This window comes from Mesoplodon bidens (genome assembly GCF_964165515.1).
Source record: "Mesoplodon bidens genome assembly, chromosome: 15".
In the NCBI taxonomy this organism is placed as follows: Eukaryota; Metazoa; Chordata; class Mammalia; order Artiodactyla; family Ziphiidae; genus Mesoplodon; species Mesoplodon bidens.
This window is the reverse complement of record NC_138171.1, coordinates 10,998,486-11,069,889: the sequence shown is the minus strand read 5'-3', so window position 1 is coordinate 11,069,889 and position 71,404 is coordinate 10,998,486. Positions and strand designations below refer to the sequence as shown.

Below are 71,404 nucleotides of genomic sequence, written 5' to 3'. Positions count from 1 at the left end.
TTTTACTTATTTATTTATTTGGTTGTGTCGGGTCTTAATTGTGGCCAGTGGTCTCCTTAGTTGCAGCATATGGGGTCCTTAGTTGCAGCAGGCAGCTTCTTTAGTTGTGGCTTGCCAGCTCCTTAGCTGTGGCATGCAAACTCTTAGTTGTAGCATGCATACAGGATCTAGTTCCCTGACCAGGGATCGAACCCAGGCCCCCTGCATTGGGAGCTCGGAGTCTTAACCACTGTGCCACCAGGGAAGTCCCCAGCCTCAATCTTTTAAACCGACATTTAGAGTGCCATCTACATGCTCTTGGTGTTCTTTAACCAGTTCCCCCATTGAACGACATTTAGGATTTTCACAGTCTTTTGCTGTTAGTAATAGTACTTCAAAGAATATCTTGATATGTATATCTTCATACAAATACATTTAACAATAATGATAAAGTGCTTACTATGTACCCCACAGAGTTCTAGGATTACCTGTGAGAGTTTATCTGTAGGATGAATTCCTCAAAATGGAATTCTGCCAAAAATATGTCCAGTTCAAATTTTGAGTAGGCAGTGCCAAATTCCCTTTCCAAGGGGCTGTATTAATGCACACCAACATGCCTAAGAAAGGCTATTTCCCAACACACTCGCCAGCATAGTCTTTTTAAACTTTTAGATCTTTGCCAATCAGATAGTGTTTTTAAAAATCTCATGTTATTTTACATTTTTTATTACAAGTAATTTTGAGCAGTTTTTCATGTGCTTAAATGTCTTCTCAAATTTAAAAAAATCTGTTTATTCTTAGCTCTTTTTTTCCTACTGATCTGTGTGTTCTTATTCTTATTGATGTATATAGTTAAGAAAGACTGCTTAGGGGGGAAAAATCTGTACTCCTTAGCAAAAGAGGTTTGAATGAATTCATCCTGCAGACATTTATTGAAAGTCTCCTCTGTACCAGGCACTGGCCAAGTTCTGGGGATACCAGATAATTAGGATGTGGGGCTTGACCTCTAGGCGTTCATATCTCAACTTTATAAGGGTAATTTATAGAGCCTTATCCCACCTGCATTATTTCATTTAATCCTTCAACAACTCTGAGAAAAAGGTAACTCCTTCCTGTTCATAGGCTCCTCTTCTATGTTTTTACCAACAATAGATTTCCCTGAAATAACTTCATTGGCAGGGAGCCTTGTCCTCAAAGTGGAAGCCTTCTGTCACTAACGAGATCAGGCTCTCTGTTCCTGTGTAGCATTTTAGGGAAGTTTCTATTGTAGACTGGATAAATTTTTCAGCTATTCCCAAAGTATTTTATGTATCTTGATCATCATCAGAAACTTGGAGCCATGGTGGGACTTTGTGAGTGCAATGAATGGCCACAATGAAGCTTGTCCCTGTTGGTCCACTTTTGGTCTCCTGATGGGGTCAGATTCACTTCAGTGCAGACTCTGATCTTATTTTCAGAGTAGATGGTTGGAGTCAGGGCACTTGGGACACCTAGACTATTAGCTAAGCACAGATATTTCTGACACGCATTCTTTATTCCCAATGCATGGGTTGCATAGACTGTTTCATTTAAGATTCTCTGTGTACATATTTTCTTTCAAGATTTTTTAAAAATTCATTTTATTTTATTTATTTTTGGCTGTGTTGGGTCTTTGTTGTGTGCGCACGGGCTTTCTCTAGTTGGGGTGAGCAGGGGCTACTCTTTGTTGTGGTGCACTGGCTTCTCATTGCGGTGGCTTCTCTTGTTGTGGAGCATGGGCTCTAGGTGTGTGGGACTCAGTAGTTGTGGCCCAGGGGCTCTAGAGCGCAGGCTCAGTAGTTGTGGCACACAGGCTTAGTGGCTCTGCAGCATGTGGGATCTTCCTGGACCAGGGATCGAACCCGTGTCCCCTGCATTGGCAGGCAGATTCTTAACCACTGTGCCACCAGGGAAGTCCCTCTCTGTGCACATATTTATAATACAATTTTGCACTTGAGTTTCCTGATTTGGAAACAAGCATTTCATGGGAACTGTTTTTCCTTGGTTGAATTTCTGAAAACCAGATATACAGGGATAATGGCTTTAGCACTTAACACTTTTCCAGGTCGAAGGCAATTTTGAAGTTTTGGTATTAGAAACTCCCACGTGGGCTTCCCTGGTGGCGCAGTGATTAAGAATCCGCCTGCCAATGCAGAGGACACGGGTTCGATCTCTGGTCAGGGAAGACCCCATATGCCGCAGAGCAACTAAGTCCGCGAGCCACAACTGCTGAGCCTTCGCTCTAGAGCCCATGGGCCACAACTACTGAGCCCCCATGCCTAGAGCCTGTGCTCCGCAACAAGAGAAGCCACCGCAATGAGAAGCCAGCGCACCACAACGAAGAGTAGCCCCCGCTCACCACAAGCAGAGAAAAGCCCGCGTGCAGCAACAAAGACCCAACGCAGCCTAAAATAAAATTAAAATATATTTTTTGAATTTTATTTTATTTTTTTATACAGCAGGTTCTTATTAGTTATCTATTTTATACATATTAGTGTATACATGTCAATCCCAATCTCCCAGTTCATCCCACCACCACCACCCCTCTGCCACTTTGCCCCCTCGGTGTCCATACGTTTGTTCTCTACAACTGTGTCTCTATTTCTGCTCTGCAAACCGGTTCATCTGTACCATTTTTCTAGGTAAAATAAATAAATTTATATTAAAAAAACCCTCCCACATGTAATAAAATTATACAGAAAGCTCTATTCTTGAGTTCTTGATTTAGTCTTTGTTCTAAGAATGAGGTCATAGTTTGCAATAACTTAACTTCCATTAAATAAAATTATTTTTAAAAATTTATTTTGGAGTAATTATAGATGCACAGGAAACTGAAAAAAAAAATGTACAGGGAGTCCTTGTATGCTCCACCAGTTTTCCAAGTCCCCATCTTGCATAACTATGCTACAATATCAAAACTAGGGAAATCACATTTATGTAATCCACAGACTTTATTCAAATTTCATCAGTTATACATGAATTCGTGTGCGTGTGTTTGTGTGTGTGTGTAGCTCTAGGAAGTTTTATCAAGTGTAGATTCAAATAACCACAGTCAAGATACAGAGCTACTCCTTTACTACAAGGCTCCCTCCAGCTCCCCTTTTATTGCCATTCCACCTCTCCCCCATCCCTAACACTTGGCAACCACTAATAATTTTGTTATTTTAAGAGTGTTATATAAATGGAATTATACAGTATGTAGCCTTTAGCAATTGGCTCTTTTTCACTCAGAATAATTCCCTTGAGGTTTGTAGTGGGTTGAACAGTGTTTCCCAAAAAGATATGTCGAAGTTCTAATCCTCAGAACCTGTGACTATGACCTTATATGGAACTAGGGTCTTTGCAGATGGAATTAATTTAGGGATCTCAGGATGAGGTTATCCTGGATACATGGTGGGCCCTAAATCCTATGACTAGAATTCTTCTAAGAGAAAAGATAGGGAGATTTGAAATACAGAGACACACACAGGGGAAGTCCACCTGAAGAAGGCAGAGATGGGAGTGGTGAAGCCACAAACCAAGAACTTCGGGCATCCACCAGAAGCTAGGAGAGAGGCATGGAAGGATTCTCCCTCAGGGCTCCCTAAAGGAACCAAGCCTTCTGACACCTTGTATCAGATTTCTGGCCTCCAGACCATGAGAATAAATTTCTGCTTTTTTAAGCCAGTAAATTCATGGTAGTTTGTTACAGTCATCCTAGGAAACTGTTACAAAGTCCATCCAAATTGTTGCATGCGTGTATCAATAGTTTGTTCCTGGGCTTCCCTGGTGGCGCAGTGGTTGAGAGTCCGTCTGCCGATGCAGGGGACACGGGTTCGTGCCCCGGTCCGGGAAGATCCCACATGCCGCGGAGCGGCTGGGCCTGTGAGCCATGGCCGCTGAGCCTGCGCGTCCGGAGCCTGTGCTCCGCAACGGGAGAGGCCACAGCAGTGAGAGGCCCGCGTACCGCAAAAAAAAAAAAAAAAAAAAAGAGGCGCACAAACAGAGCCAGCTACACAACTTGCGGAGCCCCTCATTCAAACACTATTAAGAATTGCATGACTGGCTTCCCTGGTGGCGCAGTGGTTGAGAGTCCGCCTGCCGATGCAGGGGACACGGGTTCCTGCCCCGGTCCGGGAGGATCCCACATGCCGCAGAGCGGCTGGGCCCGTGAGCCATGGCCGCTGAGCCTGCGCGTCCGGAGCCTGTGCTCCGCAATGGGAGAGGCCACAACAGTGAGAGGCCCGCGTACCGCAAAAAAAAAAAAATTCATGACAGAGGCAGCAGAACACTGAAGCACACGTGGGACATTTGGCGATGTCTGGAGACACTTTGGTTGTCATACTGGGGATGGGCAGGGGAGTGGGTCACCAGCATCTAGTGGGTACAGGTCAGGGATGCTGCTAAACATCTTACAATGCACAAGACAGACTCACAACAAAGATTTATGCGACCCCAAATTTCAGTTGTGTCAAGGTCCAGAAATCCTGCTTCAGTCAATGACAATCGGGCCAGAAAGAAAAAAAATGCAGAGGGGTTTATGAAAACATACAGCCAGGGGATCTGCCTTGGTCTGGGGAAGGCTTCTTGGAGGAAAGGCCTTTTGAGCTAAAATGTGAAGACCGCATATGCCCTGGAGGAGAGGAGGTGGCAGATGTTGGGGTCTTGGGAGGGAGTGTCAATTCTTAACATCCTTTCCTTCTTTAAGGAGGTTCAAAACCAACAGAGAAAGAGACATGGGGTTTAGGGAGACGAAGGTGAAAATTCTACCTTTATAACTAAGAAAGCTACTTAAGGACTTGGCTTAGGTTCCGCCAAACTGGCTAATACTCTACCCCCGTTCCACCCCGTCCCCACCATGCACTTACTGCCCCAGCGGGTAGGCCCACCCCAGGGAAAAAAGATGTCCTACTACTCACTAGAGTGCACCCCCGCCCCCAGTCTCAGAAAGACAGGAAGGGGCCAAAGCACATTTGCCCAGTGTCCTCGCCCCAACTCACCAGCGGGATAAATCAGTCACAGTCATCCTCTCCGGAGGCATGAGAGGGTCAGCGAGGGTTGAGAGAAGCTGGGATTGACGGGGTCAGGCCTTGGTATGTTTTTAAAGCTCTCCCTCCCAGGCTGGTCCGATAAACTACAGGACGCCCAGTTAACTTTGTACTTCAGATAAACAACAAATACATTTTTGTAGTTCAAGTCATGTCTCAAAGATTGCCTGGACTTACTTGAATTACAAACGTATTTGTTGTTGATCTGAAATGCAGAGTTAACTGGGGCATCTTGTATTTTTATTTGCTGAACCTGGCAAGCCTGTGAGCCCAGGTGATTCCCACCTGCAGCCAAGGTTGAGAATCCCTGACCCAAGGGAACGGGAGGGGTGGGAAATAGGTATCCTCCTCCCACCTTTGTTCTTCTGACCCTAAAGCACAACTATTAAGCCTGTGGACAACTGGGGTTGGGCTGTCCCCTGGGGCGGGTGGGCAGCGGGATAGCAGTCTTTCATGCCAGTCCTGGGCCTGGCTTCTTGAACCTCAATACCAGCCAGTGCTTCTTGTGGATCCTCCTAGAACTAGGCTCAGCAGTGGACTGGGAAAAACACGGTCTTTAAATCAACACAAGCCTACTCCCCGCTGAAAATGAACTCCCTATTCTTTTCCCATCTCAAATTATGTCCAGCTTTGTTATCCAATATGGCTTATCACAGGTGCGGTCACGAGATTATATAGACTCCCATAATTCAAGCCAACAGTATATTGCCTCGCATTCGAATATAAAGTCTTTATGATAGCTCCTGGGACAAATTCATGTCCAAAGATGCCTTGTAACTGAAGGTGCAAGTAAATTGAAGTCGAAAGGAATGAAAGGCTGAGCTCAAATCCACTGGCGCCTGTGAACTGTAAGACCAAAGCAGTTAGGGTCCAAATTCATCTGCCCTCATTTCTTATTCTGCTCAGACTCAGCTGTGTAGGTCCTGTAAGGATACCAGGTAGAGTAGGGGGTCCTTCAGCAGCTGCAGTGTGGGCTGTTTCCCTCTGAACAGGTGCAGTTCCTTCAGGGTCTCAGAGGCTGGACTAGTCATGTGAGACCCCCTGTTTAAAGAGCTGAAAGAGGCAAAGTGAAACACAGGTATGGCGGCCCCGGCCCTGTGCCCACAGCATTTTCTAAGGAAGCAAATTCCAGCCTTGAGCAGCCCCCAGGCAATGATACTGCTACACCCACCTCCTGGTCTAATCCAGACCCATGTTATATTGCTAATGGCAGCAGAAAATAACGCTGGTACCAGCTTCATGGGGATGCAAGCTGAAGGTCCAGACATCACAGCCAGTGAACATAAATCCAGTTGGAACAGAGAGCTGTTCTGTAAATGGCCAGAAAGTAAATATTTTGGCTTTGTGAGACATATTTGTCTCCCTTGCATCATCAAAGGACTCAGAGACAATAACTACTTAGCCAGTGGGCATGACTGTTTTGCAATAAAACTTTATTTAAAAAACAGATGGTGGGCTGTAGTTGGCTGACCCTTTAATTAGGAGCAATATCTCACTAAAAGGTTACTTTGGGCACTAGCCACTTATATGTAGAGGGAACATCCATTTACACATATGTCCTAGTTTTTTTTGTTTGTTTGTTTGGGGTTTTTTTGCCAAGTTTTAAATGTGAGGGTCTTGGAGAGTTCCCTGGTGGCCTAGTGGTTAGGATTCTGGACTTTCACTGCTGTGGGCCTGGGTTCAATCCCTGGTCGAGGACCTAAGATCCCACAAGCCGCGTGGTGTGGCAAAAAAAAAAAAAAAAAAAAAAGCGAGGGTCTTATTTGAGGTCTTTTTCTTCATACTCAGGATAATCATTTATAGCAAAGAATGATCCAATTCAGTTGACTGCATGCCAACACTATCCTATGTGCTTTATATTTATTAATTTGATTTCTATGAGAACTTGTCCGGTAGATTCTATTATTACTCTTGTTTTACAGGCAAGGAAACTAAAGTACAGAGAAATGTAATAACTGGGTCAAGTCTATCCAGCTAGAATGTGATAGAGACAAGATGTGAATCCAGGCAGCCTGGGCTGGTCCAAAGCCTCTTTCTGTTTGCTACCCGCTTCGAGCCCTGTGTTTCTAGGGTCCTTATGGGAAATGGGCATGAGCTCTTGGTGAGCAGGTGTGTTTGTCCTGGGCCCTGACTCTTGATGGGAAATTTCTTTGGCCTGCAAAGCCTGCCTGCTGGGGATGTTTCTTACTCCTCCTGCAGCTGTTGTTTCAGCTGCAGATTCCAGAACTGAAGTTATTGCTGAAACGTCTGAACCCCAGCCTTGGAAGGCTGGTGAGGACCACACTTCTGCAGGGGCTCCTCCAGACATTCCACTCCTCTTTCCCTTAATTTGAAGGAAATCCCAAACATTATCATTCCTATTCATTTTCTATTGCTGTATAACAAATGACTGCAAACTTTGCAGCTTAAAGCAACACAAACTTATTATCTCACAGTTTCCGTGGGTCAGGAGTCTGGGTGTGGGTTAGCTGACTCTTCTGCTCAGAGTGTCACCAGGCTGAAGTCAGGATCTTGGTCAAAGTTGCAATTCTCACCTGGGGCTTGAAGTGCTCTTTGAAGTTCACTGGTTCTTGGCAAAATTCATTTCCTCATAGCTGTAGTATTGAGGTTCCCGTCTTCTCCCTGCTGTCAGTGGACTCTTGCGGTCTGCTCCTAGAAGCTCCCCGTAGTTCCGTGTCATATGCCCCCGCAAGCAGTTCAGGACATGGCTACTTGCTTTCTTCCAGGCCAGCAGGAGCACATTCCTCTGACTTCTTCTGTCCGTGATATCTAGATAATGTTTAAAGAACTCACCTGGTTAGGCCAGGCCACCAAAGATAATCTCCCTTTTGATGATGAACTCAACTGATTAGGGCCCTTATTTACAACCGCAACAATCTATTTGCCTATAATGTAACATATTGGGTGAGTGGTATCCCTCGTATCACACTCAAGGGCATTAGTGATTGGGGATCATCTTGGATTTCTGCTTACCACATCATTTTATCCATACATTTTTTTAAAAAAATAAGGACTTAAAAAAAGCAATAACTGCAATACCATTATTGTATGTTGAGTAATAATTCTTTAATATTATTAAATATCCAATAAGTATTCAAATATCCAGTTGCCTCATAAATCTTAGAATTCTAAAACTGTTTGAATGAGGATTTAAATAAAGTCTACAAATTCCAATTGGTTGATATATGTCATCTATCTTTTTTTTTTAATTTTTTATGCTGCAAACATTTCAATGATTATTGTTGAACATACATTTTGGAACTTTTTTTACTTCAAACTGCAAGTTAAATAAATGCTTATAATATACAAGGAAAATACAACCAAAAGTAAAACTTGCTTTAAGTTTGCCTCGTATCTAAACCAGTATTTCCCGCCACCCCCCTTAATATATCTTTATTTTTGAATTGCACAAACACACTTAAGAATTTGATCTTTATAGTACGGCATTTAGGAAATAAAAATATACTCCCACCTCAAAGAAATAAAAAGGTTGTGCATGATTATATGCCAAATAAAAGAGAGAACACTAGATATACTCTGATAGTGCAGGCATCATTAAAAAGGAAAAGAAAAAGCTTGAGATGCTCATTAACTCTCTAGGTCATCTATCTTTTCATCTACAGATGTCACCCTCCAACTTTTCCTTCTCCCTGGCAGTATGTTTGTTGAAGAAACTGGGTTGTGTGTCCTGTAGATTTTCCCACAGTCTGGATTTTGCTGGTCGCAGCCCCGTGGTGTAATTTAACATGTTCATCTGTCCTCCGTATTTCCTATACATTGGTGTTTAGGTTTAGTGGCTGGTTCAGATTCAGGACTGATTTTTTTGGCAAGACATCTTTACAGGGGGCGGTGTGTTCCTGCAGCAGGAGGCAGATAAAATCTGGGCGTCTCTTTGTTTATGATGTTAGCAGCCCTTGATGATGGACGTAGCCCTTGCCTATAGTGATTTGTTCACTAGGGTTTGCAAAATTGTGACCTGTATTGATTTTCATTCTTCCACTGTTCCTGCTTTGACAGTAGGAATGAAGCTCGTATGTTTCAAACCACCTTCATTCCTCCTTAATTCCCTGATCAAATCGGATTTGGGGAAACAGAGTTCCAGGCAGAACCCATTTTGATGGTCTTCTCAGACTTTGGATTTGCCTTAATTTCATCAAACGATTTCTTTACTTCCATCTAAGAAGTTGGCATATTATCTCCATGTTAAGGCTCTTGTTCCTTATTTTGTTATTAGTAAACTCTATCACCTGTCAGTGGGTGAAGCCACACTATGTAAAGTCATGGTCATAGTTTATGTAATTGATAAATCCAGAAGACACACGGAGGATGGTGCCCTCGAGAGCCTGTGAACCAGCCATGTGAATCCAGAAGCTTCTTCTCTCAGTACCCAAAGCCATTAAAAACAACAATTCTCTCAAAATAGTAATAGAGTTTGGGGCAGCTAATTGGGCAGAACCTACTTGGGCCGGGCAGCACTTATTTCAAGCCAGACTCTTTGTAATGCAGTTGAGAATCCCAGCCTGCAGACAGGCTGAAAGCCACAGTAAAATCCACAATCATTGTTATCAAAACTCTGCCTCTTAGAGGTGAAGCGTTACTGCAACCAAAAGATGGTCACTTATAATCAAATCACAACCTAGACCCAGACCTGATCTCATTACCAATAATCAATCATGTCTCCTCCATAACAAATTTCAAGGTCCTAGCCAATGGTGGATTCACCATGAAGATAATGAACTTTAAGCTTTGGGCCTCTCACCTGCCTGGGCCCTCTTCAAAGCCCTGAATGAGATCCTACTAATTTTGCATTTTTTTTTTTTTTTTTTTTTTTTGGCCACACCGCATGGCTTGCAGTATCTCAGTTCCCCTATGATTAAACCCGGGCCATGGAAAAGTCTGGAATCCTAACCACTAGGCCACCAGGGAACTCCCTGTAATCCTTTTCTTAATGAAAGTCCTTAAATTATATAAGCATCAGGGCCCCCAAGCCTGGCTCCACCCCGTTCCTAGCCTTTCAACTCACTCCCTCTGTTGCCTCAATTCCAACAATGCCTTGGCCCACCAGACTGTACAAGTCCATGGCCCTACAACCTACTCACTGTACTCTCCAGCTCCCCTCTCCCCATATTTTCACTTTCCTCTAACCCATTTTAGATTCTATTTTTCCATTGCTATAATCACCTTCTAACATACTCCACACCCTTGCCCCTTGTGCTATGTTTATATACTCTATTGGCAAAATCCCAGCCCTAATTAAATTCAGCCTTCTGGGCTACTCCTGCACCTGTGCAGCTCAACGTAGCAGGAGAAAACACCACCCTGCTGGTGAGCTAAGCCAGAAGAGCAAAGCAGAGATGAGACATCATCCTCTCAATGACTCTTTCCCAATCCTTCTAACTAAAATCTCAGGACTGACTCTCATTGGACATTTAACGACGGCAAGCAGGGACGGGATACTCTGATTGGCCAGGTCTGGGTCACATACCCACCTCTGAAATGGGGCTGGGGGTAGGGTAAGCTCCATCCAGACCCATGGACTGCAAGTGGGGGAGAGGTCATTTTTGTTTTGAAACGTAGGTTTTATTATTATTCAGGAATGACGAGGCTAACAGATCAGGAGATGGCTGCCATTGAAAAGATGGTTTTGTACCCACAGATTCAAAAAAAAAACACCAAACGTGTCATGGGGGAGAATGGGGGTTGGTCGGAGTGAGGGAGTGGGAGAAACATTGCCAAGAGCCTTTCTTGTGGTTTCCATGAGAGGGAACAAGGAAACAGGGTAAGCAGCCCCAGGACTGGCTAGTTTGAGTAACTTCAGTGGGCTCTGGGGCAGAGGGGCTGTCCCTAGTGGCTTGGTTCCTGGGGCCAAGTGATCAGAGCAGGTGGATAGTGGCCTGGAGTGTGAGCGCCAGCAGGGGAGGTAGTGGGGGTGTGGCTCTGAATTGGCTGGTTTGCATATGAAAAGCAAGCTCCAGGGCAAGAAATTTACCATCTTTAGGAACTGACTAACTCTGGGAGGGGCAGTCCCTCCAGGGTCTACAAGGCCCCAAACATCAAAGCATCAAAAATACAGAATAGGGCTTCCCTGGTGGCGCAGTGGTTGAGAGTCTGCCTGCCAGTGCGGGGACACGGGTTCGAGCCCTGGTCTGGGAGGGTCCCACATGCCGCGGAGCAACTAGGCCCGTGAGCCACAACTACTGAGCCTGCGTGTCTGGAGCCTGTGCTCCACAAAAAAAAAAAAAAAAGAGAGGCCGCGATAGTGAGAGGCCCGCGTACCACGATGAAGAGTGGTCCCCACTTGCCACAACTAGAGAAAGCCCTCACGCAGAAACGAAGACCCAACACAGCAAAAATAAATAAATTAATTAATTAAAAGAAATACAGAATAAAAAAATGTAATTAATACAGTTCTCCAAAAAAACATCCAATTTCTGTGGCCAAAAGTGGAGACAGAGGCTGGGCAGGCAGAAACAAAAGATCCACTACAGAAATACAATTCCAGCCGTTCTCACCCCAAATTAGGACTCTGCTTACCTTGTCAATTTTTTATCCTTGCTCTCCCAGAGGGATGCTTTTTCTTTGTCACTGGGATTTAGGGCCCCCTCAGGCCTCCTGCTTAGTCCTGTGCTGGGATCCCTCACAGAATGTCTAGGTCTTCTCCAGGTTTCTCAGCCTCAGGTCACTGGGTCCTGGGGCCGCACCTGCTCCTGACATATTCATTCTGAATCACTGTGGGGAAAAGCTGACAGTTGACAGTGGCCGTGGTTCTCACTTCCCCTGGCACCAGGACCTCTTGCTTTGTTTAATTGTGACCAGAAATTGTGCCTGCTGTCGCCAGGAGCTGGGGGTGATCCGAGCCACGTGAGATGTTTGTCTTCAGGCGGTAACGGGATTGTCAGTCACCTCAGAGGCACGAACATTGGACAAAGTGAGAGACGCACCATCAGGGCACCTGCCATTCGTTTTGAGATGCTTTGGGCTGTTCAAGGGACTGGGCCCTTTTTGTTCCCACCTCCATATGTGTGTTGAGCTCTTTCCCAAGGGAGCTGGGCATTCATTAGAAGCTACGGATTAGAAAGTGCCCCCTTTGTGGTTTTGAGGTTGAATCATGCCAGATGTGGGAGCTGATGAACCAAGGTGGCGAGAAGCGGGGGTCCTGGATTCTGTGTGGGGAGGGGGCTCAGGTGCACCCCCTTCCTCCTGCAGGAGGCTTTTGTGCTCAGCAATCATCCTTCTCTTTTCTCTAGCAGCCCATTTTATCTCTCAGCTTCTACCAGCAGGAGCGTCTGAAAACTGAATTCAACAGTTTTCTCTGTTGCTTGTAAATTGCGTGAACTGAGCAGTTTCCCTGGCGCTGGACTGGTGTTTGGGTTTTTGTCAGCAGTTGTTTTGGGATCACCTTGATCTATATGAGTCCAGATGAGTCTGGTTTACTACGCTGATCTTCCCCCCAACCCACCCCTCCTACAGCAGAGTCCCCAGCTCTGAAAGTGGTACCACGCTTCCAGGTGCTGAGGCCATGAAACTTGTAATCATACTCTCTCTCCCTTATTCCCACATCCCATCTGCCATCAAACCCTGTCAGCTCTACCTGCAACATACACCCAGAATCTGGATCTCTGCTGGTCCAAGCACCATCATTTCCAGCCGGAACTGGTGCATCCCTGGTCTCTGCTCCTACCTTGCCTGCCTCAATCTGTTCTCCCAAAGCAGCCAAAGGGAATCTGTTAACACCTAGGTGGGTCCTGCCACACTGGTGCTCCAAGCCCTCCCCTGGCTCCCATCTCACTCAGAGTAAAAGCCAAGTCGTCCAGAGGACTGCCAGCTGCCCTCTCACTTCTAGGGCCTCGTCTCCTCTGCTCTCTCCTGCTCACTCTGCCCCAGCCACACTGCCTCACAGCTGTGCCGCCAACATGCCAGACGTGTGCCTCAGGGCCTTTGCATCGGCTTTACCTTCTGTTTTGCCCAAATGTCACTTTCTCAGGGAGGCCTTCATTTACTTAATTAAATTAAAAAATCAAAAATTTAAAATGCAATTTTAAGTGACACCTTCTCTCGGACTTCCATGCTTTGTTTTTCTCCATGGCATGTCACCCTCTGACATAATTACGTTTTTCCTTGTTTATTGGTTTACATCTGTCTCCGTCACTAGAATGGCAGCTCTGTAAGGGCGAGACTTGTGTCTGTTTTGTTCCCTGCTGTATGTCAGTGCCTAGAACACAGTAGGTGCTCAATAAATATTTGTCAAATGATTGGTTGAATCACTCTGGCAATCATGTTATGGTCTGAATAAGGGTTTGGAATTGGTGATGACCCATTTAAAAAAATCTGCATGTGTGTCTGTTTTGAGGATGCATGAGGGTCCCCTTTTGTCCACTGCTCTCAGAGGCAATTCACTTGCCAATTTGGTGGCTGGGGGAAGGAGTAAACCGATTACTCTTCCCTGTGAGTGAAAAGTTCCACTGATACTGTATCTACACATTCTTTGCAAATGTCAGTGCGGGTGAGTCATGGGCTGAGGGATTGCTCCATGGAGCTGGCCTGAGCCGACTCGATGACTAAGTCTCCCCCATGTGATGTCACCAGAGTCAGAATGATCCCCCAACCCTCGCCAAAAGGGAAAAGCATTTTCAGTGAGGATGCCTGAGCCGACTCGGCTGCAGCCAGGCTGGACCTGGGTAGCGTGGCATAGGTCAAAGGCGTGACCTTTGGGGACACTTCTAACTGTCCGGCAATTCACTCCTCCTCTTGGAATTTCCTTGTGTGTAAAGTGAGGATACCATATATTCATTCAACCAATATTCACTGAACGCTGAGTAGAGGCTGGAGATGTTTGGTGAGCCAGACAGACAGGTACCTGTTTCCAAGAAGCTCACAGTTGGCGAGAGATGCAGATGACAAACAGGTGAGGAAAGAAGAACAATACTTGCTCTACTGGGAATGTCATGGAGGGAATAAAACAGGATAGTGGCAGAGAGGGTTGAGGGCCAGCGTCAGCAGGACAGCCAGGAGGAGATGGTAGCAGGCAGAGACCTGCAGGTGGGGAACGAGTCACGTGAAAATCTGGGTGGGGGAACCAGCAGGGGTAAAGGCTCTAAAGTAGGAGAAAGACCTGTGCATTTGAGGACAGAGGCTGGTGTGGCTGGAGGTGCGAGGGGGTGAGGGGAGGAGACAGTGTAAGGTCAGGGTCAGAGGACGTAGGCACTGGGAAGGTCCAGTGAGAAATCTGGGTTGTGTCCTATGGACCTACCAAGTGCTACCTGCCACGATGTATAAAGAGCACAAGGGCAAGAAAGGTGAGTCCTTCCTTCTGATGTGTCTGGCGGGGCCTAGACCCCTGCTGGAGCGGAAGGACCTCTGGTGAGCGTTCCCTGGGCTTCCTCAAGCCTGCAGACATCCCCGGGAGAAAATCAGGCTGTCCAGAGCAGTGCCATACTGGGGAACCAGAGACGGATCCTGGAGTGGGTGCAGGGTGGCTGGCTGAGCATGGGTTACCTTCACCTGGGCCACATCGAGCCCTTGATTACCAGTGAACAACAGTCTCTGAAGAAAGTGAGCTACGGAGCTGACATGGTCCATCTCTCGCATTTTCTGCTTCTCAATTAGAGGATCAGCTCGACGCTGCTGCCCCAGTACCAGGAGGGGGCACTAGTTTGCTTTGAAAAAGCTTGTCATTTTGTACACTTGTACTTTTAAAAAAATGGAACATTCTTTAAATCAACTTTTAAAAATTCAAAACATATTTTCATCTCATTTTAAACAATTCTATTCATGAAGTCATAGGTTTGCTGCACTGGTTTAATCTTTTCCCTAATATACATGAAAATAAATACGTCCCAACCATCGTAACTGTACCATCCTTTATACAGTACTTCCTGTGAGCCAGGCATTGTTCAAACAGCTTTATTAAGAGGGCTTCATTTAATTCACACAACCTTGTGAGGTGAGTCCTATTGTCATCCCTGCTTTACAGATGAAGAAAAAGAGGCAGAGGTTACCTGACTTGCTCTGGATCCCACTGTGGCCAGTGGCTTCAAGGCTTATATGAGGTACCTTGAGTAGATAAAATCATAGGAACAGAAGGTTGAACGGGGTTACGAGGGGCTAGGGGGAGGGCAAATGGGGAGTTGTTGTTCGATGGGTATAGAGTTTCAGTTTGCAAGTTCTGAAGGTCTGTTGCACAAAAATATACTTAATATACTTAATACTAATGAACCGTGCATATAAAAACAGTTCAGGTGGTAAATTTTATGCTATGTGGCTTTGTAAAACAACAATGAAAAATTAAGGGACTTTGCAGATTGGTTCAAGATGGCGGAGTAGAAGGACGTGCGCTCACTCCCTCTTGTGAGAACACCAGAATCACAACTAACTGCTGAACAGTCATTGACAGGAGACACTGGAACTCACCAAAAAAGATACCCCACATCCAAAGAAAAAGGAGAAGCTGCAATGAGATGGTAGGAGGGGTACAATCACAATAAAATCAAATCCCATAACTGCTGGGTGGGTGACTCACAAACTGGAGAACACTTATACCACAGAAGTCCACCCACTGGAGTGAAGGTTCTGAGCCCCATGTCAGGCTTCCCAACCTGGGGGCATGGCAACGGCAGGAGGAATTCCTAGAGAATCAGACTTTGAAGCCTAGCGGGATTTCATTGCAGGACTTTGACAGGACTGGGGGAAACAGAGACTCCGCTCTTGGAGGGCACACACAAAGTAATGTGCGAATCGGGACCCAGGCGAAGGAACAGTGACCCCATAGGCGACTGAACCAGACCTACCTGCTAGTATTGGAGGGTCTCCAGCAGAGGCAGGGGGTGGCTGTGTCTCACTGTGAGGACAAGGACACTGGCAGCAGAAGTTCTGGGAAGTACTCCTTGGCGTGAGCCCTCCCAGAGTCCACCAGTAGCCCCACCAAAGAGCCGGGTAGACTCCAGTGCTGGGTCACCTCAGGCCAAAGAACCAACAGGGAGGGAACCCAGCCCTACCCATCAGCAGACAAGTGGATTAAAGTTTTACTGAGCTCTGCCCACCAGAGCAACACCCAGCTCTACCCACCACCAGTCCCTCCTATCAGGAAGCTTGCACAAGCCCCTTAGATAGCCTCATCCACCAGAGGGCAGACAGAAGAAGGAAGAAGAACTACAGTCCTGCAGCCTGTGGAACAAAAACCACATTCACAGAAAGATAGACAAGATGAAAAGGCAGAGGGTTATGTACCAGATGAAGGAACAAGATAAAACCCTAGAAAAGCAACAAAATGAAGTGGAGATAGCCAACCTTCCAGAAAAAGAATTCAGAATAATGATAGTGAAGATGATCCAGGACCTCAGAAAAAGAATGGAGGCAAAGATCGAGAAGATGCAAGAAATGTTTAACAAAGATCTAGAAGAATTAAAGAACAAACACTTAGAAGGATTAAAGAACAAAGAAACAGAGATGAACAATACAATAACTAAAATGAAAAATACACTAGAAGGAATCAATAGCAGAATAACTGAGGCAGAAGAATGGGCAGAAGAACGGATAAGTGACCTGGAACACAGAACGGTGGAATTCACTGCCGTGGAACAGAATAAAGAAAAAAGAATGAAAAGAAATGAGGACAGCCTAAGAGACCTCTGGGACAACATTAAACACAACAACATTCGCAATATAGGGGACCCAGAAGGAGGAGAGAGAGAAAGGACCCGAGAAAATATTTGAAGAGATTATAGTCGAAAACTTCCCTAACATGGGAAAGGAAATAGCCACCCAAGTCCAGGAAGCACAGAGAATCCCAGGCAGGATAAACCCAAGGAGAAACACACTGAGACACATAGTAATCAAGTTGACAAAAATTAAAGACAAAGAAAAATTATTGAAAGCAACAAGGGAAAAATGACAAATAACATACAAGGGAACTCCCATAAGGTTAACAGGTGATTTCTCAGCAGAAACTTTACAAGCCAGAAGGGAGTGGCACGATATATTTAAAGTGATGAAAGGGAAGAACCTACAACCAAGATTACTCTACCCGGCAAGGATCTCATTCAGATTCGATGGAGAAATCAAAAGCTTTACAGACAAGCAAAAGCTAAGAGAATTTAGCACCACCAAACCAGCTCTACAACAAATGCTAAAGGAACTTCTCTAAGTGGGAAACACAAGAGAAGAAAAGGACCTACAAAAACAAACCCATAACAATTAAGAAAATGGTAATAGGAACACACATATCAATAATTACTTGAAATGTGAATGGATTAAATGCTCCAACCAAAAGACACAGGCTTGCTGAATGGATAAAAAACAAGACATATATATATGCTGTCTACAAGAGACCCACTTCAGACCTAGGGACACATACAGACTGAAAGTGAGGGGATGGAAAAAGATATTCTATGCAAATGGAAATCAAAAGAAAGCTGGAGCAGCAATACTCATATCAGATAAAATAGACTTTAAAATAAAGAATTTTACAAGAGACAAGGAAGGACACTGTATAATGCTCAAGGGATCAATCCAAGAAGAAGATATAACACTTATAAATATGTATGCACCCAACAGAGGATCACCTCAATACATAAGGCAACTGCTAACAGCTATAAAAGAGAAAATTGACAGTAACACAATAATAGTGGGAGACTTTAACACCTCATTTACACCAAAGGACAGATCATCCAGAGAGAAAATTAATAAGGAAACACAAGCTTTAAATGACACAATAGACCAGATAGATTTAATTGATATTTATAGGACATTCCATCCCAAAACAGCAGATTACACTTTCTTCTCAAATGCACACAGAACATTCTCCAGGATAGAACACATCTTGGGTTACAAATCAAGCCTCAGTAAATTTAAGAAAATTGAAATCATATCAAGCATCTTTTCTGACCACAATGCTATGAGATTAGAAATCAATTACAGGGAAAAGAATGTAAAAAACACAAACACATGGAGGCTAAACAGTATGTTACTAAATTACCAAGAGATCACTGAAGAAATCAAAGAGGAAATCAAAAAGTACCTAGAGACAAATTACAACAAAAACACAACTATCCAAAACCTATAGGATGCATCAAAAGCAGTTCTAAGAGGGAAGTTTATAGCAATACAAGCCTACCTCAAGAAACAAGAAAAATCTCAAATAAACAATCTAACCTTACACCTAAAGGAACTAGAGAAAGAACAAAAAACCCCCCCAAAGTTAGTAAAAGGAAAGAAATCATAAAGATCAGAGCAGAAATAAATGAAATAGAAACAAAGAAAACAATAGCAAAGATCAATAAAACTAAAGGCTGGTTCTTTGAGAAGATAAACAAAATTGATAAACCATTAGCCATCAAGAAAAAGAGGGAGAGGACTCAAATCAATGAAATTAGAAACAAAAAAGGAGAAGTTACAACAGACACCCCAGAAATACAAAGCATCCTAAGAGACTACTATAAGCAACTCTATGCCAATAAAATGGACAACCTGGAAGAAATAGACAAATTCTTAGAAAGGTATAACCTTCCAAGACTGAACCAGGAAGAAGTAGAAAATATGAACAGACCAATCACAAGTAATGAAATTGAAACTGTGATTAAAAATCTTCCAACAAACAAAAGTCCAGGACCAGAGGGCTTCACAGGTGAATTCTATCAAACATTTAGGGAAGAGCTAACACCCATCCTTCTCAAACTCTTCCAAAACACTACAGAGGAAGGAGCACTCCCAAACTCATTCTATGAGGCCACCATCACCCTGATACCAAAACCAGATAAAGATACTACAAAAAAAGAAAATTACAGACCAATATCACTGATGAATATAGATGAAAAAATCCTCAACAAAATACTAGCAAACAGAATCCAACAACACATTAAAAGGATCATACACCATGATCAAGTGGGATTTAACCCAGGGATGCAAGGATTCTTCAGTATACACAAATCAATCAATGTGATACACCACATTAACAAATTGAAGAATAAAAACCACATGATCATCTCAATAGATGCAGAAAAAACTTTTGACAAAATTGAACACCCATTTATGATAAAAACTCTCCAGAAAGTGGGCATAGAGGGAACCTACCTCAACATAATAAAGGTCACATACGACAAACCCACAGCAAACATCATTCTCAATGGTGAAAAATTGAAAGCATTTCCTCTAAGATCAGGAATAAGACAAAGATGTCCACTCTCACCACTATTATTCAACATAGTTTTGGAAGTCCTAGCCACGGCAATCAGAGAAGAAAAAGAAATAAAAGGAATACAAATTGGAAAAGAAGAAGTAAAACTGTCACTGTTTGCAGATGACGTGATACTATACATAGCGAATCCTAAAGGTGCCACCAGAAAACTACTAGAGCTAATCAATGAATTTGGTAGAGTTGAACGATACAAAACTAATGCACAGAAATCTCTTGCATTCCTGTACACTAGCAATGAAAGATCAGAAAGAGAAATTACAGAAACAATCCCATTCACCATTGCAACAAAAAGAATAAAATACCTAGGAATAAACCTACCTAAGGAGGTAAAAGACCTATACTCAGAAAGCTATAAGAAACTGATGAAAGAAATCAAAGGTGACACAAACAGATGGAGAGATATACCATGTTCTTGGATTGGAAGAATCAATATTGTGAATACCATGTTCTTGGATTGGAAGAATCAATATTGTGAAAATGACTATACTACCCAAAGCAATCTACAGATTCAATGCAATCCCTATCAAATTACCAGTGGCATTTTTTTACAGAACTAGAATAAAAAATCTTAAAATTTGTATGGAGACACAAAAGACCCCAAATAGCCAAAGCAGTCTTGAGGGAAAAAAAAGGAGCTGGAGGAATCAGACTCCCTGACTTCAGACTATACTACAAAGCTACAGTAATCAAGACAATTATGGTACTGGCTCAAAAACAGAAATATAGATCAATGGAACAGGATAGAAAGCCCAGAGATAAACCCACACACATATGGTTAACTAATCAATGACAAGGGAAGCAAGGATATACAATGGAGAAAAGACAGTCTCTTCAATAAGTGGTGCTTGGAAAACTGGACAGCTACGCGTAAAAGAATGAAATTAGAACACTCCGTAACACCATACACAAAAATAAACTCAAAATGGATTAAAGACCTAAATGTAAGACTGGACACTATAAAACCCTTAGAGGAAAACATAGGAGGAACACTCTTTGACATAAATCACAGCAATCTTTTTTGATCCACTTCCTAGAGTAATGGAAATAAAAACAAAAATAAACAAATGGGACCTAATGAAACTTAAAAGCTTTTGCAAAGCAAAGGAAACTACAGACAAGACGAAAAGACACCCTCAGAATGGGAGAAAATATTTGCAAACGAATCAGTGGACAAAGGATTAATTTCCAAAATATATAAACAGCTCATGCAGCTCAATATTAAAAAAACAAAAAACCCAATCCAAAAATGGGCAGAAGACCTAAATAGACATTTCTCCAAAGAAGACATACAGATGGCCAAAAGCACATGAAAAGCTGCTCAACATCACTAATTATTAGAGAAATGCAAATCAAAACTACTATGAGGTATCACCTCACACTAGTTAGAATGGGCATCATCAGAAAATCTACAAACAACAAATGCTGGAGAGGGTGTGGAGAAAAGGGAACCCTCTTGCACTGTTGGTGGGAATGTAAACTGATACAGGCACTGCGGAGAACATTATGGAGGGTCCTTAAAAAACGAAAAACAGAATTACCGTATGACCCAGGAATCCCACTCCCAGAGAAAACCATAATTCAAAAAGACACATGCACCCCAATGTTCACTGCAGCAGTATTTACAATAGCCAGGTCATGGAAGCAACCTAAATGCCCATCGACAGACGAATGGATAAAGAAGTTGTGGTACATATATACAATGGAATATTACTCAGCCTTAAAAAGGAATGAAATTGGGTCATTTGTAGAGATGTGGATGAATCTAGAGACTGTCATACAGATTGAAGTAAGTCAGAAAGAGAAAAACAAATATCATATATTAACACATATATGTGGAACCTAGAAAAATGGTACAGATGAACCAGTTTGCAGGGCAGAAATAGAGACACAGATGTAGAGAACAAAGGTATGGACACCAAGGGGGGAAAGTGGCAGGGGTGGTGGTGGTGGTATGAATTGGGAGATTGGGATTGACATGTATACACTAATATGTATAAGATAGATAAGTAATGAGAACCTGCTGTATAAAAAAAATAAAATTCAAAAAAAGAGAAATAGATTTAAAGAAAAATATTGATTATAAACAATAGTAATACATGCAACAAAAACTGTGACAATGGTAGGCAAATAACAGAAGTTTGCTGAGTACTGCCTTATCTCCTAACTAGTTTGGGACATTAGCCAAGTTAAACTCAGTAAGTGCTATAAAGTACTTTATATTGTTCTTGTCAGATTTCACCACCAGGGTGATAGATGGTCTGTGTCTGAAATGTGTACACAGTTTGTGTAGAAAGGTTTGAATCAACTTACAGCTTAAACCAACCCAAACAAGCCAAGTGGAGACTGAGTCCAGGTATGGACTCAGGAAGAGTGGATACCGTCATGCTTCGAGATTCACAGATCACTATCTACAACTTGGCCCCAAAGTCATGGCAAACATTCCAGGCAGCAAATGCAAAAACAATAAATGTTGTGCACAACTATTTCTGTTTTCTTAAAAAAAAAAAAATTAAGGGACTTCCCTGGTGGTGTAGTGGTTAAAAATCCACCTATCAATGCAGGGGACATGGGTTTGAGCCCTGGTCCTGGAAGATCCCACATGCCTTGGAGCAACTAAGCCTATGTGCCACAGCTACTGAGCTCGCGTGCCACAGCTACTGAAGCCCGTGTGCCAGAGCCTGTGTTCTGCAACAAGAGAAGCCACCGCAACGAGAAGCCCACGCACCGCAACGAAGAGTAGCCACCATTCACCGCAACTAGAGAAAGCCCACGTGCAGCAATGAAGAGCCAACACAGCCAGAAATAAATAAATAAATAAATTTATTTTTTAAAAAAAGGAGAACAAATTTTTTTCTTATTCAAGGTCCGGCCGCTTAGATATTCTCCAACAGAACATAAAGGTTCAAAGGAAGAAGGGTGTGTGTGGGAGACCCCACAGCATGGTATCCGTGGGAGAACACAGAGATTGGGGACCTCTCCATCCACTTTGTGACAGCCATGGTCCACTGGTGTCACCCCAAGGGCCCTTTTCTGGGAGAGGATTCTGAGCAGGGTGGACCATGCACTTGACCTAGTAAGGTGTTTTGTTTTGTTTTTTTAAGTTTAAGTATGTAGTCATTTTATCACGTATTTAATCTCTTCCCAACAAATGTCACGAGACTCTATTAAGTGTTTTGGCTTCAAGGATTAAGCCTGAGATTTATTTAAACTTTGCAAATTGAACTCTTAAAAAAGAGATGTTTGCAATGTTTAAAAAAATCCAAACAATTCAAAAAGATAAAGAGTAAAAAGGAACTATTATTCCCACCCCCAACTCTCAGACCCCCAGTTCCCTTGCCCAGAGCAGCCATGGTTATCAGCATCCTGTGTCTCCTTCCCAAGATGGTACGTGTGTGCACAACCATAGATGTAAAAATACCTTTCTCTTAAATATAAATGTGACCATAATACACACCATTCCACACCATTAACAATGCCCTTTTGAGATTGTTCTAGCTCAGTACATGTAGATAACCTACTTCTTTTAAATAGCTCAATGACTATTCCACGCTATGCATGTACCCCAATCAACTCAACCAGTCTCTTTGAATGAAGGGACTCTTCAACTTTTTTTGTGCCACTGTTACTGAACACAACTGCATGTGCCTGACACACAGTGAGGCCAAACAAATCGAAATATTGGAGTTTGGAGCAGAGAAAGTTTATTGCAGGGCCAAGCAAAGAGAATGGGGGGCTCATGCTCAAAAACCCTGAACTCCCCAATGGTTTTGGGGGAGAAGTTTTTATAGGCAAAATTTGGGATGAAGGTTGCAGGATGTGTGAGTTTCTCCTGACTGGTTGGTGGTGAGGTAACAGGGTGGTGTTCCAGGAATCTTGTGCTCAGCCTGAAGTTACCATCCTCCACCTGGGTGGGGACCTTAGCTCCAGCAGAACTCAAAGATATTGTTATATGTATCCGTCGAGGAAGAACCAGGATCCTACTTTAATCGTTGCACTATCATTTCTTGATTGCTCCGCCTTTGTTTCTGCATTCTCCTACTTCCCTGATTTGTAAATGTTTGCATCTGCCCTTTGGTACTCAGGGAAGGTCTAGGAGGCTGAAGCCTTTATCCTGAAAATAAGAAATGGGGGACCTGAAAAGAAATGTGCCCAGGAGAGCCCCACAGGGTCCTGCTTGGTTCCACCATAGTTCCCTTTGACAGGCTGGTGAAACGAAAGGACATCTCAGAAAAAATATTTTTAAGAGCTTAAAGTAAGATACATGGGGACACAAGAGCAACCAATTACATGGAAAAACATATCTATCCATGGACACTCTGGGAGTCTGTGGACCCTGGGATAAGGACCCCTAACTGGTTCCCAGTCTTTTCGTCTACTATAAACTGCTTCAGTGAACATCTAGGTACATATACCTATTTATTTCTGTAAAATAAATTTCTAGAAGTTGAATTGCTGGGACAAAGATCTCAATTTTCCACGAAAAAGTACTGCCTCTACATAAAAAGGTGTATTTATAAAAGTAACACTGTCATTGGGAAAACACTTTGTATTCTGTTACAAGTTAATCACTAAAGGGATGTTGCCTATAAACTTAAATTATCCATAATGCCCCATCTCTGGGAACCCTGCCTCCCAGGTAACAAGTGTTAAACTAAAATACCTTTGTTTAGCTCACAGGAAACATACTGACCAGGCCCACCTGTGAATGGTTTCAGGAAAGAAGAAATGAACACATCCCACTGAGAGTCTGGCTGGAACCAGGACTTTATCCACTCCCCTTTTAATATGAAAGGAGCCTAAATGAATTCTAGCTCGGGGAAGATGGTTCTTTGGGATACCAGTCCACTATCTTCTTGGTCTGCTGGCTTTCCAAATAAAGTTGCTATTCCTTGCCCCAGCAACTCATTTCTTGATTTATTGGCCTGTCATGTGGTGAGCAGTATGAGCTTGGACCCAGTAACAACACTAGTCCCCAAAAATGATAGTGAGGGTCAGATTAGACCAAAATAGAAGGATGCTTACCTTATACTTGGATCAACAGGTGATCAGGTAGAACATACATAGGTGATAAATAATTTTATCTACGAGGGAATTCAATCCTTGTGATGTGATAAGGAGGTTCTAGGTGGGCAGGTGGGTGATAGCTTCTTTAAAAAGGATGGCCAAGGCAAAACTATAGAGGGGGTGGTACTTGAGTTTGAGGACTAAAGAATGAGAAGTAGCCAGACATGTAAAGATATGGGAAGAGATTGTATTTTTCTCGTGCTTACATTATCCAAGTTTTGGGATTGATTTCTAATCTAAGGCTGAAACCATGAAACTATTGTGAAGAGAGCCCATCAAATGTCTACATGACATGGAACAGAGGTTAGAGACCACTTGAATGATTTCCCCCTGCCGGTATGGAAGGGTCTAGAAGAACATGGAGAATAAAGGAGAGCCTAGGAGAGAACTTCTTCCGGATGCACAGGTATTTTAAGGTTCTTACCTCCTTTATGGAACTTTACAGACCTGAACCTTTACAAGCAGGGTCAGCGGGAAGAGCTGTCTTGACTCCAGGTTGTAGTTCTCAGAAAGACCAATAGGTGGGGGTGAAGGACAAGAAACAGACAGCACTTCGTAGCGTCTATAATAGATGGTTGCGGTTCAGGTTGAACTAATTACTCCCAGAGTGAAGCTCAGGAGTACACGAATGCCAGTTTCTGGTAGATTAATATGTCTGAGGACATGGGAGCTCCAAAGGAGGAAATTAATAAGGGTTTATGTAGCACTTGTTATGGGCCAAGGAACCTCAAGCTTATTTGCTTGCAAACCTTTTCCTCCCTCCTCCCTCCTCCTTTCTACTGCTAATCAGGCTTGGTTCTAAGTTCTCTCCAGGCCTGAGCTTCTTTCATCCTGATTGCACAGCCAGGAAGTTTAGATGGTGCGTTTCAAAGTTTACTGTGCACACCAGTTCCCTGGAGAGCTCATTAAAATGCAGCCTCTGATGCAGTTGGTCTGGGTGGGGCCTGAGAGTCTGCCTTTCTACAGACTCCCAGATGAGCCTGGTGCTGTAGGGCCTTGGACCTTGCTTTGCACACTGAAGGTTCATTAAGCTTGAGTAAAACAGGCACAGAGGTCTTAAGGAACTTGGCCGAATCCTCCACCTCATATATGGCCGAGCTGACATTTTTTAACTCACTCAGGTCAGCTACACATCAGGGGAGGTGGAGAGGCCACTAATTGATGCTGAGGGGTTAGCTAATTGTTAAGTGTTACTTTGTGTTGGGTCAAGGGTTTTTTTTTTTTTTTGCTTGTTTGTTTGTTTTTGCGGTACGTGGGCCTCTCACTGTCGCGGCCCCTCCCGTTGCGGAGCACAAGCTCCGGACGCGCAGGCTCAGTGGCCATGGCTCACGGGCCCAGCCGCTCTGCGGCATGTGGGATCTTCCCGGACCGGGGCACGAACCCGTGTCCCCTGCATCGGCAGGCGGACTCTCAACCACTGCGCCACCAGGGAAGCCCCCGTCATTCACTTTTACTCCGTGAGGTGGAACACATCTCCAGGACCTGGCCAATCAGAGCACCGCCTCCTCTTGGCCTCACTGATTGACACAGGGATGTGCAGGTGATCTAGGCTCCCAATCAGAGTGAATCTCAGGGCTTATGGCAGGAGCTATCCCAAAGATACCTTGATCTTTCCTGTTAGACTTGAACTTGAGAAGATGAGAGGCTGGACTGCTGCAGCCATGTTGTCACCAGAGAAGGAGAGTCTTGAGCTGCCAGGTGGAACAGGAGCATTCACCACAGGGATCATGAGAGTGAAGCCGACAGGTGGGGATTGTAAGATGGGGAGAAACAGAGTCCTCATGACACTGAGCTGTGACCTTAACTTTTCAGTGATGCAAGCCTATAAATGTCCTCTCTCCACATTCCTTCCTCCACCTCCATGTTCCCTCCCACCCCCCTGAAGCCAGTTTGAGTTGGATTTTCTGCTATTTAGAAACATAGCAATCCTGCCTGATAGAATATGTTTCGATTTTTACAAAATGGCTTTAGGAGAAGAACTATTGGTAAATATCTGCTCTTTGCCAGGCACTTTACTGCATTATCTCATTTAATCCTCTCGCCATCCCCTCACAGCCCTTGTAGGGTGGAAGGAAGGTGTGTTATCATTATCCCCATTTTCCAGATGAGGAAACAAGGCTCAGGCAAGGTAAGTAACTAGTCAAGGCCAGCCAGCTAGTCAGTGATGGAAGCAGATGACGGACCGTGCAGAGTGGAAGCCAGTTGTCCACCTTCTCAAGTGGCCAGAGCCGTGCATCACAGCAGAGGGGGTCCACACTGGCCAAGGAGGAGGGCAGGGGTGAAATACAGATCCCTGAGTAATCGTACAAAAATGCAGCTCCGCCACATTCATTCTCTGCTAACGAAAAGATCTCCAAATTGTGGTTCTGCCAAGTCTTTTGGAATGAAGTGTGAACGTGCATTTGTAATTAGCAGCCGTTGTGCAGGCAAATGATAAAAGTGCGAAAGTCCCTTGAAATGTTATAAAAAGTCAGGCAAAAGCATACCTCTATTACCTTGTGTATGCTATTAATTTATCAGTCCCTTTTCATTGCTGCTGGCTGAGTTTGGGGAGAATAATTAACAATAATCTCAATAGCTACTGTTTGTTGAGCACTGACTATGGGCCAGATTCTGTTCTTGGTGCTTTGTATTCTTTATTTCATTTAATCCTCATGTCATCCCAGTATGGTGGGTGTTACTGCTCCTTTTTTTTTTTTTTTTTTTTACAGAGGATGAACTAGATGTTCATTAACTTGCCCAGGGACACACAACAAGGCAGTGGCTTGTCAGGGAGTTGAACTTGAGATTCTCTGGCTCCAGAGCCCAAGTTCCTTCTGTTTGTCCTAGGACTTGCAGCACTTCCTGCTCCTTCAGGGTGTCCCCCACACATAAATTAAGAAAACCATATGGATTGACTCCTCTGAAGACCAGTGTTACTGGCTGGCTAGAGTGCTAAGTTCAGCTTGAAGATGCTCGTATTGTTAAAGGTGTCTTGATAGAAGCTAAACTTCACAGGACCCTTCCTGGATTTCTAATTCAGATTCAGGTATGTATCAGTCAGTTAAAATGACAGAAACCCAATTTATTGGATCACATGAATGAAAAGTCCAGGGGAAGGGATGGCTTCAGGCACTGCTTGTTCCAGGGATTCATTGTTGACATTAGAACCTAGTTTCTCTCTCTCCATCCTTTGGTTCTGTTTCCTCTGTATTGGCTCCATTCTTTGGCTCCCATATGTACACCATTCAGATTTATATCCAGTGAGGAAGAGAGAGGTTCTTTGCTGATAGGGCCTATATAAATCCCAACATCCATTTGGAGGATGGAGTCCAGGATGTGGCAGCCCTAAGATGCCCTCAAGGACCCAGGTACTCACGTTCCTGTTCTATCATCCTTGGTACTTGGCTTATATCTTCAGAGTCACTTCACTGTCCAAGACAGCTGTTAGAGACCCAGCAATCACATCTATGTTCCAGGAACAGGGAGAACAGAAGAAGGACCATTTTCCCCCTCTTCAGGAGCCTTTTCAAAGCCTCTACAAGACTTCACTTACATCTTACTGGCCAGAACATTTTCATTTGGCTCCATCTAGCTGCAAGGGAGGCTGGAAAATATAGCCTTTATCTCAGTGGCAGTGCACCTGGATAGAATTGGGGCTTGTTAGTAAGGAGGAAGGGGAGAATGGGTGGTAGATGAGCCACTAGGGCTTCTGTCCCAGTGGCCACTGCCAGATGCTGGGGGGATGGATGCTGGGGAGGCAAACTACAGGTGCCCACTAAACTTGGCAGTTAGTGTTCTGCTGGGATCTAATAGCTCCTCTTCAGTGAAACAGATATTTCTGAAAGAGTTCTGGATTAGAGGTCAAAAGTTCTGATTGCTGATTCCAGCTCTGCTATTAACTGGCTATGCGGCCACATACACCTCATTTTGCCTCTTGTGTCTTAGTTTCTCCAACTGTAAAATGGGGACTGTAGTCATATCAGTCGGATATGCCTCTGACTACAAGTTGGATATGCCTCTGCCTCTGAGAATGCCTGACTGACTAGCAGTAGGGTGACCAACTCATCCTGGTTTTCCTGGGACTTTTCTGAGTTTAGCACTGAATGCTAAATGCTAAATGCAGCATCCTGGGAACACCCTGAGTTCTAGGCAAACTGGGATGATTGGTCATTCTAAGTAGCAGTAACTTAAATCAGAAAGGCATTTATCATTTGGAGGTAGGTGTCCCTGGGTGAGTTCAGCAGCTTTACGATGTCTTTATGGACCCAAGCAGGCCCTTTGCATCTTTCAGATCCACCCTCCTTGGCAGGTTGGGTTTCCTTCCTCCAACTTGCCATCCCCTGGTCATGAGTATGGCTGCCCAGCTTCAGCACCTGTTGTCTTAGGTTGGCCTCCCTAGAAGCAGGGGGCTGAGATGGGGAATGAGGCGCATGCGCTTTATTGAGATGTGCTCTCAGGAGAAAGCTGCAGTGGAGAAGGGAAGCAGGATTGGGCAGGGGAAAAGGTAAGCAAAGATGTGGTTTTGCCTGGAGTTTAGTTTCTGCCTGATCCCCCAGGGAGCTCTGAAGCATGAACAGCATCACAGAACAAGTTCCACCTTGAGGCAAGGGGCTGAGGACTTGCACCCGTGTCAGCCAGTCGTGGCTGTGAGCTGGCTTGGTGGGGTAGGGCTGTAACCTCGAAGGCATCTCTGGATGCTGTGATTCCCTGGAGAGGGGGCTGCCCTGAGTTATGACAACACAGCATTTGGGGGCTGGACAACTACAGCTTCTTCCACCCATGTCCTCACTCAACAGCATCCAGGGCAGAAAGGAGGAAAGAGGAGAAAAGGGCTTTCTCATATCAGAGGGAAAATCTCCCCAGCAACCTCAGACAGACTTCCTCTAGGGTCTCGTTGGCCAAAACTGGGTCACGTGCCCACCTCTGACGACTCATTGCAAAGGGTGATGGGATTACCATGGTTGGTGTAAACCCTGGGACTGGGCAAACAGGGGACCTGCTGGTGGGGAAGATGGGGAACGGCTTTCACATGGGCAACTAGCAATGTCTGCCCCCAACACTGCCCCAACTCTGGGGCTGTGGTGAGGTCCAAGCACCGATCACAACTCTGTAGACACGAGTGGTTGTTACTTATTTTCCCTCTACTTCTTTCCCTGGTCCCTGCAGACAAATAGGTTAGGCCTCCTTAACAGAGATGAGGCTACCCTCATAACACTCCCAGATCCTTTGCTGAAGTTCTGGACAAACTTGGGCTCTTGCCTTGGGCACGTGGAGGAGGCTGGAGGGCCCCCCCTCCAACTCTCTGCCAGAAACCATAAATCTTAGTGTTTGCGGATGTGCTTTCAGCTGGGCCTTCCAATTTATTCTCCTTCAAAAGCAAAGCACAGCCCAGCAGCCTGAGATGGGTAAGACTGAATAGCTGAGGGCAACAGAATAAAGGTATTGCTTCACTTTTGCCAGTTCCCTTCCCTTCCCCAGAACTGCCCCTAGGAGCCTTGGTTGACTCTCACTGCTGAGTAAGTTTTATGCCTGTTTCAAAAGCCTCTGAGCTTCTAAAATGAGGCATTTTCCATCTAACCTTCTTTATGGAGAAATAGCTTTTATCTATTTAGCAGCTATTCTGTTCAATGGGGTCACATACCCACCTCCTTGGGCTTGTCCTTATTAAATGGACTTGTCATTTAAAGAATGATTCTAAGGACTTTTTTTTTTTTTTTTTTTTTGCAGTACGCGGGCCTCTCACTGTTGTGGCCTCTCCCGTTGCGGAGCACAGGCTCTGGACGCGCAGGCTCAGTGGCCATGGCTCACGGGCCCAGCCGCTCTGCGGCTTGAGGGATCTTCCCGGACCGGGGCACAAACCCGCATCCCCTGCATCGGCAGGCGGACTCTCAACCACTGCGCCACCAGGGATGCCCATCTAAGGACTTCTTTTTTGTGTCCCATGTATATATAATAATAAACATGGTGGAATGCCAATAGCTACCAAGTAATCCAGACCTGGGACGTAGTCCTATTAGGTTCTTTTTGCCCCCTATTTTTAAAGGCAAGGCTAGTTGGTGGCTTTAAATTTATTACAACAAATTTATTTATTTGGACATTTCCAGGTCATTTGGGTAAATGGCTTCTCAGAAAAGAAAATGAAAAAAATATTTCGGGCTCTGTTTTATGTTTTCAAACAAACTCCCACAGTATCTTTTTATACATTTAATTAAAAAGACATGGATGTTGATGGCGGACTGAATTCACACGGTGGAGGGACTTCCCTGGAGGTCCAGTGGTTAAGACCCCACGCTCCCAATGCAGGCGGCGTGGGTTTGATCCCTGGTTGGGGGAAATAAGGTCCTGCATGCCATGCAGAGTGGCCAAAGAAATAAAATAAAATAAATAAATTCACATGGTGGAGATGGTTTCCAAGCAGACATCATCTGGTGACCAGGGGGTGGGGGTGGGTTATCTGAACACTTAATTGTGGTGCCCTTTTACAGGAATAGATTGTAATGGGAGTCAGGCCACCATATGTATGAACAAATATGGTTGACATGTGTATGTATTTTGTAGGACTCTGTATAGAAGTAAGGGATCCACAGATTCATTTATTCAGCAAATATTTATTGAGCACCTACTACGTGCCAGGTGCTGTCGTAGACTGGGGATACTGCTGTGCAGGTCCCTGCCCTCATGGAGCTGACCATCTAGTGGAGAAAGAAAGCCCATGAGCAATAAACATATAAGCTACTGGGTGATAATAAGGTTCTCAGAGAAGGATGAAGCAGGTTAAGGGGCTGCGTGTTTTAAATATAGGTTTTATTATTATTCAGGTACGGCGAGGCCAACAGATCAGGAGACAGTTGCCATTGAAAAGACACTTTGTTGTACTCATAGTTCCCAAGAGAAGGGGGCATGCCACATCGTGGGGGGACACATGGGGAAGCACAGGGCTGGTCAGAGGCAGAGGGAGGGGGCAACTGTGGGCAAGAACTTTACTGAGGTTTTTGAGGGAAGGGGTGGGTGAGGCAGGGTAAGCAGGCTTAGGATTGGCTAGTTAGAAAAATTCCAGCGAGCCCTGGGGCATAGGGCTGTGCTTGGTTGTCTGATCTGGCCCTGGGGTGATGAGGGCATGTGGACAGTGGCCTGGTGTGTGAGAGCCCCAAAAGGGAGGTGGAAGGAGGTGGCTAAGGGTATGGAATCCAGATTGGTTGGTTTGTATTTGAAAAGCACGCTTGCGGGTGAGTGGTTTACCATCTCTAGGAACTGGCTGTCCCTGGAAGGAGCAGTCCTTGCAGGGTCTGCAATGTCCCGGATGTCAAAGCATCAGAATACAGAAAAGAAAAGCCGTGGTTAATACACTGGGGGCATGCTAGGAGTGTGGTCTTTTATACAGGCTGTGGGGAGGAGGTCAGATAAGCGCTCTCTGTTTAAGTGACATTTGAGCAGAGACCCTAATAAAGAGAGGGAGCACATGGATATACCTTAGGGAAGAGTCTTCCAGGCAGAGGAAACAGCAAGTGCAAAGGCCCTGAGGAGGGACTGTATTTGGTCTGTTCATTGAATAAAGAGTTTGGTGTAGCTGAAGGGAGAGGTGAGGAGGAGTCAAGGACACCAGTTCAGGGAGCTGGGGCCGCGAGAGACACTGGCTTTGACTGAGTGGGATGGAATGTCACCAGGTTTGGGGAGACACTCTGTGCAGAGGATGAGTATGATCAGAGTTGCGTTTCAACAGGGTCCGTCTGGTGCTGTGCAGAGAACAGATGGGAGGGGAAGCAGGAGAGCAGGGAAACCAAGGAGGAGGCTTCAGCAACAATCCACGTGGGAGAGGATGGGGGCTGGGCCACTGGAGGAGGTTAAGTGGCCAGATTCCTGATATAAGTTAACAGGACTGGATGGAGAGATAGGAGAACCAGTGTTCGGAGGAATACTTTTCTTTTTTTTTTTTCTGGAGGAAAATGTATGTGAGGCCGTTTTAGCAAGTGTAAATCTGAGTGAAAATCATGCTTCCTTTAGCTGATGTCTTTTTTTCTTTTTCTTTTTTTTTTTTTTTGGCTGTGCTGTGCAGCTTGCAGGATCTTAGTTCCCCAACCAGGGATCCAGCTCAGGTCCTGGCAGTGAAAGCGCCGAGTCCTAACCACTGGAACACCAGGGAATTCCCAGTTGATGTCGTTCTCCACGCTCCTACAGCTCCCTGCGCCTGCACCCCCATCATCCCACGTGTGCAGAAATCTTCTATTCACGGGTCTTTTTCTCCATTAAATAATAAGCACCTCTGGAGCAGGGACCGAGTCCAGTTCTGTTGTTTTATTGTTTTGTCCCCAGCTGCCCTGAGAGGGCCTGGCTCAGAGTAAGGTCTCTGGAAATGTTTGTTCAAAGAGTGTCCACTTTGCAGATCTGAGTTTTCTCCCTAGGAGGAAGGATTCTCGCAGTGGGGCCACGTGCCCACAGGCTCCCTCGACAGCTGGTGGGATGTCCAGGGCTTCCCCACCTCTGGGCTTTGCACTGGCTGTCCCCTCTGCTTGGATGGCTGCCCCTTTCCCTTCTCCTGGTCCCCATTTCAATGTCACCTACTCAGAAAGTCCTTCCTTGACTCTCTTCAGGGGCTGCTCTCCACCTCTCCTCTGGCCCCAGTCGCTGTCTGCCAGGTCACCCTGTGCTCACCAACATCAGGAATTATTTTCTTCAATTTGTATTTCACTGTCTCTCTCTCTCTCCCCATCACTGTGCGGGCCCCATGAGGGCAGGCGCCTGGTTCTCAAATGTTCACTGGGGTAGGAGGTGGGGTTGGTGGCCATTCTGATCCCCTCCAGTGGGAAGGGTGCCCATGCCTAGCAGCTGCGGTGCCAGGTGCTAAAGGCTCCCACCTGTGCTTCCTGGGGGACAGGCTTGGCTGGCTGGAACTGTCCTGCAGGATACGGCAGGGGTGTCCAGTCAGGACTGGAACTAAAGAGAGGTATGTGGGTCAGAGTTATGCATTTGCAAAGGCGGATCCTGTCTTTATTTTGTTCATCATGGGTTTTTAGCATTAGTCTCGATTTTTTAAAAATATTGCATTGAAATATGATTTATCTTGATTACTAAGGTTTTTTTTTTTTTGACTCCCCCTTAAACTCTGTGCCTGAGGTGAGAGGTCCCAGCCCTCCTCAGAGGTGGGCTGAGAATCTGTACTGTGAAATCAGCCTTTCCCAATCCCCACTGTGAGTCTTAGGGAAGCCCTGAGCTCAACTGTAGATGGGGGATGTCCATGTGACCTAAAAAATAAGACAAATTTGGGAAAGGTCTGCTTTGCCGTTTCCCCTAGAGCAGTGATTATCACTCACTGTAATTTTCACTGCATGGAGTTAGTTGCCGGTACCGGGGTCCAAAGGGAGGTCCCCTTAGGACCCGGGGAAGAATTGTGCCCCCAACTTCCATCAGAACAGCCCTTATTCAGTCCAATTTATAGCTGGGCTTCTTCATCAGATTTCATATTGCTAAAAAAGAGTGGAAAAGCCACGATGGTCAAGTCGATGATGGTTCTAGAAGTGGCTAGTTAGGTGTCCCGAGGCCTCCGGATTCTTAATTAGGGCAAAGGATCCTTAAGCACCACTCTGCGTGTGAAGGTCAGTATCTCGAGCCCCTTTGTCCCTCAAGGGAGGTCTTGAGAGGTGCCTGCTTCTGGGCCTCCACCTCAGCCACCAGCACAGATGAGAATCTGGGCAAGAAGATGCCAGAAACCTGGACCTTCAGGGACCCCAGCTCCTCCTCTACCCTCGGTGTGGTGGGCGCGCAACTCCCCTCCCAGCGTGGCCCGTTCTGGGCTCCCCCCACCTCAAATGGTATTTGCTTTCCCCTCCCTGGAGTTTTAAAGGCTCTTTGTGTGTCACGTTTCTGTCTGTTCTGCGTTTTCAATTGTCTTCCGTTCTCTCTTAGCCACTTCAGAGCCGGGCAAAGCTCATTCCATAAACCTAAGGTGTTATTACGGTGACGGCAGTGCCTGATCTCTGTGACACCCACCGGGCTCCGGAAGGTAGAGCTAATTAGTCGGAACACTTACTTTTCAGGCGTGAGTCACTGGAAGCAGGTGTCAGGGGGAGGCTTTAACGAGGCCCTCGTGACTTGCATGATATTTCCAGTCGGCATCACTGCGTGTACACTGCAGAGGTAGCCCTGCCCCTGCCTCCCCACTGGGTATGGGGAGAGAGAGAGAGAGAGAGAGAAGAGGAAGAGAGAGAGAGAGAGAGAGAGAGAGAGAGAGAGAGAGAAGAGGAAGAGAGAGAGAGAAGAGGAAGAGAGAGAGAGAGAGAGAGAGAGAGAGAGGGAGGGAGAGGGAGAGGGAGAGGTGCTCGGACGTCCCGCTATCCAGTGTTAAAAGCAAAAGCCTTTCTACTTTCTGGCCCTTTTTCTTGCTTCCCCTCAGTCTTTTCATTCATCCCACAAATGTCTGTTGAGTACCTGCTGGCGGCCGGGCCCTGTGCTAGCTGTTGGGAGTCAGCCGTGAGCTTTGTCGCTGAATCCCTGCCACGACAGCACTGACCTCCTTGGGCGGGAGACAGACCGTAAGTGAGGAGCAGAGAAATAAACAAGGCAATTCCAGAGGCCGATAAGTGGTTGGAGAAGATAAGCTGGGTGAGAGAGACAGCGCGGGCACCGTGCGTGCTGGAGGGGATTCTCTAGGCACGTGGTCAGGAAGGCGATGGGAGGAGCCAGCTTTGCAGTGTTGGCGGGAACCGGCGGAAGGATCTGAATGTGTGAAGTCCCGGGCGGGAAATGGGCTGGGTACTTCTAAAGAGCAGTTTGGAGGCCAGCGTAGTTGGATGGAGTGAGCGAAAGAGAGACACGTGGGAAATGGGGCTGGAGAGGGCAGCGGCCCAGGCAAATGCCGGGCATTTGCGCTTTATTCTCAGCGTGATGGATGCCGCTGTGGGTTTAGGCAGGATAGTCATGGGACCAGATTTGTTTTAGAGCTTGCTTTCCGCAGCTGGCTGAGGGAAGGGGCCGGGGCCAAGGCAGCAGGTGTTTGGGGTGGAGAAGCCAGCGATGCCGCGGTATCTGTGAGGCGGAAGGCAGGCGTGTGACCGCCACCTGGGCGCCAAGCCCCCTTTCCAGACTGGCACCGAGGGGCTCTGAACTCTGCAAGCAGAGTAAATCTGGTGGGCTGCCCTGGGGCTCCCTCTCTGCCTGGCACCATCCACACTGCATGAGATCGGGAGGTGTTCCTGGTCGGGTGGGTGCTCTGTAGGTCTTTGAGGGGCCCAGGGAGGCCTTTGGGGGCTTCAGACTATGCTGTCAGATGGCCCAGGAAACTGTGGTCCACCTTCCCAAAGCATCAACCTAATGTCATCTAGGTTTACATTTAGATTCAGATAAACCGTCTGAAGCATTTTTTTTAAATGAAAATAAATGTGGCATAGAATTTAAAAATCCACACTATTTTTTTAAAAGAGAAAATGAAGTGATTTCACCTTTGTAGTCAGCAATGCTGACTTGCTGTCTACTTGGCTGTTAGGGGTGCCTTGGGGGAAAAGTTTGAGAAACAGGCCTTAAGGTGCAAAAGAGGAGAACAGCAGATGGGAGAGAAGGAAAAAGGAGGGAAAGAGAGGCCTGGAGGTGGGAGGAATCAAAGAGAAAGAAGAGCAAGGGACTGCAGTCTTTACCAGCAGTTTCCCAAAGGTACCTGCCCTGTTCTCCTCCAACCCCACGGGGACCCCACCAAGCATGAAGGACCCAAGGAAACAGGCCCTTTTACTTCTGGTTCTCACACTGGCTGGCCTTGCTGGGAAGCGCCGTTTCCTCTCTTAAGAGAGCTCCATGGAAGGCTTTTTCTCTCTTTTTCACCGGTTTTCTTTAATTGCACATGATCCACACTAAAGACAGACGTGTAGCTGCTGATGTTTGTATTTTTTCTCTAGGCAGCCCCAGAAAGCAAGTCTTTGCTGGGCATATTATTTACATGGTGGAAAGAACAAGCCATTTCCTTATTAGGAAACAGGCATCGGGGCTGGGGCGGGCGGGGGGACCGACAGGGCTGTGTGCTGGGCTTCACTTCTGGATTCTGAGGACCAGGGACCCCCTGTGGATGGATGCTGGGACATCCTCCCTGGGGCGTGGTTCGGTCACTCCTAGGCCAGGGCTGCGCTCAGAAGCAGCACGTGCCTTTGAAGGCTTCTGTAGTGATGGCGATAGCTTCAAGCCTCAGAGGGCGGGTGGGGCTGGGGGTGTCCTGGCGGTGGCGGTGGCGGGGTGTGTCCTCTGGGCTCAGTTGTTGTCTCTGGTGTCTGAGGAGGCACTTCCAAACAAGATGTCACTGTCGTGGGACACGCTGCTCAGCTGCGACTTGGTTTTGATGAGGAACTGGGTCCTCCGGAACAGCACCCTCTCTTGCTCCTGCTTGAGCTCCAGGTAGGAGCGAGAGAAGGTGTGGAAGATGGAGGTCACGGGGAAGGCCATGAGGAGGATGCCGCTGAGGATGCTGCTGAGCGCCACCACCTGGCCAGGCGTGCTCCTGGGTACCATGTCGCCATAGCCCACAGTTGTCATGGTGATGACGGCCCACCAGTAGCAGGCAGGGATGCTGGTGAACTCGGGGCTATCGGCCATCTCGTTCTCGATGACGTAGAGGAGGGGGGCAAAGAGGGCGATGGCCACGCAGAGGAAAAGCAGCAGGAGCCCGAACTCGCGGGTGCAGCGGCGGGCCGTGAGCCCCAGCGTCTGCAGCCCCAGCGAGTGGCGGGCCAGGCGCATGACGTATAGGATACGCAGCGCCCGCAGGACCCGCAGCACCAGCCCCACCTTGTCCAGGTAGCTGTTGCCTGTGCCGGGCTTGCGGCGGTCCACGGCGGCGCCGTCCACCAGCAGGGTGATGTAGTAGGGCAGGATGGCCACCATGTCAATCAGCGTCAGCGGGCTCCGCAGGAAGGCAAACTTGCTGGGCGCCTGGATGAGACGCAGGAGGAACTCGAGGGAGAACCAGCCCACACACACGGACTCCACGATGAAGATGTTGTGGCACATCTGGGAACACTGGCCCTGGGAGAGAGGGGACAGGTCAGTGGTCCCACCAGCAAGGAGCGCGGGGCTCTGTCCTGGCTGGGCTACCCGGGTGAAGGGTGGTCTGGGCATGATGCCTGTCCATGTCCTGCGGCCCCGAGTCCTCTCTTTCTCTGGTTATGCTCACTCCCTGGTTGATCCCGTGCAGACCTAGGGCTTGAAGTACCCTCTCAACACTGACCATCCCTAATCTCTCTCTAGCCCAGACCTCGCCCCTGAACTCCAGACCCCAGACGGGCTGCCTCCTGGGATGTCTGATAGGTGTCTCAAACTCATCATGTCCCAAAACGGGCTCCTGATTTATTTCTTCTTAAAATTTATTTTTATTGAGATGTAATTGACATATAACATGGTGTACAAATGTAAGGTGTACAATGAGTTGATTTGATACCTTTATATATTGCAATATGAATAATTATCGTTCTGTTTATTGTGTTGAGAACATTTAAGATCTAGTCTCTTTGGGCTTCTGATTGCCTGCACGCTTGCCCACCTGTGGATTCCCTTCTTAGCGCTCAGCAATCCCATTTTTCCGGGTGCTCAGGACAGACTTGGCCTCATCCTGACGCCTCCCCTGTAATCCTCATGAAATCCCACTGGTGCTTCATTTTAAATGATTCCAGAGTCAAAGCACTTCTCACTCTGTCCCCTGCCCCACCTGGGTCCAGCCACCGCCCTCTCTGACTTGCACAGTTGCAGGCACCTCCTCCCTGGGCTCCCTGGTCCCTGCAGTCCATTTCGCACACACAGCCAGAGGGACTCAGAACATGAATCGGATCCTGTCCCTCCTTGCTGAGCATCCTCCGTGGCTCCGAGAGATGGCTCAAGTCCCCCAGGGGCACAGGTGGCCAAGCCACCACCTCTCCCACTTCCTTGCCCCCTGCCTGCCTCGCTAACCTGCTCCAGCCCCACGGGCCTCCTCACTGCTCCTCCAACACCCCAGGCTCACCCCCAGCTCAGCGTTGACTTTTCTTGACTTTCCCTGCAGGATTCCTCTTCCCACAGACACCCGTATCTCTCTGCCCTCCCTTCCTCCAGCTCTTTGCTTCCATATCACCTTCCCAGGGAGGGCTTTTGGGACCTGCCCTGTTTAAGTGCCCCCCCCCACTTTGTCCGGTACCCCAATTCCCTTTATCTTGCTCTATTTGATCGTAATGCTCATCATCTTTTAATATGCTCAGTAAGTTACTTATTTACCATGTTTATCATCTGTCTCAGCCCTGCCTGCCTGTCCCACTGCCCCAGGAGACTGTAGCCCCACAGGGCAGGACAGTTTGTGTATTGTTCACTCTCAGGACCCCAGTGCCTGGAAAGGCCCAGCACGCGCCCAGTGATCAATTCATATTTGTTACCAGGATGGACGGAAGAGCCCTGGCCTGGTGTTTAGACGGGGTGTCAGGTGAAGGCCAGGCAGGCAAAGGGAAAACGGCGGAGGTGGCCCAGGTGGGGTGGAGGCCTGCTGGGGAGCGCAGCCATCTGGCTCATCGCCCCCTGATGGCTGTCCCAGGAGAATTCAGTCTTGAGGTTGCCTCACCGAGTTTTTCAAGAGAAGCTGGAAATTTGCAGTTTTACATGAAATCTCCTGGGTTTTAAATGTTGTGACAATTCAATACAAAGAAAGCACTCCATGGTTCACTCAAACACATCTGTGCACTGCATCTGTCATGTGGGCTGCCAGCTTGTTGCTCTGGTCTGCAATACAACTGGACGGTGGACCGTCCCCAGTGAGTTTGGACCTCAACCTCAAAGGGGCCTTTGGCAGAGAGGGAAGGCACAAATGGTTCTACCTGGGGCATCTTGTCGGTTCCTGGGCACAGCTGGGTTCTACCAGAACTTCTCTGCTAGCTCTTCCTCTAGGAATATGTGAGAGGCTGGAGAGGTGAACTAGTACTCGGTGAGGCTTTGAGGTCTCAGACCTCTGGGACAGGAAGCCCCCTCCTCTGGGAAGCCTTCCTGGAGTGCTTCCCCTCCAAGTATCCCCAGCACAGTTGGTGGTCCTCTCACAAGAGCCCCCTTGGCTTGTGTGTCATACTTATGGTCACGGGGCTGTGACCTAGACCTGAGCTCCCTGAATCTGGAGATTCACTCTGGTCACCCTGTCTGCCCTGTGGAGCCTGAATACAGTAGGCACTTAAACGTGTGCTCAGGTGAAACAGTGAACCCCACTGGTCCCCCAAATGAAGCAGAAGAACAGCATTTTTACTGAGTCATGAAAAAGGCCGGGTATCTTTTTTTTTAAAGCAAATATCAGAAGTTGAATAAAACTGTGGCTTTGTTAGTATTTTCCTGATAAAATCAGTATTGTGTATGTTGGAGCCAAGAAGAAATCTCCACTAAATACAGGTGCTTCCAGACAGGTCTCAAATGATGGGCATTTTCTCTTTTTTTGGTAGGCATGTATAATCCTCACAGTGAGCACTTCCTGCACGCACATCGCCAGGCAATGTTCCAGTCACTTCCCATAGACCCATTCACTGAACCCTCAAGTGCTGTGAGGTGAGCCTGTTCACAGCCTCTTGGACATGTAGGGAAACTGAGGCACAGAGAGGTTAAGTAACTTGCCTACAGTTACGCAGCCAGAGTGGACGAAGTGGGATTCAAATTCAGGCCGTCTGGCTCTAGCCCTGCCCCCTTCATTACTACCCCTTATGCTTCTCAAAAGTTCATTTTACTGGTTGAGTGCTGTTTTCTTAACACTGGTTTTTAAAATTCAATGGATTAAAAAAGAAGTGCCAGAAACTCCCTGGGAGTTATAAATGCAACACTATTGCTACTTTTTCCATGATATATGTGTGTGGAAAAACCCTCACGTGGTGAGTGGTTCTAATGTTTGATCAGAGAGTTCATGTAAAGCCCCTAGCACATGCAGGGTGCACAGCCAGTGCTCAATAAATGCTGGCTGGCATGATACTTATGTTGAGCTCCTACCACCATACTACCTATTTCTCCAATGCCTACACAATTTGCACCATCTGAACCTTTTGGTCTGTCTTGAGACTTGCTTCCAGAACCCCTATGTATGGGGAAAAGGTCCCAGCTCAAAGGCTGAGGGTCTCATACATAAGGAGGCTGAACTGTGGGGCTAGATGAGGTCTCAGGCTGCCATGTGGCACCCATACTTCCATGTTTAAGAACCAGACTAGGGACTCATTCAGACCTGGGTCTGGGCAAGCTGCTTTGCCTCAGTGTTCTCAGCTGTCAAGTGGGTGTGAGAACACCTCCCATACCAGGATGCTGGAAGATTCGCTGAGAAGATAAGATGCAAAGTGGCAGCCCAGCCCTTGGCTCCTATAGTAACTGCTGGCTAAGTGAGTGGTATCCCTGAGAATTGGACACACACCCCATCAGGCCCTGGAGTAAACACTTGATGGGAATTCTCTTATTTAACAGAATGAAATGCTCACTATTTGAGGTCATATGCACACACACACATCTATCAGTAAAACTCATATTCAGGACCCAAAAAAGCTTTCTGGGATATTTTCATGCAAGGGAATTAGGAAGGCTGGGAAAGGATGCAAGTTGGTGAAATAACTTTTGATGGTATATGTCATGTGCTTAGCTTGCGGCCAGGTACATCATAAATCACATCATCCATCCATCCAACAGAGAGTGGCTGAGTTCCTCCTCCCTGCTGGAAAATGTTGGGCGGGGGGCGGGGCACAGCGCAGACCTGCACAGGCATGGAGCTTGTGTTTGAACGTGGAGATGGGCAACACACATGTAAACACACTTATAAACAGATGTAAGCACAGTGATGGACTGGGGTGCTGCTCAGCCAGTGCAGTCAGGGAAGCCCTCCTGGAGGAGGTGACAGTGCAGGTGAGAAGGCTGTGCACTTCTGGGAGGAGAGTGGTCCTGGGCTCTTACCTTCTCCTCCTCCTCCCTCAGGCTGGGTAAGGTGCTGATGGAGAGGTTGACGGCGGTGACGGTGACAAAGAGCACCGACAGGCAGGCGAACACCTTGCCGGGCAGCCCTGAGTGCGGCCTCTCTACCATGTCGCGCAGTCTCCGCATGCAGCGGCCCAGGCGGCCCTCGCCCTCCGTGGGGCCCTCGCTCTCGTGGTCCTCGCTGTCCAGCGGGTCGTCCTCATCCTCCCGCTCCACCATCTCAGCGAACTCCTCGATCTTCTGCAGGTAGCGGCGCTTGCAGCAGCCGTCCAGGTGGTCCTCGGCGATGCCCCAGTAGAGCAGCTCCTCCTGGAAGGACAGGGCGCACATCTCCCGCAGCAGCCGCAGCTTGCCGGCCCTCAGGAAGGTCAGGATGGTGCCGAAGGCCCCCGGGTTGCGGTCGAAGAAGAACTCGTTGCAGGTGACGTCGTAGTCATCGCACACGTTGAGGATGTCATCGAAGTTGGTGCAGGCCTTGAGCTGGCCCAGCCGCGTTAGCGGGAACTCCTCCAGCGTGGTCCAGGGCAGCGAGTACTTGATGCCGCCCACGTTGATGATGATCTGGCGCCTGCGGTCCTCTGGCTGGCCGCCCTGGCGGGGCTCGTCTTGTGGCCGCAGCCGCTGGGCTCGGCGGTAGAAGACGCCCTTGAGTGATTGGCTTTGGGGGAAGAAGGCCGGGTGGAAGGAGGCGTCGGAGGCACAGCTCAGCGCGCTGTAGTCGTAATCAGAATTGTCTCCCGGTAAGAGGGTCATTTTGGGCCTTCACATCCCTCTCGGGCCTGGGGGGAGAGGGGAGGAAAGACCCACAGTGACTCCTGAGTCTCCGCGGATGATGCTGATTCTGCAGATATTTGCTGATATGGACTGAATTGTGTTCCCCGCAATTCACAGGGGGAAGCCCTAACCTCCAATGGGTTGGCATTAGGAGGTGGGGCCTTTGGGGGGTGATTAGGTTTAGATAAAGTCATGAGGGTGGAGCCCCCGTGGTGGGATTAGTGCCTTTGTAAGTAGAGGAAGAGACACTAGAGGTCCCATGTGAGGGCACAGTGAGAAGGTAGCCACCTGCAAGTCAGGAAGAGAGCCCCCATCAGAACCCGACCATACTGTCACCCTGATCTCAGACTCCCAGCCTCCAGAACTGTGAGTAAGAAATGTCTGTCTGCTGTTGTGGTTATGAGCATAGATTTTGGAGCCACGTGGCCTGGGCAAGTTACTCGACCTCAATGTGTTTCAATTCCTCATCTGTAAAATGGGTATGACCATATGATCTACTTCACAGGATTACTGAGAGGATTCAATGAATTATGTACTGTCTAAGACCACTTAATACAGTGCCTGGGACATGGTAGGTACTCAGTACTTGCTGTCTACTATTATTTTTAAAATTATTTTATTTTATTTATTTTTTTGGCCATACAACGTGGCTTGCAGGATCTCAGTTCCCTAACCAGGGATTGAACCTGGGCCATGGCGGTGAAAGTCTGGAATCCTAACCACTAGGCCACCAGAGAACTCCGACTGTCTATTATTCTTATTAGTATTTAACTCAAACGGACACCTTGTATTCCTTCCATACGTGGAAAACTGCTATCACTTGCCATAAATCAGGGTCAATGTCCAAAAAATGCACAGTTATCACAACAGTGCCATGTTTGCTCATATATCAGTAAACATCATCTTGAGGATACAGGAATGAATTGGACAGGCATACTCACTCCTCTAGAAAGCCCTCCTTGGCTCTTCCAGCTAAATCGAATGTCAGCCCCCCCCCCCCCGCCCAGTTTATCTTCACTGCTCTTGTCACCTGTTTTCGAATGATCTGTGTGCAAGCCTGGCTCCTTTAGTAGACTGCTTGCTCCCTGGGGGAAGAGTGTGCTTTACTCATCTCTGAATCCCTGTGCCCAGCAGTGTAAAAGCTCCAAGAAATGCTCAACAAATAAGTACGTTTCCTGTTGGTGAGGCCAACACGATGAGGGCACTTCTGAGAAACTGAGGTCAAAATCTCAGCTTCTATAGACTTCTTCCTTCCCAACCCTCAAAGCTAAGGGTTTGTGCCACTAAAATGAGATCGCTTATTCATTCATAGCTCATGGGCTGCATTTGGTTCACAAATATTTTGCCTGGCTTGGAGAAGATTTTGGAAATGGAGACATTTCATGTAAAAATTCATATATCTTGGTTTCTTTTGAAAAATCAGACTGGTAATATTTGGCCCAAATTCCAGCTGAGAAATGACTGCCCCCTTTAGGCAGGGCATGAACGCTACAATCCACCACAGTCCCTAACCCTCGCTGTTGTCTTCCTAACACTCACTTTACTTCTCTCCTGTATGTTTCCTTCCTGGCCCCTGTAGGCATTTGAGTTTGAGACCCCTACATGACAGCAACAGAGCTCTCCAGAATTCAGCTGATCCAGGGAAAAGTAGTAAGAGTCTAATACTTTGCTTTTAAAAATCACCATTCCTCCCCCAGCTCAATTCCCCATGGATGCAAGTGGTACAAGCAAAGCCTATCAATTACAAATCGAAACCTATTTCCGATACCTGAGTGTCCATCTGTGCTATGGACATGTTCAGGGGAAACACATGTGGGTGCACACACATACACGCAGCCCTGCATGGATGAGAAGCAGTGTTTTTTTTTTTTTTTGCGGTACACGGGCCTCTCACTGTTGTGGCCTCTCCCGTTGCGGAGCACAGGCTCCGGACGCGCAGGCTCAGCGGCCATGGCTCACGGGCCCAGCCGCTCTGCGGCATGTGGGATCCTCCCGGACCGGGGCACGAACCCGTGTCCCCTGCATCGGCAGGCGGACTCTCAACCACTGCGCCACCAGGGAAGCCCAAGAAGCAGTGTTTGGCAGGAGCCACGGCGGTTTCCACATCTGAAAGGGGCGCCTTCCTAACAGAAATTCTTTCACAAAAGCAAATCATCACTCCACTCATTTATCTTTGGGGCAAGCTATAGTTTCACAGATCAGGTTTTGGAAAACTAGGGTACACCCGTGTTTGAAAAAAATGATTTGATTTTAAAGGGTTGAGTGTTTTTAACTTCACCTAAAATTGGAACTCATCTCCTCAGGCAAAGCCTGCCAGAATCCCTTGAAGGAGAAAGATCGCTTTTAAGTGAGACCACTTTTCAGCTCTGCTGCTTTATCCAAAGACAAGAGGGAAAACGACTTTCTGTTTGGCAAGAATAGTGATGAAGGCAAAGGAATATTCCTCTCATCCTGCAAGCCCTGGAGAGCTCTTGTGAAACCCCACATCTGTAATCACTTCTCTTCTTGCAGAATTTCTTCTTTCAACCCTCCTCGATTTCCCTCCAGCAGAAAGCTCCCCCAATTAACAATTCCTCATTTTTTTTCTCTCATGACCCATGCCGGTTGTGAGTTAAAGCCTCAGCCTCCTGTGTGGAAAGTTGTCCTGTCTCAGAGACTTGTTAGTATGGAGAGGAGAGAAAAAGCTTGCTTCGTTCAGGCTGCTTGTATGCAGAGGGCCAGAGGGCCCTTGGGAGGCCCAGATGCTGGAATTTGCTAAGCGAGGGGTGGGCACACTTCTCCTGAGCCTTTGGTCTTGGGGTTACCCAGTCTGATGGGTGTGGGGTGAGAGTTCCTGCACACTAGAGTCTCGGGTGAGGATCATAGATCAAACAGGCTCCAAAGTCCTGCTTCTGGAATATAATGCTTCTTTTCACCCAGCCTGATACCCTCACAAAAAGGCTGATCTTTTAAAATTTCCCTAGTGTTGGGCCTGTCAGTTCTCGAGCATGGTGAAATTCAGTGATTTTGCCTCGTAGGGTCTATATGTCTACTTGGGAAGAGGAAGCCATTTGAGAAAGGGGCTCCAATGGTGGGGAAGAGGAGGAGGAGTCCTGAGGGAGCTGTCATTCATTCAGTCAACACTTATCATGTGTCGGACTGGGCTAGGTCTGGAGGCACCGCAGAGGACAAGACAGGCCCAGCCCTGTCCTCACGGAGGTGACATTCTAGTGGGGGAGACAGTCTCTAAGTAAGTACACAGGCTGTAGTGAGTGTTGTGATGCAAACAGAACAAGGTGACAGATGGGAAATGACTGGGGGTCAATGTTAGCTGGAGGGCTAACCCAGGAGGGCTTCTTGGAGGAGGGGACCCTGGGGGGGCAGAGCCTGCTCCCCGACCTGGGGATGGGCTTGGATGGTCAAAGGCCAAAGTGAAGCCCGAGTGGCTGGGCAGAGTGAGTGAGGGGAAGGTAGGAGAAGATGTGTGTGGGGGCATCGGCAGGCATCAGACAGAGCTGGGGTTTATTCCTCGTGGGCGAGGCATCCTCAAGAGAAGATTCAGGCTGGGTTGGGGAGAGCAGGCTGGAAGCCCCTGTAGTCATTCTGGAAAGAGACCATCGAGGTTTGGATCAGTGGAGGGGTCTGGAGAATTGGATGGATTTGGGGTGGACTTTGGTGGAAGAGCTGACAGGACCTGCTGCAGGACTGGAGCGTGGTGAGGGGGAAAGACTAGGCTGCAGGATGATTCCAGTGGTGCCATTCACCCAGGTGACCGATAGGTGGTGCTGTGATGAGGCCTGAGTTAGAGGCAGCCTTTCCTGGCTGTGGGATGATGGACAGGAGAGGGTGTGGGCAAATCAGGGGGAGAGAGCAGGGATGGGGGCCTCGCACGTGGATGGATGGGTGGTGTCAGACCACCAAAGCTGACCTGATGATCATGTGTGGTCGGGGAGGGGATGGTATTAGCTGGTAGCTTTGACCTGGCTGGGCTGGGGTGGGCAGGAGGGCCAGGCTAGCAGAGATATGGCAAAGCCCAGAAGCCGGTATTCCCTGTGCTCAGTGCCCGCTGCCCAGCACCCACTTCCCTGCTGAAGGTGCACTCCACCCCAGGCCCAAGTGGTCAGTGTGGGTAGACACCACTAAGGGGGCTATGGTAGGCAGAATAATACCCCCAATCCCCACCCTGCCCCACCCAAAAGATGTCCGTGTCCTTATCCGAACCCCTAGAACCTCTGAATATGTTAGATTATGTGGCAAGCAGGAATCAAGCTTACAGATGGAAATAAGGGTGCTAATCAGCTTCCTTTGAGGTGGGAAGATTTTCCTGGATTCTCTAGGGCCTCCATGCAACCACAAGAGTCCTTAAAAGACGGCAGACGGAGGTAGGAGGGTGCATCAGAGTGATGCAATGCTGCGAGAAAGACCCGACTGGCCAATGCTGGCTTTGAAGATGGACGGGGCCATGGGCCAAGGAAAGCAGGCAGCCTCTGGAAGCCAACACAGGCAAAGAATGGACTCTCCCCTAGACCCTCCAGAAAGGAACGCAGCCTGCCCACACCTTTATTTTAGTCCTGTAATGCCCATTTGAGATCTCTCTTCTCCAGAAGTGTGAGGTAGTAAGTTCGTGGTTTCTAAAATTATTAACTTTTTTTTTGGAGTATAGTTGATTTACAATGCTGTGAAGTTCGTGTTGTTTTAAATCACTCAGTTTGTGGTGATCTGTTAGAGTAGCAATAGGAGACAAATACAGGGGATGTTGAGAAAAAGCTGGTTAGACTCCAGCTTGGGGGGCAACTTGCTGACTACCCCAAGACGGGGAAGCAGAAGAGCCCGCTAGCTCTGAAGTCCGAATATCTGGGTTCAAGCCCAGTCGCTCTGTGACTTTGGAAAAGTCATGTCCTGCCTCTGAGATGCAGTTTCCTTTTCTGTAAAATGGGAATATGAGTTGCTCCAACCTCCCTGAGTTATGCTGAGGACTAAAGCAGATTTCACAGGTGATGTGCTTGGCCCAATGCCTGACACCCTGTGGACCCTCAGTGGGCCTGCTGTATTATTATTAGCTATGGGGGGGTTGTCGTCCTCCCCCTCCACCAGCCAACTGTGACTCCTCTCTTGACCTGATCAAGCAGGACTGGAACCCAGCATTTTCTGACCCCCAGAGCCCGTTGCTGGAGGGAGTGCAGTCTGGTATAGCCTCTGGGAAAGCCATCAGGGGTACTGAGGGGAATGTACCTTATGACCCAGGAAACCCGCTCTTTGGTATATTCCTCAGACCTGGGTCCATAGGGGGTGTGATAGACATGGTCTGTAATATATTATTTACACTCAAATAGTTGACTCAGCATCTGCTTCTGGGGACTCATATCTAAGCGAGGAACAAGGCACAAGAATGTGCAGCTTGTGTTGCTTTGGTGCTAGGAGGTCTCCCAGTGTCCCTCCCAGGGGGGAAATGAACAAGCGATGCAGATGGCGGATGCCTGGAGGTTGCACAGGAATTAGAAGCAACGGACTAGATGTAGGTTTAGCAACACATTTAGATCTTAAAAACATGGTGCCGAGTGGAAAAAGAAACAGAAGTTTATAGCACTATGCTATTTATGTAAATGAACACACACACAACATTACATATTTTACAAAGACTTGAGCACATGTAAGGACCTCTATCAACCACAGGGAGGGTGCCTGGGAGGGCAGGGGGAGGGGAATAAGTGTGGGGATTGGAATGAAGGGAACAGTGCCTAAGGTGGCCTGGCACAGGCCAGGGATGAAGAGTGGTATGAAGTAGAGTGTGGTTAGCACAACCCTGGGTTTTAATCTAGGTTTTAGAAAAAAGAATACGAAAAAAATCAAGCCACTGCATTCAGAATCTCCCTGGACTCAGTGGAGTTAGATTCCCAGGCCCCTCCCCGGAGCCTCTCCATCAGAATCCCCAAGGGGGAGGCCCAGGAATTGGCATTTTCTTAGGCTCCCTGAGAGCCTGCTGACATTTGAGAGAGAGGAAAGGGAGGGGCCCGGAAAGCCTGCAGACCCTCTAGCTGCTCTGGGCTTTGGCAGGAAGCCTCCTGCCCAACTGCTCAATCTCCTTGGGGTTCCGGAAGGCTCTGTGGATCCCACGCTAGGGGAGCTTCACTGGAGAAGTGGAGACCCTCTGTTTAGAGAGAAAAACCTTCTGCCCTGGGGCTGCCTTGATCAAATGCCCCTTTGTGAGCCCACAGATCCGATGACACTCCCCATGCAATTTCTTTTCCTTCTTCCTGGGAGAAAGATGATGTTCACGGGCTATGATGGACGGCTGAGTATACATTTCCAAAGAGAAGTGAGCATTGAAGCCAGGAGGAGTTCTGAGGGGCAGCCCTCCCCCCCGACCATGAGGCTGCTCTGTGGTCAGCATCTGACTGAGGGTGGGGTGCAGGGCCTGGCGGGTAGGACTCAGGCGTGGGGAGCAGGATGGGAGGAAGGTCTAAGTCAGCTTGCCTGGCTGTTACTGCTGCTTTTGTTAATACGCATTCGGCCTGATACAGCCGTCTGCACCTACTGAGGCGCGGCCCTCTTCCGGGCCTGTTTCCCCCTATAAAGTGGGGATAAGTGTGCCGACCTTACCTGGTTGTTATGAGGATGTGGTGAATGGAGGTTTGCTGCAGGTCTGATCACTGTCACTTGATCTCTCATCCCCACGGCCACATCCCATCAAGGACAGGAAGGATTCCACAAACTGTTATGTGCTGATGCCAACTGCTAAGACACCTCTTGGGTCTCTCCAGGGTTTTGACAAACTGCTGTCCTCTCTCGACTCCACTCTTCCAGTCCTAGGCGTGTCCCTCTTCTGAGCAGGAGGGGGGAATGCAGAGAGAGCACCAACCACTCACAGTGCTGTAGCAACACACGTCACAGCCTCCCGTAATCACACACTAGGCGCCAGGCGCTGTGGAAGAGCCTTAACTGTGCGAGCCCACGTCCTTCCCTAAGAGGCAGGTGTTACTATGAACTCCCCCATTTTACAGATGAGGAAGTTGAGGCTTTGAGAAGTGAAAACCCAGGACTCTGGTGATGAAACCAGACTCCAACTAGGTCTGTGGGATTCTGAGCAAACCTCTCTGACTCTGCATTTTACTGGGCCCCTGCATTGCTCATTCCTGGTGGAGTGGGGAGGGTGTCCAGCACCAGAAGCAAGCCAGGGACGGGGTCTCTCGTCTCTATTTTCTATGCACAAGCTTTTGAAAAGTCTTTGCGGATGGGGAGAAGCAGGCAACTGCCCATAGCTGGGGAAACATCTTTATTCCTACTGCGTATTTGCACAAGAGGAGAGTAAGAAATCAACAAAACTCCTGCTTGCGTCAAGTTCCCAGTTGCCATTTTGGTCTCTGGCCAAACTCTCCTATGGTGTAGACAGGCACCAGCCAGGGGTGAGGGTGTGGCCTCTGGACCACGCTGCCTGGCTCACCATTTACCACCTGTGCAGCCCTCTGCAAATAACTTCACCTCTCTGTGCTTGAGTGTCCTCAGCTGTAAAGTGGGGGTAATCATCATCAAACTCTCCTCCTAAGTGCCTGGAGCCATGCCTGGCACATTAGAAGGGCTCTGTGCTTGCTACAATGGCTTCTGCACAGCACGCTTGGCACCTCCCCTGCCCGCTCCTCCCCTCGCATTTCCTTTCTCAGAGGAGGAACGTGAAGCAGACAACTCCTTCCAGAGGGCTGGACCTCAGTGCCGGCTCTCCATCTCACCTGGCACTGAAGTCAAGTCACTCGCTTGGCTGGGCCTCAGTTTCCCCGTCAGCAATGTAAACTGATGAGGCACGTTCCTGTGCTTGGTAGAATAGTGGCCTCCCAAAGATGCCCATGTCCCAAGCCCTGGATGGAACCTGTGAATATGTTACCTAACATGGCCAAAGAGATTATGCTGCTGTGATTAAACCGAGGGCCTTGAGATGGGGAGATGACCCTGGATCGACCGGTGGGCCCAATGTCACACAAGGGTCCTTATAAGAGGGAGGCAGGAGGATCAGAGTCAGAGAAACAGATGTGATGACAGAAGCAGAGGTTGGAATGATGCAAAGCCAGGAGCCAGGGAGGCAGGCAGCCTCCAGCAGCCGGGAAAGGCAGAAACGGATTCTCCCCCCAGAAGGAACACAGCTCTGCTGCCCCCTTGATGTTAGCCCAGTGAGACCCATTTGGACTTCTGACCCCCCCAAACTGTAAGGTAATAAATTTGTGGCTTTCCGCCACTAAATCAGTGGTAATAAGTGGCAGTAAGAAATGAACCAAGTGCAATGCAACTCTCTTAAAAAAAAAAAAAAAAAAGCAGTTTTTCCTGAGCTCCTCGGTCTTTGGTTTCTTTCTGCCCACCCCGCTCCACACCTGCCAACTAGTGTGATCCCCTGACCTTGATCGGGTGTCGAGGGCACCCCACTGATCTCTCCATGCAGCCCTTCCCCTGCCGGTGCAGCTTCATCGGTCAGGGTTAGGGCTCCTGGCTGGGCTGACTCAGAGGTGGGTCATGCCGCATTAATCCTCAATTAAAACGTTAATCAAAACAGATCCAGCCATTAGGCTGGCCCAGGTCCTGACATGCTGGACCTCTGTGGGATGCTGTGCCCGCGTGGGGGATTCTCCTTCCTTGGTTCCCTCCTGTCCTCCCTCGTTACAATCCAACCATGCTGGACCTCAGCCCTGCTTCCTGCGAGCTGCGGCCCAAGTCACTGGGGTGGGGGGGCTATGTGCTGGGAGATGGGCGCTTTCCTCCACCCCGCCACGCCCAAAGAGAGAACATGCCGGAGACGCCCCTCCCCCAGACAGAGGCCGCCTCTGGAGCCTCCCCGCTCTGCTTCTGGCAAAATAACAGTTTGCCTTCTACCAGGAGGGGATTTGGGGTGGGAGCCGGAAGGTCCGTTTCTCTTTGCCTCCTTGCAGCTCCCCAATTTGGGAACACAGGCGTAAGCAGAGGCACAGGCTTGGAGAGCAGTGAGGACCTTGGGGCAGCAGGAAGGGGACACCGGCTTAAACAATCCCTCGTTTCTTATTCCTTAGCAAGTGTTGAGGCCAGGTGTCTGGGGTCAGCTGCGCTGGGGAAGGCAGGAAGGAACGAGGGAGAGCATGGCGTGCCCGCCCGGCCGGGGAGACGCAGGTGTGAGGCTGTGACCACAGGGCAGGGAAGAGCTGAGGCGCCATTCGGATCCCATCTGGAGCACATTCACTCCATGTTCTGACTTCGTCAGTCAAATACTGGCTGCTATGGAACAAAAGTGGCCAGCAGAGATTGAGTGCTTGCAGCTAGACTTTCTTGCCCCCCCCCCCCTTTATATTAATTCTCTTTAGAGTGGCTTCTCCAGCCGCCATTTTCCACCCAGGGGCTCCATCTCTGGGTTTAATGAGCCAACCAAGAGTGGATTCCCAGACCCTATATCTTTGGCAACTGGAAATGTTGACTCTTCCTCACATACTCGGAAGGGGGATATGGAGAAAAGATGGCCCAGTCAAGACACCTTTTAGGGGTCCAGGGGGTTAATTCCTTAGTCTCGGTTTGAGTCTCTCAGCCCTACATCCAGGCCACATCTCTCTGCTCTTCTGATCCCTGGGGCATCTCCCTCATCTCTTGCCAGAGCCCAGCTGTGTGGCTGGTGCAGAGAATTCAGAATGGCAGTGGGACAGGAGCTTAGCCCCCAGATCTGCCCCAATCAGACTCCAGGACTCCCCCAGCCTGGGTTCTCAAGGCTTGGGACAGGAATCAGGGCTGTCTTGTTTCTAGCACACTCATAGTCCCCTGTGGGTTTGGAGTGGGTCCCATGACAGACATCTTTCCACTGGAACGGGCTGGCTTAGGGAATGACTGGTGAGGGCAATCCCCAGGGGCCATCCTCACCTGTCTTTCAGACACACCCTCCCTCCCTCCCTCCCGCTCGGCAGGTGCCTCTGCAGAGCTCCAAGACAGAGGACACAGGGTCAAGCTCAGGTCTGACGGGTTCTGAGAAGTCCACTCAACAAAGCCGGCATGTCCTGGCTACCTGCCCCTCCCCTGGCTCCAGCATTGGGGCTGGAGGCTCCAGCAGTGCCAAATCTGCCTTGGAAACGTGCTCCGGGGGGGCTCCCTGAAATGACTCTGACTGCAGTCATGTGTGTGGGTATCAAACACACCCTAGTGAATAAACCTCTGCTTAGATTCATAGAGTCAGAAGCAGCCCCTCCCCCCTTAACACACACACAATGAATCAGAGCAGTTCCTGCTCCCTTCTCCCACCTCCCCTGCATTTGTCTTGAGGGGTCAGCAAACGGGGTCTCTGTGTCCATCTCGTTCTCCTCGGTGACTTTGGTGCCTGGCACCCTGTATGTACTTAAGAAGAGCAAGTGCTTATGAAAATGCCTGCTGAATGGACAACTTAACTAATACACCCCATCGGTGGGAGCCTCCCTTCATCGGTATGGTTGTGTTTCTCAGCCCCCCTCCCCACTACCACCTTCCCCTAAAGAGCTTTTTAAAGACCTTTTCTTCTTATCCAACAACCTATTCCAGCCTCCCCTCCTCCCCTTGAGAATGAATGCAGTAGGCGAACCAAGGAAAGGCCGTTCTGCAACCTGTCCAGTGACATTCTGCCTACACACATGGGGAGGGGGGATGTTCTCCAAGCTGCAAGCTGGCTTCCATCCTCTCCTGCCCCCATCCCATCCCTCTCCTTCACGGTTCTCTCCTCAGCACAGTGCCTCAGTAACTGTTAAATGAATGAAATAATGAACGTTGGGCACTTGGCATGGTGAGCTGTGCGCAGTAGGTGCTCAACCAATCTTTGTCCAATCCATGAATGAATGAATGAACTTCTCTCTTTTCCTTCCTCATCCGAAGACTCCAACCCATCCAGGCTGAGACCCTTCTGGGTAGGGAGCCCCGGAGGCTAAGGAGTCCCCAGAGCCCAGCACACAGTGGGCGCTCAATAAAAGCTTGTGGCGTTAATGAGTGACTCAATAAAGCCCACTGACGGGATGCTCCCTTCGGTGCCTAAGGATGGAGTGAATGAGCAAGTGACAGACGCCCCCCTACCACCTCCCCCCAACACTCTCTCTTCCCTGGATCCTCCCGCGAGACGGCGAGAAACCTCTGCCACAGCCGGGATGTGCTCCCCCCCTCCTGCCCTGTCACTTCGCACCCCGGGGACCCCTGGGAAGAAAAGAAGCTGGACCCGCACCATGACCGTGGCGAGCGCGCTCCACCCCGCCGCCCGCAACTGTTCCCGGGTCCTCTGTCGTCCCGGCCGCCCCCCTCAGTGGCTTTCGGGGTCCCCCCTGGGGCGCCGGGGCCACGGCCACGTGCATCTCCCCCCACCGGAGCCCGAGTCCGCCAGTCCGGCGGTGCTCGGAGAGGCTGCAGCGCGCCAAGTTCCCACCTCAAGTTCGCGGCACAGCGTCCCCACCGCGGAGTTGTCCGGGCCGCGGCTCGCCGGCAGGTCCCGGCGAGGACACGACCAGGGGCTGGAAGCCACCCGCGCCACCTCCCGGAGCCGCCGGCAAACTTCGGCCCCCGGGCCCCGCTCTGCTCCGGCACTCGGACCCAGGGCCACCGGCCTCTGCCTCCCGGTCCCCGCCGGGCTCCGAGTGCGCCGGGAGCGCCGCGAGGCAGCCGCCGAGGGAGGAGGGAGGGAGCGTGGCGGGAGGCGGGCCGGAGGGAGGGGCGGCGCTCGGGGCGGGGAGCGCGGGCGGCGGCGGCGGCGGGGAACGCGGGGGACACGCGGCGCCGACCCCAGGCGTCCGGGCGGCCCAGGGCTGGGCTCGGGCCCTCGGATGTGCAGCGCTCGGCTGGGCGCCTTCCCGAGCCCCGGCCCGGACCGCACGAGCCGAACGCCCAGTCGCCGCCCTCTCCCCTTTCCCCGCCCTCCCGCCCGCCTGCCCTCGTGGTCCCCGCGTTCCGCTGCCCTCGGGATGCGCTCGCCCCGCCGCGCGCCAGCTTCATGGGGTCAGGTGCTTCCCCCGGAGGTTCGAGTGCCCGCTGGCCCTGGACCCCTCGCGTCACTGCCCCAGGCGCCAACGTGCCACGTAAAGTCTCCACGCTCCGCTGCCCCGGGGCCGCACGCACCACGCGCCCGGTCTTGTGCTTCTCCCTGGAGGTCCGAGTGCGCCGTTGCCCTTGGGCCCCTCGTGCCACTGTGGGCCAGGGACTGCACGCGCCTTGCGGCGTCAACTTCTTAGGGACAGCACGTGCCGCGCCAGGTGCCTTTCCCTCCAAGTCCCTGTGCGCCACCGGCCCGGAGTCCGCGTGGCCCAGCTGCCAGCACCCCCAGCCGACGCGGGGCACTCGGACCGGGTCCTGGGGTCCCGAGCCGGCTGAGAGCGACGCCTCGCCTCGGAATTGGTAGGAGTCGCGCTTTTGCTGGGGGTTGGGTTGGAGGGCTCTGCCCGAGAGAGGGCGCCACCGCAGAGCCGGCCTTTTAGGGTCGCTGGCCTCGCACCCCGCTTTCCTCTTTTCCTTCCAGTCTTTACCGCCCTTTCTCACTATCAGAGAACCCAGCAAGGCCGTGAAGAAACCCTGCCCTGAGCCCGGCCTGTGGCCTCCTCCTCAGGGGTGGGGAGCAGGCGCCGGAGCTGGGAGTGCTGCTCTTTCTGGGACTGCGCGAAGAGGAATAGGGTTAGGGTGTCACGGCTCACCGGTGCCGCAGAGGCCACCGCCACAAGGAGCTGCCCCCAAGAACTCACTTTCTGTTGGGAGACAGGCGGAACCAGCAAAGCTGCTGAGGCGCAAGATGGGAGGCTGTGAGAAGGGCAGGGAGGAAGCCCGAGCAGGTGGCGGGGCTACAGACTGAGGGGAGAGACCGCTTTAGCTAGACCTAGGGGGAGGCGACATTTACACTGAGCCCTGAACAAGGAGAAGCAGCCCATCTTTGGAAGATCTGGGAAGAGAGCTTTCCCGGTAGATGGAACCGCAAAGACAATGGCCCCGAAGCCCGGGAGAGAGAGGTGTGTTTGAGGAGCAGCAGGGACACCAGAGAGGAGTATTAGGGGGTAAAGGAGGTCTGCTTGGCTGTGTGGGCTTTGGTGCTCAGGTGGTCCCTGGAGAGCACTTTGAGAAACACAGCTCTGTGTGGTGGATCAGGCCCCTGCCTTCCTCTCCCTTCTGAAAATTGGCGTTTATATCTTTTTTCCTTGCTTATTATTTGACTCCCCACTAGACATCAAGCTCCATCAGGGCCGGGATTATGTGCTATCCTCCTAGCATCTTCCACACTGTCTGGCACAGACAGACCAGGCTTCTGAAATAGCTGTTGGAGGGATGCTCAGGACAGTCCCATAGGATAGAGTTGATCATCTCAGTGAGACGTAGGTCTTTTTTTTTTTTTTTTTGCGGTACGCGGGCCTCTCCCGTTGCGGAGCACAGGCTCCGGACGCGCAGGCTCAGCATCCATGGCTCACGGGCCCAGCCGCGGAGGCATGTGGGATCTTCCCGGACCGGGGCACGAACCCGTGTCCCCTGCATCGGCAGGCGGACTCTCAACCACTGCGCCACCAGGGAAGCCCGAGACATAGGTCTTGCTGAAGACTGCAGGATAAACGTGGAGAGCGGGAGTTCTCAAACTTAGTGTGCATCGGAATCCACTGGAGGGCTTGTTAAAACCCAGGTGGTTCCCCGCCCCCCCCACAAGGTTTTCTTTCAGTGGGTTTGGGGTGGGGCCTTTCAAACAAGTTCCCTGCTGCTGCCGCTGCGGATGGGGTCGCTGCTGGTCTGGGGATCACGCTTTGAGAACCTCTGATGTTGAAGAGTTGAAACTCAACCCAGCTGGGTCTGACTTCAAAGTTCATGTGAGCTACCAGATCCACTGGGGTGGGAGGGTGGAGAGACTCAAGCCTTGCTTTCTGTTGTGTAGGATCAGCTGGGCCTTATGCGCCCCTCCGTGGAGGCACTGTCCCCATCAGAAGGCTGTGAGCCGGAGGCAGATGTTGGGGTGTCCTGTGGATAGAGGATCGGAGACACTGGTGGAGACCACAGTAAGAACAATTCCTCCCTCCCACCCCCCATCCACCCCACAGGCACAGACTCGCTTGCTGGGCCCAGGAGTTAAATTACTGCCTGATCTTATCCCTGACTTGTGCTAAACTATGGCCAATAAAATTCTTTTAAATCCTTTTAAGGAATTCCCTTGGCAGTTCCTCCCTCCCTTTGGAGCCTTCCAGATTTTCAGCTCTTCTTTTTGTATCTTCATTTTCCTCCTGAGAAGCATTCCTTCCCAAGCTGTTGTGTGGAAATGGATGTTGATGATGCCTGGAGAGTTTCCTGAAAAGATGGAAATGGCCTGTGTTTGCTGAGCACCTACTAGGTGCCAGGCAGGTTGCTGGGTGATTTGTGGATGTCAGAGGCACAAACTGGGCCAGTTGGTGGGCTCTGGCTCGCAGATCTGCTTTATTTGGCCCTTCTGGGTTGACATTTTTTTTTTTTTAAATTTTGAATTAGTTGGCCAGCCTGTAAAAATCAGGAGATTTCACATAATTTTTTTTCTTTTGAAACACTGGGAGGTCTGGCTGCCATCCCCCATGAGAACAGTGTTCTGGTGTTGGGTTGTGTCCTGCCCCCTTTGCCTATGGTTTGCCCCTCAGCCCCCATCATGTCCTTTAAGTTACCCCTGGACCCCTGGAAGCATGAGTTGCTATCGTCTTGTCTCAGTAAATTGTCTAGGGCCATCCAGTAAATGGCAAAACTGGATCTGAATCCAGGCCTGGCTGACCTAAAAGCCCAAGCTTGTCACTAAAAAACAAGCTGCTATTAGAACTGGGGGCAGGAGGAAGATGTGGCGTCTCTGGCCCCAAGGAAATACCTTAAAAGGGAGTTTCGGTCTGTGGTTTAAGGATTTGCTTTCCTTCCCATTCATAACCCACTGTCAGTAAGTCATGAAGTTCTGGGTTGTTTTTCCATGGCAGGAAGGGTTACCCAGAGCTGTCCAAGCTTTGTAATCCATCCTGCCCCTGGAGGTGAAAAGGCTAAGATGTACAAGACAATTAGTTAGAGTTAGGAGGGGGGTGTCTAGGAAGGGGGGTGGTGGGTGGAATTTTCTCCCTGAGCTCTCCTGGCAGGGGGTCGAGCTGGGTGTCCCTGGCACACAGCTTGTTGCAGGAAAAATGCTGCCCTGCAAGTTGGGGTGGGGATGGGGCTCGGGGTGGCATTCACCTGCCACCTCTCCCAGCACCCTGCCTCTTTTCTGTGCCTCAGACACCCCAAGCAAGCCACGTCCTGGGAATTCCCTGGCAGGGAATTTTTGAAGTTTCTTGAGTGATTCTAAAGTGCAGAGGTTGAGGGAATTCCCTGGCAGTCCAGTGGTTAGGACTCCGCGCTCTCACTGCCGAGGGCCCAGGTTCAATCCCTTGTTGGGGAGCTAAGATCCTGGTGTCATCTTCCTATAGGTTTCCACACAACCGTTTCCTCCGCATCTTAGTCAGTTGTCACCTCGGGGCTCCTGGTCTAGGCTGGGATCAGGGTGCAGTGGAGGAGGTTGAGGCACACGAGGGTACAACTTTAAGTCTTTGTTTTAAAGGTGGCTGTGTTGCTTATCATGGATTTGTTTTGCACTGATTTTGTTTTTTAAAAAATGTTGCATCCAAAAAAAAATACTGCATCAAAATGCTACTTACCTTGATTACAGAGCTTTTTAGCCTCCTTACATTTTGCTCCCTGGGCGAGTGTGCCTCACCTGCCTCACCCTAGTCCCATCTCTGCTCCTAGTCTAGAGTGTTCTGGAATGGCAGTCAGGAGAGCTGAGCTCTGGTCCAGCCTGTGCCCCTAGACTCGCTGTGTGACTGGACACAAGTCCCCTAGGTGCCCTGAGCCTCTCAGCTGCACCATCTATCCAGGGAAGGGCTTAAAATAATAAGTTAGTTTATTTTAATTTTTTATAATACATTAATTCTAGAATGATCCAAGACACCCACTGGAGCTTTGGTAGGTTGTGCATCGCGTCTATCTCCTGGGGGCTTTGGGATGTTGTAAGCCTCACTGACTCTGGTCTTTATGGGATGACACTGTCCTTTTCCCGACACCCCACGCCGGGTATTTCTCTGTACAAACACCAGGTCTTCATGGCTGCTGCGTGCAGTGAGCACTGATGCCTTTGCTCATTTTCCCTGAGGGAAATGTTCAGTTCTGGAAGTGTGGGCATGCACCCTATTCTTTGATGTCTTGCTTCTTGTTCTTTGGTTTCATTCAGTGGATCATGTGACACACATTCATTACGGACCTTCTATACGCCCAGCACATAGAAGTCACATTTCCAGCTTTAGAAGAGCATAGCTCTGGTGAAGGAGGATGCGTGTAAGCAGATCATGTGTTGAGCGAGGTGTGCACGGGGTAGAGGACTTCCAGCTAAGGCCACATCCAGGGAACTGGGCACTGTCCTTTCTCCTGGGAGGAGCCTGCATCCTTGGTGCTATCTCCAGGTGCCACCAGCCCAGAGCAGTGTACAATCACCTTCCTAGGAGAATCCTCTGGAGAGTGATGCTGGGTGACATTTTGCATCCACACTCGAACAGGCAAAGCTCTGAGTCGGAGCTTTCCATTCCTCCTAAATCCCCATCTCCCTCCATCCCTCCTCTGGACTGTGCTTTGTTCTTCAGTGTTTCCTGGTCCGACAGCCCCCAAAACCCATTTCAAAGCCCACCTCCTTCTTTTAGCTTTCCTCCACGGCTCCAGCCCTCAGGGGGCTCTTTCCTTCACTCTTTTCCAAAGCATTTATCAACTAATATGCACTCTGCCTGGAGCTTCATTAAGATCTGTCTCGAGTTCCTTGTGACCTCAGCCCAGCTAGGATTCTGATTCTTACAGGGAGAGGGCAATTGCCCAACAGCCAGTAACAGCTGGGAGGGCTCTGCCCCTCAAGTCAGTGGGTACAAACAGATGAATCTTGCTAGGACTTCCATATTTTAAAAATAATGAATTATGTGCCAGTATTTGAACATCAGGAGATCTCACATAAAAATCTGGATTGCTGGCTTCCCTGGAAAACTAAAAGGTGTGCCAGCCCTGGACCTACCTTCCTCCCTGGCAAAATTGGCTAGAGCTGGTAGCGGCTTTTTCCTTCAGATGGGACATGGGTTCTCTAGTTTGCCACAGTCCTCACTACTCCTTGATGTCTAACACTGGGCTCCCTTTACTCATCTGTTTTACCTTCCTGGCCCCTGTAGGCATTTGAGATTTTAACCCTTGCTTTCAAATGTCTTTTCCTCTAAGAGGAGGGACAGTTCATCAGAGCGCTGTGCACTGGCAGAGGCTTAGCAAGGCTCAAAGGGAGTCTGGGTGTCATTGCTAAAGAGTGTTGGGTTGATGGGGGAGGGGAGAGTCAGGAGATTGTTTGCTATGAATCCAGGCTGTAGATTCTTGGTATCGGTGAGCTTAGATGGGTGTTAAACTTGGCTGGTACTATGTTGCTTTACCTGTACATATAGAGACATATTTAACGTGACTACAAAACAATGTAAAAATTAAAGTAAACTAACTTATTGAGGGCACTTACTACGTGCCAGAAACTGTACTCAGATTTTTACATCGAATTCACATAATAACCCTGCGTGGTCAGTACTATTGTTTCCCCCATTTTAGAGGCAAGGGAACGGGTAAGTAACTTGCTCAGGATGACGCGGCCAGAAAACAGTGTCCACAGATGACCCTGGAACCTCGAGCTTAGCAGGACTGGAGGTGCCGGTAGATAATGGTTTTTAAAAATCATTGTCTTCTCTATGTTGCCTCATTTCCTGGGATTGGAACCTGTAGGCCTCCTGCTGGGAGGCTGTCAGCTTTGAGGCTCCTTTCCCTGGCACAGGGTTGGAGTTAGCCAGCCCTGCAGGTCAGTTCCTGGAGCCTCTTTGATCTGGAGAAATGCAGGAGGATAAGGCTTTACCGAGAGGAGGATGGGGGGTGGGGGGTGGGGCAGGGGCCCTGTCAGCCCGGCCCAGGTCCCCTCAGACAGCCCCTGGATCCCAGAAACGCAGGCCCCACCAGCCGGCCCTGGGGCGTGAGCTCATTCCTCCAGTGTCCCCACATCCGAGGTCAGTGCCCCGTTGCACCGCTCTCAGCATCCATCTTTCTGCAGTGGAAGATTTTAGTGCCCTTGTCGTTACTTTGCATTGCTTCTGGGCTGCATTCCCTCTTATTTCATTTTCATCTGAAATCCTGAGCTCAACCTCCTCGGAGCTGATGGGACCATTTATTTCCAAGGCTGCAGCCAGTCGGAGGGCGGCCGACAGCTAAGCGGAGTACTCTGTCTGGGTTTTTGCCACCTTGTTTTGTTCCTGTAGACAGGGATGGGAGACAGACAGGAGAACGTCTTCATTTTGCAGCAGCAAAGCTGTCAGAGCCTTAGAGCCTCAGTGCTTATCCCCTTTGCCCCAGAGGACACTGCCTTGGTGGACTCTGTCCCTCGGTCTTTTATCCTTTCGGACTCAAAAGCTTGGGAGAGCACAGCATGGGCTTTGCAAGTGTCCAGTCAGATACTCCTGGATTGTCATAGTTGTGATGGCTCCGAGAGACTGTTTTCAGACCTCCTCTCAGTGTTCTGATCATGAAACAAAGCCCAGAGAGGACAAGAGATTTGCGGAGATTGCACAGCAAGTTGAGTGGCAGAGCAAGACTGACAGGCTCCAGCTCTGGAGCCGGCTGGCCGGCCTCTTCAGAATCTCAGGCCAAACCTCAAGAGGTCCCTTCCTTATGCACCAACCGTCTGGAAAGCTCTGCCGCCAGCCCTTCGTGGGGCGCTCCTCCTCTTCCTTCGGTTTTAGCTCAGATGTTTCTTCCTCAGAGCGACTGCCTCTGAGGTCTTCATCTAGAGCAACCTCTCTCCCACATCACATTCTTTCACAGCCTCTATTTTCTTGTCCTCAAGAGCTCTGATCCTATCCCAGTTGATCTCCTATCAGAGTTTCATTTACATTTTTATTGTCTCTCCCACCAGAATGCAAGCTCCCTGGGGGCAGGGACCATGTCTGTTGTCTGTTTTATATACCACTCCCTCTCAAGCACCTGGCACACCAGGGGTGCTCCATAACTATACTTAGAACGAAGGAATAAACCTATGCAGGTGGACTTCAGGGACTTCAACTGATCCTTAAACAAAGAAAACCATTTTCAGGAAGTGATGAAGATTTAAACATCTGCGGAATCACTTTCATTTGCTTTAGGTTAAGGTTTTATTTGTGGAAACAAAGTCCACTCCTAAAAATGCTTCAAGGGCATATATCTAGTCTCACTTTTATTGGTTCATTTGACACTATTTGCTCAGCTCCGGGTCTGTGCCACGCCCCGTGCAAGGTGCTGGGGGGTGCAGAGACAAGGAGAAGCCAGGGTTCACCAGGATTCTTCTCAAACTGGCCTCCCCACAAAGGAGAAGCCACTGGTTCATCTGGTTGAAAAGCCAAGGGCTTGGTCTGCCTGACTCCAAAGCCCATGTTCTTTAAAAGCTACTTAAACAACGATGGTGTAATTTACATAGGGTGAGATGCTGCAGATCATAAGTGTGTGGTTTGATCAGCCTTGACAAATGCATGCACCTGCATAACTCACATACCTATCAGGGAACAGAGTTTCCATTACCCCAGGTAGTTCCCTCCCCTTTCCTATCAGGCCCCCCTCCCCCAAACCTGCCATCCCAGGGGCCACCACTGTTCCCATTTCCTTCACTGTAGATTAGCTTTGTGTCTTCTGGAATTCCGTGTGAGTGGAACTTATGGAGTGTACTCTTTTGTGTCTGCCTTCTTTGGCTCAGCATAAAGTTCAGTGCTCAGCTTTGAACTTGGCGTGTTGCTGCAAATATCACTGGTTCGTTCTTTGTCATTCCTGAGTGGTGTTCTGTCGCGGGGATGGACCACATTTTGTAGCTCTGTTCCCCTGTTGATGGACATTCGGGTGTTCCCAGTTAGGGACTTCTGTGGATAAAGCTGCGATGAATGTCCTCATACACGTCTTTCTGTGGACATGTGCACCCATTTTTAGTAGATTCCTAGCAGTGAACTTGCTGGGTGAAAAATCCCACATCCTCACTTACAGTGATAGACTACCTCCCTGGGCTAGGGTCTTCTGTCTGGAGGTGTGACCCGGCTGTGAACTGTGTGAAGGCCCAGTGCATTATTATTTGAGGCACTCTGCTTAGTAGCTCGTCCACAGCCAGTGCTGATGAGTAGGTTGAGGGGTGAGTCTTTTTTGGATTGCTAGTTGTTTGGAGATAATCCTCCTGGGTGTCTTGTGTTTCTGCATGTCTTGTAAGCAGAGGCACAGACTGTTTTCCTTCAGATCACATTTGAGAGGATGTTTGTGTTGGGAAAAGTTTTGGAAGATAGAGATAGTGTTTCTTTCCAGAACAAAGGACAAGCATATTTACTGTCCATTATAAAAGATTTAGGGGCTTCCCTGGAGGCGCAGTGGTTGAGAGTCCGCCTGCCGATGCAGGGGACACAGGTTCGTGCCCCAGTCCGGGAAGATCCCACATGCCGCGGAACGGCTGGGCCCGTGAGCCGTGGCCGCTGGGCCTGCGCGTCCAGAGCCTGTGCTCCGCAACGGGAGAGGCCACAACAGTGAGAGGCCCGCGTATCACAAAAAAAAAATAAAAAATCTAGGTTTCCAAATCTTATTCCAACTTAAAAAGAAAGGAAATTCTGACAAGGGCTATGCCAGAGATGAAGCTTGAGGACATTATGCTAAGTGAAATATGCCAGTCACACACACAAAAAACCAAATACTATATGATTCCACTTATATGAGGTACCTGGAGCAATCAGATCCATAGAGACAGAAAGAAGAATGGTGGTTGCCAGGGGGGTTGGGTGGGGAGTGAGTGGGGAGATGTTTAAAGGGTATAGAGTTTTGGAAGATGGAGAAGTTCTGGATATCAGTTGCATAGCAATGAGAATATTAACACCACTGAACTGTACACTTGGAAATGGTTAAGATGGTAAATTTTATGTTGCATGTATTTTTAAAAAATTTATTTATTTTTGGCTGCGTTGGGTCTTCATTGTTGCGTGCAGGTTTTTCTCTAGTTGTGGTGAGCGGGGGCTACTCTTCTTTGCGGTGCGTGGGCTTCTCATTGCGGTGGCTTCTCTTTGCGGAGCACGGGCTCTAGGCACGCAGGCTTCAGTAGTTATGGCGCGTGGGCATCAGTAGTTGTGGCTCGCAGGCTCTAGAGCGCAGGCTCAGTAGTTGTGGCGCACGGGCTTAGTTGCTCCGCGGCATGTGGGATCTTCCCGGACCAGGGCTCGACCCCGTGTCCCCTGCATCAGCAGGCGGATTCCTAACCACTGCACCACCAGGGAAGTCCATATGTCGCATGTTTTCAACACACACAGACACACATGCACGAAAGATTTGGGTTTCCTAAGCTCAGGGTTCCTCTCCTGTAATGCAACTCACTGTATGTCATTGCACTACCGTGTGGGAGCTGGGGCTTGAACTCATATGAGAAAACGTCGATCCTCTAGCTTCTGCTCTTGCTGTGAATAATGAACTATCCTTTGTCTCTGACCCAGGAGGCTCATGTTTTCTGCCAGCATCCAGCAAATCATGGCAGGCTAACCTGCTAGCTTGCAAGTAGGGCCAATCTCAGAACCTTCACAGTTCTTGACAAAAGTGATCTCTGTATTTTTTTCCTTGGGGCACTTTTGACAACAGTAAGTATAGTTCAGAACTTATCTTTAAAAATCTTGAAGTCCTTGTCTACGCCCTCTTGTTCACAGCTTTATTCCCAGGGTCTTGCACAGTGTACAGTGATACATAGAAAATGCTTAATAAATATCTGTAGAATGAATGAGTGGATGGCTGAGTGAATGAACACGTGTTGCCTCCATCCCACCATCTCTTCCTCAAGAAGGGAACTTCGGGAATAGATGGCTTGGCTAATTGTCAGAGCTATTTGGAGGCCAGCTCCTGGGGAGCCACCTCTGCTTTGTGCCAGGCTGGTTCTCATCTTCCTCCCCATCAACCCCCCTGAGCTTCTCCCACACAAATGCTGCTGAGGGCACTTCAAGGGGGACAAAGCCCCACCTTTCTTGCTCTGCCAGATGTTTGCTTGTGATGGTCAAATATTGCCTTCTCTGTGTTACAGAAGAGGAAACAGAGTCTCACCAAAGTAAAGGTCTCATGTAACTGCCCTGGGCTTGGCCACTGGCTGGCCAGTGTCAGATGTGGGTCCAGGTGCTGGGGCTTTTGCCTCCTTGTACTACTAGCAGTCCTCTGGACATCAGGGGGGTGGGATGGGGGTGGAACTTAGAAGTATCTTGGGCTGTTGACAAGAGGGTCGACCCACCTGTTAGTGCTCAACAGAGTTCTGGTTTTAGGTGGGCATCATCCTGCTGGGTGATCCCTGGGGGCTTCTGGGAAGCTGCCAAAGGAAGGCCCTTGTCTGACTCTGAACAGCCCAGGGGGTTATTTAACTGGTGGCTGGTGGTCTGCAGGGGTGGGCTTGGCTTTCACCAGCCCAGGGGGTTATTTAACTGGTGGCTGGTGGTCTGCAGGGGTGGGCTTGGCTTTCATGGCTTTCTTGATACTGACTCAAATCCTAATCCTGGTCCTCCCAAGTCTGGTCCCTCAGTCTCCCAGTCTAGTCGAGTCCCCTCCAGCCACCCCTGGAATGGAGGGCTCTGGCAATTTCTCTGTTCCCTTTTCAGGCCCTTCTTATGGAGTACGCTTAATGTTCATTCCCCTTGGGGCCTCCCATTTATTTTCAAGAGCTTCCTTTTGAAGTAAGAAAAAAAAAGGAACCTTATCAATTTCTCCTTTTATTTCCTCTGAAACAATTTCAATTCTCTTTCACACAATGTGGATCCTTCTGACTTATTGGGGCAGAGTCTTGGATGGGAAGGATGGGCAGAGAAGGCAACGAAAACATAAAGACTCATATTTCAAGCGAGGCTGTTGTGGCATTTAGAAAGTGTAGGGTGGGTTTGGGGTAGAATGGGGCTCCCAGGTTAACGCATTCTCATCGCTTCAGCTTACATGCCTGGTCAAGTTACTGAATATTTATTAAGCATCTTCCATATGCTAAACGCTTTGTTGACTTATGGACTCTGAATGCTTAAAAGCTATGCTTTCTTCTCGGGGGTAAAGCGGTAGCTCTTGCCTTTAATTTCATAGGGACTGAAATCAAAAATCTTTTGGGGAAAAGAAAAAAAAATTAGCTATCAGCAGTAGTGGTAGTTTGTGCATTCATGGGTCCACTCATTTATCCATCTTGAAACAAACATTTATTGAGCACCTGCTATGAGCCAAGCCTTCTACTGGCTCTTGGGGATATGGCTTTGGCCATGACAGGTAAGATCTCTGTCTCCATGCATTTTATTTTATTTTTCATGCATTTTAAATATTAGTGTGAGAGAGAGGCAGTAAATAATAAACAAATACATATGGAATGATAGGTAATGGTAAAGAAGGGCAGAAAAGTACAATGGTGAGGGCTCAAGAGCAGTGGGGGCAGCTCTGGGAAAGTCACGTCCGGGGCTGAGTACACTCCGCTCACTCAGTAGTCACTCCTTGAAGAGCATAGTGCTGAGACGCAGATCCTTTGTCCCTAGCGTCTGTCCCTTGTGTTCCTTCTCTACGCGTCAGGAATTTGCCGTGCTGAACCATTGGCACCCTCACCCCGTTCTCTCTGGCTCCTGCCCCACCTGCATCCTCCTAAATCCAGTCCATCCACGAGCGCCCTGGACCACCCCTTGGTCATCTGCTCCAGCTGCCCTTGCCGTTGCTCCAACACACCAGGCGTCTGGAAAATTCTTCTTCCCCAAGCTATCTGCACAGCTTGATCATTTACTTGTTTTTAGGTCTTTGCTCAAAGGTCAGTGACCTGCATGGTGAAGTCTTTCCTGGTCACTCTATTTAAAAGTACAATCACCCCATCCCTACTCCTAGACCTCTCCATTCTCTATCCTGTTTCCTTTTCCTCCTTAGCTTTTGATTGGACATACTGTAGATTTTGATCATCTGGGATGAGGGAGGGAGCATTTCCGGAATCCGAGGGAGAATGGAGACAGAGAGCTGTCTGGAGAGAACCAAACCTGCAGTTGAGGGACCAGGCAGCCTGATGAACTCGTCCTCTCCTCACTCCCTCTGGTCTTGCTAAGGCTCCCCATTGGCCAGGCCCCATCAGAAGATGGAGGCAGGTACCTGTCAGCCTCTAAGGGCACAGAGAAGGGTGGAGAAAGTGATCTGGAGGCAAGTGGCCTTCAAACTCTTGTTTGGAGCCCTAGGCTTTTATTAAAGAGTTTGGGGGCCATCACAGTGGGCAAGGGTTGACCCAGTGGACTGGACCTTGGTCAGGCCAGCAACATTTCCACCAGTATGAGTGTGGAGAATTACGAGGCCTGAATTTGAACTTCGGCTCTCCCACTGACCAGGTATGTGCCCTCTGCCTCATCTGTTAAATGCAGCTAAAAATCCCTGCTCTGCATCCCTCTCTGGATGGTTGTGAAGTTTCAGTGAGGTTCAAGATGTGGAAATGCTTTGCAAAAAGCAGAGTCTTGGACAAATTTGTTGCTTTCATTTCAGCCAACAGCACGTTGCCTTCGTTGACTCGGGAATTCCAAGTCTAGATGCGAAATGGGTTACCGGTCACCGTGAGGACCTGGGAGTGACAGATGTTTTTAGCACAAACGATTCACTTACATTGGTTTCTGATGGAAAAAATCCACAAAATTCTTAAACTCCCAGGTGTGGGTAGTAGTTCTGTTACCCATCAGTATGCAGGATACCCAGTTTTTGCTGGGGACCTGTAGACAACATCTTGACTCCAGCTTTTAATAAATGCTTCAGGCAGTGATGAGTTTATTTCCCTCCTCCCTCCCTCCCTCCAGCCAAAGGGAGCACCTCTCCGGGGGTGAGGGAAGATGGCAGGGTGGTGTGCCAAGCTGCAGGAAGAGTGTAGGGAACACTGCCCTCCCTCTTTTCTTTGTTCTGGCACTCACGTGCCAGGCTATAGCAGCTAGGAGACACCCCACAGCCAGAGCCCTATGATCCCTGCTCCAAGGAGAGCAGAGAACATTGCTGTGGTTGCCAAGGCATTTAGATGCAGAGGGCGTGGCTCTTCAGCAATCTGGACCACTAGCCCAGCGTGAAGTTGGCTGGTGGGCACTACACGGCTAATTGCTGTGATTTGGCATTCAGTGCTTGGTCCAGGCATTGTACCAAGGTCCAGGGTTAGAGGCGGTTCTCAGTCAGCCACCGCTGCCTGCTGTCAGTCTCCGGCTTTGACGATGATAATCGTGTTTGTTGCTGAGGGTGGGGAAAGAGGCCCTCTTTTTCTCCCTTTGTCAGCTTACTGAATCCATGCTCATTTCCAGCGATGGGGTCTCATGGCTCAGCGGCCCGAACTCTAGCCTGGGCAAGGGAAATTTGAGTATTCATCTCAGTTCTGTTACTCCCTTATTCCATCTTTGGACAAGTTACTTCCTTTTCTGGCCCTCAGTCGATCTCTTAGTAAAATGAGGGTGTTGTACTGTGATATGTAAGGTTTCTTCCAATTTGAATACCTTGTGTTTCTAGGCACGGTTTCTCAGCCCAGGCACTACAGGATACCTCGTGTCATTGTGCTTTGCTTTACTGCACTTCACAGGTATTGCGTTTTTTTGCAAATTGAAGGTTTGAGGTAACCCTGTACCGAGCAAGTCTATCGGCTCCACTTTTCCAATAGCACCTTTTCACCTCATGTCTCTGGGTCACATTTTGGTTATTCTAGCCACCTTTCAAACTTTTTCATTTCTATTGTATTTGTTATGGTGATGTGTGATCAGTGATCTTTGATGTCACTACTGTTAATTGTTTTGGGGCACCACAGACCCTGCCCACATAAGATGAGGAACTTAATCGATAAATGTTGTGTGCGTTCTGACTGCTCCGCCGACTGGCCATCCCCCTCATCTCACCCTCTCTCCAGCCTCTCTATCCCCTGAGACACAACAACATTGAAATTAGGCCAATTAATAGTCCTACGATGACTTCCAACTGTTCAAGTGAAAGGAATAGTTGCATGATTCTCACTTTAAATCAAAAGCTAGATATGATGAAGCTTAGTGAGGAAGGCATGTCAAAAGCTGAGGTGGGCCAAAAGCTAGGCCTCTTGTGACTAACAGCTGGCCAAGTTGTGAACTCAAAGGAAAAGTTCTCGAAGGAAATTAAAAGTGCAACTTCAGTGAACACATGACAATACAATGAAACAGACTGCTGATTTGGAGAAAGTTTTAGTGGTCTGAATGGAAGATGAAACCAGCCACAATATTCCCTTAAGCCAAAATCTAATCCAGAGCCAAGGCCCTAATTCTCTTCAATTCTGTGAAGGCTGAGGAAGCTGCAGAAGAAAAATTTGAAGCCAGCAGAGGTTGGTTCATGAGGTTTAGGGAAAGAAGCCATTTCCATAACAGAAAAGTACAAGGCGAAGCAGCAAGTGCTGATGTAGAAGCTGCAGCAAGTTATCCAGAAGGTCTAGCTAAGCTAATTCATGAAGGTGGCTATGCTAAACAGCAGATTTTCAATATAAAGAAAACAGCCTTCTACTGGAAGAAGATGCCATCTAGGAATTTCATAGCTAGAGAGGAGAAGTCAGTGCCTGGTTTCAAATCTTCAGAGGACAGGCTGACCCTCTTGTTAGGGCCTAATGCAGCTGGTGACTTTAAGCTGAAGCCAGTGCTCATGTACCATTCTGAAAATCCCGGGGCTTTTAAGAATTATGCTAAATCTACTCTGCCTGTGCTCTAGAAATGGAACAACAAAGCCTGGATGACAGCACATCTGTTTACAGCATGGTTGAGTGAGTATGTTAAGCCCACTGTTGAGACCCACTGCTCAAGAAAAAAGATTCTTTTCAAAATATTGCTGCTCATTGACAATGCACCTGGTCACCCCAGAGCTCTGATGGCGATGGACAATGAGATTTATGTTGTTTTCATGCCTGCTAACACAACATCCATTCTGCAGCTGATGGATCAAGGAGTAATTTTGACTTTGATGTCTAATTCTTCAAGAAATATACTTCATAAGGCTATAGCTGCCACAGATAAGTGATTCCTCTGATGGATCTGGACAAGGTCAATTGAAAACCTTCTGGAAAGGATTTACCATTCTAGATGCCATGAAGAACAAGGGGTCAATAGAGTCTGTCATACAGAGTGAAATAAGTCAGAAAGAGAAAAACAAATACCATATGCTAACACATATATATGGAATCTAAAAAAAAAAATGGTTCTGAAGAACCTAGGGGCAGGACAGGAATAAAGACACAGATGTAGAGGATGGACTTGAGGACACGGGGAGGGGGAAGGGCAAGCTGGGACGAAGTGAGAGAGTTGCATGGACTTATATACACTACCAAATGTAAAGTAGATAGCTAGTGGGAAGCAGCCGCATAGCACGGGGAGGTCAGCTCGGTGCTTTGTGTCCACCTAGAGGGGTGGGATAGGGAGGGTGGGGGGGAGGGAGATGCAAGAGGGAGGGGATACGGGGATATATGTATGCATATAGCTGATTCACTTTGTTATACAGCAGCAACTAACACAACAATGTAAAGCAATTATACCTCAATAAAGATGTTAAAAATAAATAAATAAAAATTAAAAAAAGAAAAAAGAACAAGGGGTCAAAATATCTCTGAGGTCTGCCTGTATTGACATTTGGGGCAGGAGCATTCTTAGCTGTGGGGGCGGTCCTGTATTTTGTCCGGTGTCTCCAGCATCCCTGGCCTCTACCTGCTAGATGCAAGGAGCACCTGCCCTGAAAGTCATGACAAACAGAAATGACTCCAATAAAAAATGGTAACAGACATCCCTGGAGAGCAAAATTGTGCCTGGTTTGGTTAAGAACTATTGATTTAGGGTGTAGGCTAAAAGTTTTGCAGGTTATGGGAAATATTTCCCCCGGATATTACTCTGGAGGATAAATTATTGTCATTGTTGTTATTATTTCTCCCTCTCTCGGTATATGTAGAAGACCATGTACTATGTGCCAGACATTGGGAATATAAAATTGAACCAGACAGACCTGTTTCTGGTGTGTCCTGGTTCTGGTCCTACCCACACATGAAGCCCATATTCTAGAGAGGGTCTGGGGAGAAGGAGACAATATTCATGTAACCACATAAGTGATAAGGCAATTTCAAATCTCACCTTTAAAAAGGTGGTGTGATGGAGTGCTTCATGGTGCCTAATTTATCTTCATATTTAACAATTTTGAAATTTAACACATTAAGTATTAAGTAATTAAGTACTATAACCAGAGCATATTAAGCATTAGGTAACATATCCAGAGACAGGACTAGAAAACTATATGTATTTTTTCCTAGGCAGGGAAGAATCCTTTGAATTCCTAAGCTTTGTGAAATTTATTGAGGAGTAAGTAATCTTATTAGAAGTCTGGATTAGTTTCTTGTGGCCTGCAGTAACAAAGTACCACAGAGCAGGTGGCGTAAAATAACAGAAGTATATTCTCTCATCGTTCTCGAGGCCAGAAATCTGAAATCAGTGTATCAGCGGTGCCATACTCCAGAGCCTCCAGGGGAGAATTTTTCCTTCATTTTCCAGCTCCCAGAGGCTTCGGGTGCTCCTTGGCTTGTGGAAGCATCACTCCACTCTCTGCCTCCGTCCTCATGTGGTCTCCTTCCCTCTTGTGTCCCTGGGTCCAAAACTCTCTCTCTTTTCTCTTCCCAAAACACTAGATTTAGGGCCCACTCTAATCTAGTGTGACCTCATCTTAACTCGGTTACATCTGCCATGAGCCTATTTCCAGCTAAGGTCACATTCTCAAGCAACAGGAATTAGCTCTTGAGCATACCTTTTTGGGGGGCAAATTCAACTCAGTGCAAAGGCCAAGACTGATGAGTCCGTCATGGCCAAGGAGAAGTGAAATCAAGTCCCTCTGCTCTGTGAGTCTTTGAAATAAGCCAGTGAGAATCAAGCCCAGTTTCTGATGTAACAACCCTGGGAAGAGCAGGCCCATCTTAAATTCCAGTTCCACGGTTACAGCTGGTCTGTGCACACAGCTTCAGCTCTCCGGTCCCTCTCCCTCTGTTGAGTCCTTCCAGCAAAACCCTGACCCTGATTAAATCCAGCTGTCCCCAGCTGCACCCACGCTGGACACTACCTGGACAGAAAAAGACAGCTGTGCCAAGGGTCTCTTTTTAAATCTTCGTGTACAGAAGCCCTCAGTGGACCCTCAGAAATGCCGACCCCCCTTGCTCAGTCTCTCTGTTCATCCTCTTTCTACTCAGGATTACTATCTGGCATTTTCTATTCCATCCTCAGTTTCTCTCGCTCTTTACGCTCAGCTGATGGTGTGGCTTCTTTCCTGAGAGAACAGAAGCAAGCAGAAGAGAACTCTCCCCTTGCCCTCAGCACGCCTGCGTCTGTAGCCGTACACCCCACCTTTTCTCCCTCCTCCATCCTCACCCGAGTTCACTTGCACTCTGGAACCCACCCCCTTTCCTTGCGGATTTTATTCCTGCATTGATCTCCTCTCCACCTCCTGCATTCTCTCCCCACCCCTCCTTCAGTGTTGTAGGAAA

General features: G+C 48.5%; 1 protein-coding gene across 1 annotated transcript; it reads right to left on the bottom strand.

Annotated features, from left to right (window-relative positions):
- Positions 1-36,140: 36,140 nt before the first annotated feature.
- On the bottom strand, positions 36,141-53,497 carry KCNG1 (potassium voltage-gated channel modifier subfamily G member 1). The gene is made up of 3 exons (XM_081256708.1): positions 53,294-53,497; positions 41,149-41,948; positions 36,141-37,257 (listed from the first exon to the last, which is right to left on the bottom strand). Exons 2-3 carry the CDS (start codon positions 41,920-41,922, stop codon positions 36,487-36,489), a joined length of 1,545 nt encoding a protein of 514 aa, XP_081112834.1. The 5' UTR covers positions 41,923-41,948; positions 53,294-53,497; the 3' UTR covers positions 36,141-36,486.
- Positions 53,498-71,404: the final 17,907 nt, after the last annotated feature.

Coding starts and splice junctions, on each gene's coding strand:
- KCNG1 (XM_081256708.1), bottom strand. CDS start 41,922: ATGACCCTCTTACCGGGAGACAATTCTGATTACGACTACAGCGCGCTG. Junction 37,258..41,148: donor TGAGGGAGGAGGAGGAGAAG/GTAAGAGCCCAG, acceptor CCTCTCTCCCAG/GGCCAGTGTTCCCAGATGTG.